The sequence below is a fragment of the Brachionichthys hirsutus genome, chromosome 2 (genome assembly GCF_040956055.1).
Source record: "Brachionichthys hirsutus isolate HB-005 chromosome 2, CSIRO-AGI_Bhir_v1, whole genome shotgun sequence".
Classification (NCBI taxonomy): domain Eukaryota; kingdom Metazoa; phylum Chordata; class Actinopteri; order Lophiiformes; family Brachionichthyidae; genus Brachionichthys; species Brachionichthys hirsutus.
Genome location: NC_090898.1, coordinates 15,617,846 through 15,685,562, shown reverse-complemented (window position 1 = coordinate 15,685,562; position 67,717 = coordinate 15,617,846). Strand labels below are relative to the sequence as shown.

Sequence of the window (67,717 nt, the reverse complement as noted above, 5' to 3'; positions counted from 1 at the left end):
GTTTTAATGTTAAAATTTAATTTATTTATTTTCCTGACCTCATTCTGGATCAGATCCAGAAGACATTTTTCATGACGGTTCATATCAGACTCCTTCATGATTTTTGGTGATTGAATTGAATGCCTATTTTACAAGATTGAAAAAGACTCCATTATAAGTAAATGGGAAAATCCAGATTGTTTTTTCTATAGACGGGTATCCGGATCGCTCTCAAAATTTAATGGGATCTCAGTTAGACCTTAAATTAAATCCTGCAGCTTTTCTGTAATCCTGCTAACAGAACACAACCAACAATTAAAAAGAAAACAAAGTCCAAACCACTAAGGAGACAGAAGGTGACGATTTCCAATTCCTCTTTGAAATTCGGTTCAATTGAGAAGAATGTAAATCAATAGATTTTTTATTTAGACATTCGTAAATTATTATGAATTTTACGCCAGCAACGCTTCTCCCCCCAAAATGTTTTTGAAAGCTGTAAAGCTGCAGAACGTGTATAGCAAGTCACGACCGTCGCCTCCAGACAACCGGATCAGGATATTCAGGGACTCTGGACGAGTCTCTCCATGTGCAGACAATGAAAGTCCCGTTCTGCAGTCCGGACCCGTCTCGAAAACGCATCACGTGTGACGAGGCGCCACATCAAGCAACAATGGAACAGAATGACTGAAAGCCTCTCCTCCCCAGGGCGGACGGGTTTGGCTGTGAGTTGTTGAGGGCTCATCAGTGGGAAACTTGGTTAAAACATTTTGGTTAAAACTTCCAAGTTAATTTCACGCAATGTCCTCGCTTGTTTTGGACTCATTGCACGGCGTGCTCTCCGAGCGGCGGACGCAGGAAGCGAAGACGGCGTCTGCCAGCGTCGCCTTTCTATCCCGTGGAGACGGCAGCTTTTCTCCAGCTATAGCTAATGCGCTAATCGTTTTACCAATAGTGACGGGGTACACGCCGTGCGTTCCGCAGGGGAAAGCAACAGCACTCGAGGATTACGTACGCCACGCAATCACAACTTAAAAATAGGCGCTCTATAATTATAGCTCATGTGCAGGTGAATACTTCGTGCTCAGGGTGGAGATGGATGAGCGAGATCGATCTCTTCAAGGTCGCGTATCGCTCGGATTAACGATCAAATTGACGCGTGGAGCAAAACAGGAATGTCTCGGGGGTCGTTTGACGTTGCATAGTGGTGACAGGGATTTATAGCGATCCGCACAAAACAAAAACACAAATGGTTACTAGCGAGCACGTCTGAACTGCCGTGATTCACCGAGCGGATGGAAGATGAGCGCGGCGAGGGCGATGCGATCCGACAGGGCGACGTGGCCACGAGAACCGAAGCAAGACTCCTCAGATTTTAAAGGGACAGACTCTATCAGAGGCCTGCAGGAATAGACGAAGGACGACTCGGTTCTCTGTGCCGGACGCGTCTTGGGCTCCGCTTTCCGACAGGTGAGCGGCCAAACGGTCACGCTGCCGCAGCTCAGCGAGAAGAGGGGCTACTGGAGCCCGAGGCCGAGCAACAGAACTGATGGGCGCCTTCCTCCTCGCTCACCTTTCTTGGAAAGCGACGCGGCGATGTGTGAGAAACAGAAAGAATCCCAGAAAGGCAGACAAGACAAGACAAGAGAGGAGGACAGAGTGAAAAACAGCATGAGAAACACAGAAAGAATGAAACGCTCGGATACAACGGGCACTTTGTGTTTGCCGAGCAATGAACGCATGCATGTCATGGCTGTCCGATACCACTAGGTGGCAGTGTTGGAGCCTCGCGTGCAATCAGGTAGAGGACAGAAGAGGGACGGAGAGAGAACCGGGTCAAGAGCTGTGGGTTGTTTAAGCATTAGTCACACCTGGGAGAGGAGACGGACTCTCGGGGGGGGGGGGGGGGGGGGGAGGTGCAGAAAGGTGAAGCAGGAAGCAAGGATGAAAGCTTTGGGGTTGGTTCGAGGACTCTTACTGGGGTGATGGGGGGGGGGGCTTTTATCAAGGCCCTTACCTGTCCTCCTGCTGCAAGCTCTGCTCAGTGGATGCGCAGCAGTACTGATGGAGACTGACGAAGCTGTGGACAGTCAGACTGGTGGGGAACAGAGCGCCACAGGCAGCCGTGGGGGTGGCGGGCGCCGAGGTGGGCTGCCCCGAGACGCTGACCGGGCGCACCGGAGATGGACGACACGCACAGAGGCATGGAGAAAGCAGAGAGACAGACACACAGACAGTCAGCGGCGACGCGCGCACACACACACACGCACACAGAGACACAACGAAAGCGACACGGAGCGCATTGATCGGATGGCGGCGATGGTAGCACGAGGGATGGCACGTTTGAAGAGGAGAACAAAGAGCAGATGAGCAAGAAGAGAGAGGGACTGCTTGAGATCAGGGCTGCAGGTGAGCTGACCTTTAAGGTGATGGCTTTTATAAGGAAGCTCCGTCCCAGAAACTCCGAGCACTCAGATGATATAAAAGCTCCGGGCCGGCCTCTTCTCTGCACCCATCGTCCCTCATCCAGAATGAAAAGGAGAAACTACTCGCACTAATGCCAGCAAAAGCGCACGCGCCCCACAGAAGAATTAAGAGATGTTCCAGCTGCACGTTGTTGAGATTAGCATGTAAATGGGTGCTTTCTGAGGACGCGCACGCCGTGTCACTTTAGGAACGAGCCCGGCGACCCGCAGAGAGGCGGGGGTGCCGTTACGTAAGCCTGAAACATGCTCGTAACGCCAACATTTGTACTTTACCATCGGTAACTAAAGCCTCCTGCGAGAGCATCCCTCGTGTGGCGAGGCGCATCTAGAAATCGGAAATATTTTTTTCTTTGTGAGAAGTTACGCCTGAATCCCCGAGTGCCATAAAACACACACAGTGGCCCCGAACCATCTTCCTCCTCCTCCTCCGGCTCCTCCTCCTGCTCCCCACTCGCTCTCCGACGCATCTCCCTTTCTGCCGCCGGCAGGCCGACGTCGTAATAACACGAGATCGAGCGCCGGTATGTTAATGAGAGAGGGGAAGTCCAGGCGGTACATCGGGAGGACGCGACGAGTATTTAAAGCGATGGATGGACGGAAGCTGGAGGCAGAAAGAGGAGTGGGAGGAGAGCGAGCCGCAGGAGCGCTGGAGAGGTCGAGCAAGGGAAGAGGAGCCGGGGCGAGGAGGAGGAGGAGGACGCGGAAACGGAAACAGGGGCATCGCCGGTGTTTCCTCCGACCTGTGCCGGGGCGAGGGGGCGTCGTCTTAGATGAGATTACGGGAGGACACATGTTTTTTTTTTTAGCCCACGGTCACAGGAAGCGCTTCCATTTCTGTCCATCCATCCAATTCAGATTGTGCTTTTCACCGTTTCTCCTGCCATCGTCTACGAACGACGAGTGTGGGCGGGCACTGGGTCATCCCGCCCCCAGCGCGTGACCCCGCCCGACTCCACCCACACACACCCACACACACACACACTGCGTTGTATCCTAAAGTCAAGTGCGTTTATATGCCCAAACCCCCTTCCCTTCCACCAGCTCTTCCATACAGCCCCCCCCCCCCAATCACCACCACCATCATTTTCCACTGTGAGCTTGAGTCTGCTGCCTGGCAACAGCGTGGCCTGCCTGAGTGGGCGTTGTGGTATTGAGCGCCAAGCGAAGGCTCCAACAATGGAGGGGCCTCAATTACAGTTATGACTCACACCAGGTACCCGCCGCATCTTGCGAGTTTACGTGCATGAGTGCACGTGTGTGTGTGTGTGTGTGTGTGTGTGTGTGTGGACCAAACACCCCAATGAAGAACAATTAGACTTCACTGAAATGTGAGCCGGGACACACAGAGGGAGGAGCTCAGGATTAGGACGCGCCTGTGGATCAACAAGGGGAGATCGATTTCTCTGTCCAATGAGAAACGGTGTGTAACTTGTGCTAAACAAAAAAAAACGGCGCTCTGACCCGTCTCCTTGCGCCCCGTCGGGCCATCGTTCAAACGCCGCTTCCGTCTTTCACCCTCCTCTCGTCTCTTCCGCTTCTCTCCATCTCTCCGTTCCGTGTCTCTCGCCCACAGAGTTCTTCACAGAAGAGCAGGCAGCGTTCCCACGGTAACCAGTCTCGCAATTCTGCTCCCACAGAATGCGTTCGACAGACACGCCGCCTCAAAAGGGCCACTTACCTGCGTTTGAGCGGAAGACTCAATGAACGGCATCGAGAGGAAGTTTCCACTCTTGATTAAGACTTTTCAAGAATGAAATTTAAGTGCGATTTTACAGACTTTTCAAGACTTCTCGAAGCGTTTTTAAAATGTTACATTTGAGCGTTTTCTTTGCAGAATTACGACCTCCCGTTTGGGGCGTGCAGCATTAAACGCCGACTGCGCAGGACCGTCTCCATTCGGTCGACATTTAAACGTGAACATTTTATTTTGGCAGCAGCAGCAGGGTGCGCTCGATGTCGCGAGTCGGGCCCCTCCCCGGGTGGGCGCTGGGGCTGCAGGTGCAGCAGGAAGTGCACACGGAGCAATGTTGACGAGCAGGAAATGCGTTGGAGACGTGTGCATGCGGGTTTCGTGTGTGTCGCAGCAGTTTGTCTGGATCCCTTTAACGCAACATGAAAAATACTTTTAGGCTATTTTTTAAACACAATTGGCTCTTTTTTAAAAGGATTTGTAGAATATCTGCAGTAGCCGGGGAAAAAGGATGGAGGCGCACATCATCGCTAACAACGCCACTAACAACGCCGCTAACCGGCTTTTGTTGGGACACGGGCGTTTACTTCAAACAAAGCAAACGGAAAGATGGGATCAAAAGGAGGAGGCCGTGTCGGGATCAGAGTATTTCGCTGCTCGCTCCTGCTCCTCCTCACCTGCTCTTCGGCTACAACAGAAAAATACAATATTGAAAATGCCTTGAGACGAGCTTCACAGTTTCCACAGCAACCGCATCCCTCACTGCGCTGCTGGCTCTGAGGCTGTGTCAGAAACATCCAGAGCTTTCCAAGCGTCCTCCGTGACATCACAGCGGAGTCACATCTGCCCGTTGGTGTACGAGAGAACCGAGAAACAGGCGTAAAATTGATTTCACCTAAAATACAATCAGCCCGCCGGGAGGGCAAAGGTCACCGGTCGTTCCTTCTTGGGGATTTTCTCACCGCGGTGGGATAAAAGCACCCCCGTGAATACAACACAGCGATTCAACGCAAACGTGTGAAAACGAAAGTGGAGGATGGTGAGGAGAAGGCAAAAAAACACGCCGCCCACACACACGCCCGCCCACACACACACGCCCGCCCACACACACACACACACACACACACACACACACACACACATCCATCATTTGCATTTACGTCAAGCTTACAGTGCATCACGGTGATCAAGAGCGCCGCCGTGATATTTGAGCGCCATCCAGATTAAATCAATGCTTAATCCACAACGTGTTGTGAGAGATGGTAAACACAAAGCGGCGGCGCTTCGGGAGAACGTTGGGGGGGTCACCAAGGTGGTACTGAACTTACCCAGGGGGGGGGCTGTTTCTTTCGGATCTTTCTCGGCGCTGCGAGTTGTAAAATGATGCTAAAAAGGCTCAGATTAACGTAGATTATGGGGGAATATTCAATTGGCCTTTATCGGGGGGGGGGGGGGGACAGCATGAGTGCACGTGTGTGTGTGTGTGTGTGTGTCCCGGACCCTCCGGACCCTCCAGACAGGCCCTGCTGCGGGACAGCTGCATGCATGTCGCACACGAAGGATGAAGCTTGCCGCTCATGCTGCAAAGGACTTCCTGTAATCCGAGCATGTCAGGCTCACATTAGCCGTGCGATAATGAGCACGCTAGGCTACGTCCTGCAGCGCCCTGCAGCGCACGCACGCGCGCACGCACACACACACACACACAAAGGACGACATGCCGACGACACACACGTGTGTAATCTGCTAGGGTAATTAGCGCCCTGGAGGCTAGTGCTAATTACAGCGTAGTCACACGACTTTGGTGCACTTTGCGTGGACCACCAACGCCCCCCCCCCACTGCCCCGCCCCCGTTTATCTATACACATTGGACCATGCATTGCATGAGACACGTGCACGCATAGCTGCATACAAAAGGCACACACACGACAGCTCCCAGAATAAAAACAAACATCTTTTGTGGGTGGGGGGGGGGGGGGCATAGCGCGCGCGCTCTCTCTCTCTCGCTCTCTCTCTCTCTCTCTCTCCTGACAGATGGACAAACAGCGTGTGCTCCACCGTCTCTCTCTCTTCTTCTACCCTTCCCTCCGAGGCATGCCGTGTAAGGTCGCGCTCTCACTTTCCCTCCCCCTTGTTGTTGTCCTTTTCTGTCCCCTTCATCCTTCTGTCTCCTCCTCCTCCTCCTCCTCCTCCTCCTCTGCTCTGAGTCACAACGAGAGCATCACCGGCACCGACGATGAATACAGTCACATTTGCGTCGGCTCCGTCGTCGGGGAGGAGGCGACTCCGTCCCCGATCTGGGCGGAGTTAACCCGAGTCCCAGCCAGCCGTGTCGGCCCCCCCGGGGGCCACGGTCAGGAGCCGGGGACGTGGACGGGTAACGGAAAAGACAACACTGACCGATGACGTGATTGAGCGGAGTCTGGATCGGTCATTGATGAGAACACGCCGAACGCCGCAGGCATAAGTCACACGCTGCACCCTACCCACAATCCTCCAATCTCCTCAAGTGCAGCGTGAGGATTGCAAGACGACTCAGGAGGCTCCGCCCACGGCGCGGTCGTCTCTAGGATCCGGCGCTCGGGGAAGGAAGCGCGAGGGAGAACTTACTTTCTACGGATGGTGGAGCTGGCGCTGGTGTCGGCGCTGTCGGTGCGTTCCAGCCGGTCTCGCTCGGCGGTGGACGAGCTGCAGGAGAGGCCCCGCGTCAGCCTGCCGTGGCTCCGCCTCTCCCTGCCGGGCCCCGGCGTCGTGGACGATCCGGCTGGCGCCTGAGCCGTGCAGCCGTCCCCGCCGCCGCCGCCGCCGTGATGGAGAGGGAGGGACAGAGGCTGGCTGTGGTTTTGCTCGGGGGCGTCCGAGCCACCGGGCGGCGGGCCGCGTTCTTGCCGCAGGGCCCGGTTCTCTTGGCTGACCCGGTCCAGCTGGCCCTCCAGCTCCTCGATGCGCCGCCGCTGCGTCTCCAGGAGCTTGGCCTGACTCTCGATGATGTTGTTGAGCTCCAGGAGGTACTCCACCGCCCGGTTGGGGCTCTCTGGGCTGGTCTCCATGGCGAACCTCCAGGGGGTGTGGCCACCGCCACCCAGATCCACCCTCCCCACCAGCCCTGATGAGTTGGGGGGGAGGGGGGCAACTAAGGCTCTAGTGAGGATTAATTCACGTCTTCGAAAGCTTCAGAAACAGGAAGTCACGGACAGGAAGTGGGCGGGAGGTTCAGAACGACTACATATCCCCAAATCTGAGGGCAAGAAGGAGCATTAGGGCATCTCAGAAGCCTTTCAAAATGTGGCAACACCAAGAAAAGAGTTCAAAGATCAAAGAGGAGTCCATCGCTCCCGAAATCACAGTCGCTTTGAAATCAGACGGCAGCGGGGAAAGATTCCGGGGCTTCATGGTGAACTTCAGTGGCTGAAACATTTAAAAAGGGGGTGGAGGGGCACCTCGACATACGGGGGGGGTTGCTATTTACGACCTACCACTGATCATCAGGCGCTGTCCAGCATTACATAACACCGAAAAACGCTGCGCCCTCCCACGCCGAACATCCCGCAGCCCGCAGCGGTCGCTTTCAACCCATGGCCTTCGCGCGTCTTCACGGCACAGAGAGTAAGCAGGTGTCCCGACAAGTCCCGACAAGTCCCGAATAGTCCCGAATAGTCCCAGAACTACATCCCACAGCCCTCAATGCTCAGTAGTTCCCAAACTGCGTGGGTTTGACATTCCAGAATAAAACGCCTCCCCGTCACGCGCAAATTATCGGAATGGAACAAGAAGATACAATAATCCGGAATAAAAAGGACATTTTTGGCAGCGATAAAGTCTGACTGTAGGCTGTCGTAAGCCTCTTAAAGTGTGTAAGTTCGGACACGACACCGTTTAACGGGACCGGAGGAGTTACTTCCTACTTATCTGAGTTTCCGCCGCACCGGGGTCGGTAATCCAAACCGGAGCGTCGCCGCAGACGCGTCTTTTGCGGTGGCGCAGAACCGCGGAGACGCTTCAGCTGCAGCTGAGGCGTGCGCAACTTTCCCACCGAGCGCGTCAGGCGCACGCAGAGATTGGGGGGGGGGGGGCTTCCTGTCGTACCTTTCAAAGTAAAAGATCCGGTGTACTCCGGTTCAAAATTAAAAGCTGGATGGGAAGCATTTAGAAACCCAACGTTTGCATTATTGCGTCATGCCTAAAATGTCTAAAATGACGTAACGCATACTTTTAATAGAGATTGAGAGTCCGAGCTCAGATTTTCTAATTAATTTGAAAAGGTGAACAACAGAAATATACAATTACTTATTGCTCTTCATAAAAATAGCAACAATGCTGATTAAACAAACTAGTAAGAATGTAGTATATACCGGTATATATATATATATATAGATAGATGATTCTCACTTAACAGCAACGATGTATTTGTATCTGTATCTGTATTTGTAACCTGCTTTACGCGCGTGTCGTCCGTGCGTTTTATTTTGAAGGTCTGCCTGGATTCTGGGCCCCGTCCTGGAACCGGTGAACTTGACGCGCCTCAGAAACCCTGTTGCGGGCCTGTGACGCTGCGCGGAGCATGCGGGGAACAGCTGCAGAGCGACGCTTCCAACGTTCCCATCTGCCACCAACGACATGTCTCTAAACTATCGGCTTTTTATTTCGGGCCCTTTGAATCATTTATTTCGGTGCCGCATTTCTCGAGTCCGGACCGGCTTTAGCAGAAGGATGCGTCTCGGTGCCCGAGATGGGCAGACCTCAGAGCGATGTTATTTATAGTGGCAGCACTTAAGAGCTCCTACCTGAGCTGAATCTCCCTTTCTGTAATAGCGCATGGTGAAGCTGCCCTTGAGCCTATAGCGGGGTCAATGATTGATCTGTGGGGAATCATCCGATTGAAACTGGAAGCGCGTTGCACTCTTTGTTCCCTCCGCCAAAGAGGTTATGTTTGTTTGGATACAAAACAATCCGGATTTTCCCATTTACTTAATGGAGGTTTAAAAAAAAAAAAAAAATCTGATCTTGTAAAATCTGCATTTAATTCACTCACCAGAAATCACAGTCATAAAGAGGTCCGATACGAACTATATCATGAAAAATGGCTTCTGGGTCTGATCCACAATGAGGCCAGGAAAAAATTATTACATTTTAACATTTATGGATTCAAAAATAAGTAAAAAAAAATACACATCTATTGTATGTGGTGTATAAATATACCAAGAACAATCTAGAACCTTTTGGTGCTGATCCAGATCACCATGTGGACGGTGTAGATCCAGTTAGGAAGGGACGAGCTGCTTGGCGGAGGTCTGTGAGTTCTATTCATACTCTCAGACGCGCATCTCTTAAATCCACACACACGCACACACACACGCACACACACGCACACACACACACACACACCTTCCAAGTCAAATCCCAGCTCCTAAATCAACTGCCAATGATTTTGCTGCCATCTGCTGTCCGTTAACGAGCCTACCGCAAAGGAAATAAAAAAAGGAAGAGCATGTCTGAAGCACGGAAGCCGTTTATTTGGAGTTTCATTAGAGTGAGATCACAGTCCAGCCGTAGAATCCTCCTTAGGAAGGGAAATACTAAAAAAGAGCTGTAGCAAACATAAAAAAATACGTCTGACATATATGCTACTGTCATTGCATGGGGGGTACAGTATACAGGTACATACAGGTGTATATACACAAGTTTATTCAGGGTTATACAAGTATACATATACACAGGTGTATACCGGTATATAAAGGATTATACAAGCTATACATGTATATACAAGTGTATATATACAGGTATATACAGGTGTACATATACACAGGTATATGCCAGTATATACAGGTGTACATATACAGGTATATACAGGTGTACAAATACCGGTATACACAGGTGTACATATACAGGTATATACCAGTATATACAGGTGTATATATACTGGTATATACAGGTATATACAGGTATGTACAGTTTGGTCTTTGCTGCTTGCTTTCCGGGCTACGCAGCAACCCAAACAAACGGGCAGGGCAAAGAAATAACTTCATTTCAGTGACAGACGGGATCCGACTTCCCTTTCAGCGTCAGTCGTTTTGATCATGACGGGTTGTAACAGTCAAAGTAACAGCATCAAGGTTTTAAATACACACTCCCTGCTGGGGAAATGGCGTGAAGCTGCTTCGTAGCGTTTCCTCCTAATGGCTTATCTAGAGCAAAGTATCCGAACACCTGAGTATTTAAAAAAAAAAAAGGAGAATTTCATAGAAAAATAACATCTCACAGTTTCCATTCAGCTTGGGTTTAATAAAAAGTATATATATCTCGATATAACAGGATTTATTGTTATATTCTTATATTCTTAACATTATTATACTTGGCTTTCAAGTGAGGCTCTTATTCGGCGTGAGTCAAACAGCTCAGCCTGCATGGAGAGGAGGGGAGGCCTCAAATGGAACACTTTTCACAGTAACAAAAGTCAGTGGTTTATGTTACCAAGGCAACTGTACGGGGGGCACGATGGGCGCAGCACTCACATAAATCTCCACACTGGACGCATATTTTTTTGGCATCTGGACGAGAATCCTCTTCCAGGCTTGAGCAACATTTTATAAAAGCTTCGTTTTCGAATGGAGCGCAACGTAGCGACCAGTCGGAGCTAATTCCTCGCCACGCCACAATAAGCCACACCAGTGGCTAACCGCGGTCTACGACATATAGATATACTGCGTACGTTTACAAATACAAGTACAGCAACACGAATCAGGGCTCGTCTCCAGTTAATGCAGCGTTTGGAAAATGTTTCGTTTATTTCCCTACAGATATTTACAGAATATAGATTTCTCGTTGTCTTGGAAACGCTCATCACAAATGCTTTAAGAGTAAAGAGAAGAATCAGAGCATCTGGGCGTCGAATCGATAGAGGATTGTTAACGTAACGTAAAGTTCAGACGCCGTTTCGACATTTAGAGGCCGGCTGTAAAAAAAAAAAAAAAAAAAAGGCACAAAGAATACGACTTCATGCGATCACAGCGGCGGAGGCGACGTCGGACGCTGCGGGAACCCTTCAGCTGCTGCACGCTCTACTTCCTGTTGCAAGTCGGGAGGCGGTGCTTCCTCCTCCCTCCCTCCTCTGTCCCTATCCCGGGGCGGCTCCGCCCCTCCGGGACCCGAGCCGCCCCCTGCCGGCCGGGCCTGAGCCACGGCCCCGGCAGCAGCTCGGCCAGAGAAAGGCCTGAGATGCTGGCAGCAGACATGGATTCCGATTGGCTGTCCCCGGAGTCCGTCCCGTCGTCCTCCGACTGTCCTGCGGACGGCGAGGAGGCGAGGAAGGTGAAGAGCTCGCTCTGCGATGCATCCATCGCAGAGAAGCCCGGTAAAGGCCTCTTGATGCGGCCGATCCGTGCTTCGTCGTCCGCCTCACTCACTCCCCTTCCGTCGTCCCCGGACTCCTCCTGCTCCTCCTGCTCCTCCTGCTCCTCCTCGCTCCTCAGCTCCCGGTATTCTGCCGCCATGCCCCTTTCATCCTCCTCCACCCCCGGCATTTGTTTAGGTCTGGGAAGCTTCTGATTGGGATTTGGAACAGGCAGGAAAAGCTCCTCCTTCCTTGCTTCTTCTTCTCCTCTTCCCAAATTGACCACCTCCTCCGGCTCCTCCTCCTTCTTTTCTTCAACCGCTTCCTCAACAGCGGCCTCCTCCTGCTCTTCCTCTTGCTCGTTCTCCTCACCCTCTGCCCTCCTCACCCTCTCCTTGCTTCTGCTTTTCTTCTCTCTGCTTTTGCTCCTCCCTTTCTCCTTCTCCCTTCTCCTCCCCCTCGCTGTTCCTCGTTCTGCATCCCTATCAGAATTCCTGAGAGCATCTCTGGGCAAACTCCGAGTCCCCCTTTTTCTCCTCCTCCTCCCGACCCTGTCCTCCTGGGACCCCTCTCTCCTTGCAGAGATGGGGCTCTGTATCCCCGACTGTAGTTCCTCCTCTGAGCTCCTTATTCTCCTTCCCGTCCCTTTCCCCGCCTTGCGTCCATCCGACGACCCGCTCCTCCTCTTCTTCTCGGAACTGTGGCCCTTTCGCCCGGTGGAGTCTAATGCAGCCAAACCCTGCTCCTTGGGGTGACGCGGGAGCGAGGAGGAGGTGATTCGGTGCTCACGGCCTGGCACAGCGGTGGACGGAGGAGAAAACAGAGTGAATAGAGGAGTAAAACAGACAGAGAGGATTATGTAACGTGTTATTAAAGAGGCTCCTGAGGTCATATTCTATAACAACAGCTGCTTTTCTATTCTGGTGCACCCTCCAGATTAACCTTAATCTGATTAGCATTGAGCTAACACTGTAATTGCACCAGTCTCATTATGAAGTCGTAGCAGAGATCTTTCTCTGGATGCAGCTTTGAATATTGAATATTGGTTTTATTTTTATTTGTATTGTTAAATGTCGATGATTTATGTACGAAGGACTTTCAACGGAAACAAGTCCGCAAGGGCTTTTTTGAAATGCTCCTCTTAGACAGGATGTTTGACTTTATTTGTACTGTAATACATGCTACTGTGTGATTGTACTTGTACTCTAACATTCTATCTAATAAAATATATTCATCATCGGGTGAAGTCATTTCTGCACCGTTACAGTCTACGATAAAGATGAGCGTCCTACGATCGGGGCTGCTCTGTCCCTAAACGGAGATGCGACTTAGAGGAATGTAGATGGAGAGAAAATGGGAGAACTAACAGGAGCCATTACCAACCGCGTATTCTCCGTCCGTCCAATGACATAGAAGCACGGCTCGCCGAGCTTGGAGTTGGTCATGCAAAGAGACAAGCTGGAGAGCTCCACTAGCAGAGAGGAAAAAGAGCGGAGAGGAGAGGAGAGGAGAGGGAACGGTCGTTTGGGAACGTTAAAAGAGGATCCGGGTGAAAAGGTGGGAAACAGCCTGCCCAGAAACAGTCCCGCAGAAGAATAAGCTAACAAGAAAAGACAAATCAAATGCAGAAGCTAAGAGGGATTTAGATTTTAATTTCATGTATGATTACTCCTCCTGGAAACACACGCCGTCTCACCGTAGTCGGGCACGTAGCCGTTTCCTCGCTTCAGCACCAGGTGGATGCGGCGGCCTCCCCGCCGGATGTGCTCCACCGCCTGGCTGTGGGTCATCCCCGCCGTGCTGGCGCCGTTAATCTCCACGAGCTGATCGCTGACCTGCAGCGGCGAAGCGCGGATCACGTGTGGATTGTTACTGGGATTACCTCCACCTCAACAAAAATGAGGTGACATATAGATTTCCGGCTCGGACTGGAAGTATCCATAAATTAAACGATATATGATGACATCACAGAACATTTATTCTTTATGCTTAAAGTTGCTGATAAATTAATTTTATTATAAACATCCTGTTTATTGGTCAACCCTGACGGCGTCAGTTTTTTGCTTCAATTTAAAAGGGTAAAGCTAAGCTAAACGCTAACATACGGCAGCGTGCTTTAGCTTCACCTGCATTTTTTGGCTCCGTGAGGCCGGCCCCCCCTCCATCAGGCCCAGGACGTAGAGGCCCATGTTGTACTCGCTTCCCCCACGGAGACTGAAGCCGAAGCCCGAGGGGCCGCGATCCAGGTCTGCACTGTAATACCTGGAGTCATGCTAGGAGACAAGGACACAACGGATCAGGGGGGGGGGGGGCTGGTCCAATCAATGCACAGATCACCTGACCCTCAATCACCTTGGGACGCGACCTCTGAGCCTTCCTGCTTCGCTGTCCGGCATCGAAATCATTGCTTCCTGACACGCTGGAAGAATCTGAAACGGAATCGCTGAGGTCCGATTACGAGTGAAGCGCACCGGCCGTGCGAAAGTCAGCAGGAGACCCGCGTCCACGCTTACAGGTGCTGGGCCGGGGGATGATGGTGAGGCGCAGCGTGTTTCCTGCACGCCGGAGGATCTGAGCGAGCTCCCGGTGGGGCAGGCTCGCCACGGGGCGACCCTCCACGGCCTCCAGCCGATCTCCAGGGCGAATCTGCCCGCTCTTTGCGGCGGGGCTGCCTCGGCGGACCGTCACGAAGCGGTGGGGGAGAAGTGAAGCGGCTGAGGAGAGGACAGAAGCAGCTTTAGCGACTGGCAGGGAGCTGCAGGTGGGAAACAAAACTTTCATCCTCTATTGACACCCGGCTGCTGTTATTATTATTATTTGTAAATCCAAATTGCCATGGAAACAAACTTTCCTCAAATACTTCCCCGACATATTAAAAGCCACGAACTTGCAGTGTGTCTCCACGAGCATATACGAAACACCCCTCAATCCAGACTAGGAGATGAGATTGATCGGAGTGAAGATTGACGTCGTGCATCAAGAAACAAGAAACTACTTCCTCTTAACTTCTCTGCAGAGACGCCTCACAATTAAGTGTAAACCCTGCATGAGGTCGATGAGAAAGTGTTGAGCAGCCTGAACAGACAATAATCTCGTCCAGCAGCTAAAAAGCGTCTTTTTTTTTTGGACTGTCTGTTTCTTTCTGCCAAGATTCCTAATTCTCTCTTCAAGTGATCTTCCATCATCCGGTTAAGAGATGAAGCGTGTGTCGCGTTGAAAACCACAATCCTGTTTTTAAGGCGCGGCCAATAGTTCACCAATCGGAGGCCTTAATCTGGGTCCTAATCTGGGTGACCCAGGCAGAAGCGTCAAATCGGGTCAAATCAAAGCAGCTTTGGGAATAGTCACAGTCGCCAAAACACACGGACGCTCGCACGCACTCAGCGGGACGCACACGCGTGCTCAAAGTGACTCACACGGAGGGATTGGGATGGACGCAGCACACACACACATCTGCAGCACACACACATGCATCAGAATGCAGCGCTTTTCCTCCGGCGCTCCGTGTTCTCCTGTCCAGACTAATCCCGCTGCAGTATTCCCAGCCGCCAGCCAGCCGCCCACTGTCACGCAGGACAAGTAGCCACGCCCCCCCCCCAACTGTAATCAAATCAGACCGCATGCATCGGAGCGCTCCATCGCATCGCAGCGCGCGTGTGTGTGTGTGTGTGTGTGTGTGTGTCGTCCTTCGTGAACTCTGGAGACGTGAACATGTGGCTCATGAATAAAGAGTCCGTTAAAGCATCAGCGTAACCCCGACTGGATTAAAACAACAGCAGCACCCCCCCCCCCCCCCCCCCCCCCCCACCGTCATCTGTCGTCGTCACGGCGACCATCGTCAATGAGACCTGTAAAACAACAACAACAACAACAACCCTGATGCAGTTTGATGGGACGTCCTCAGAAACTTTGACAGCCGCAGAGTCGACGCGTCGGACCGAGCAAACTTCAGCACACGACTCCGGCTCACGCCGACGCTGAAGCCGGTGCCGGAGAACGAAGCGAAGCGAGAAGTGCAGCGAATCATTACGTTTGGAGTCCTTCACACTCTTCAAAGCAGATTGTAGCCTCTCCAGCATGGCTCTTTGATTAGCATGCGCAGAAAGATAAAAGAATCTTAGAATCCGTGTCGGGCAGCCTGGAGGCGTCAACGCGAGCTCAAAGAACAGCTTCGTCGTCTCCTCTGTTATTCAGAGCATTTTTCTTTAGCATCCAGAGAGCAGGAGAAAGGGGGGGGGACGACACAGAGAGAGAGAGATGGAGGGAGAGAGAGAGGGACATTTGATCTTTTGAAAATCCAGACTGGATGCTTTTGCTGCAGAGTGAACGGGCGAGAGAGAGAGACAGAGAGAGAGGGAGTGGGCGGGAGCTTGTGGAGGAGAGAGAGACAGAGAGGTGGAGGGAAGGACTGATGAGGAAGAGAACAAGAGAGGGTGGAGGCAGGTGGAGGCGGCTAAACCGCGATTCATAAACGGGACAGTAAACGGGACCAATAAAGACGGGACGGGTTCGTGTCCCAGTCGGGACGTTAACAAGTCCTGTCAAATCAAACTGGGCCGGTGGAAAGGCAACCTTTAAAACCTGTAGGTAAGAGGCCTCTTCCTAAAACGACACCATGCAGCTCTTCTTCCTCCTCCTCTTCTTCAATGACACGACGCACATCCAAAAAGTCAAGATGGATCTCTTTCAACAACTCAAATTAAATATCTTACGGTAAGAGGCGTGACGATGCATTACGATTCTTCCTGTGGCAAGTCGCCATGGTAACTTAACTTATCTCATGGCGCACATCCCGTTAAAGCCGGTTTTCCCAGGGCAGACGACCAAAGGATTCAGAAGAGTTTCATAAGGTTTTGGAAACCTTGACGTTTGTCATTTTGGAGACATTTAACATTTCACCTTTACTCGTCTCCACATCCTGAGAGGCGATGACGAACCCAAAGCCTTCTCCTGGCTTCCTCCTCAGCTCCACGTCGAACCCCCGGAGCGGCGGCGTCCGTTTACCGCCCCGCCTGTCCGGGCCAGAATCCAGGACGGCGACGCCCCCCACGATGTCGTCCTCCAGGCCCGTGTTGATCCAGTCCTTGGGCTCCATGGTCAGGGTCACCGGGATCGACTCCAAGAAGCTGGTGCTCTGGATGAGAGAGGAGCGAGTCGGGGCCGGGGAGGGAGGGGTGCTCGTGGATCTACGGGGCACGGGCAGCGCTTCTGGGAGCGCGGCGGAGGCGTCTGAACCAGCAGGTGGAGGAGGCGGGTGGAGCAGGGGCGGGGGGAGTCTCCGATCCGAGCCGGGGGAGCGATGGACGCCTGAGAAAGAGGAAGGAAACAACAGATAGTCATAATAGAAAGAACAGACTCCACAACCAACGGGGGGGGGGGGCACCGACCTCCTCTGTGAACCAGCAGGACGACGTCTCCCTGCCTGGTGTGCTCCTGGAGAACCGTCTGCACCTGTCCAAACGTCATGGAGACGGGAGACAAAGAGACGCGCCTGCTCGGATCGGATCAGGCCAAGAGACGTTATCTTTTTTTAGACTTCCCACGATATCAACCCTCTGACTGATCGGACTTCCGTCTGGCTCACAGTCCTTCTCCTACCTGTGCAGAGCTGAGGCTCTGGACGTCTGCGCCGTTGATTTTGACAATAGCGTCCCCCGGCTGCAGGGAGCTGCACTGCCGTCTGTCCCACACTCTCTTGACGACGGTCGTCCGTCCTCCCGGGCCGCCGGCTGTCACGCTGAAGCCGAGGCCTCGATCTCCGTCGCTCTGGGCCAAGGCCACTGGCGCCAGCCCCCCATTGCCGGGACTCGCCGTGGGGCTGGTGTCGCCATGGAAACCGTTGTAGCTGCGGCAGTGCGGGCCTTCCGGGCTGGGAGGAGGTCTGAGGTGCGAGGCCTGTGGTCCGAAGAGGCCGGAATGAGCGGTGTGGGGGACGCCGGGGGAGGGCGCGGGCCTCCCGGGGGAGTGAGGCAGGGGAAGGCGGGACCCCGACAGGGTGCAGGCGGAGAGGTCGCTCTCAGATGACTTGGAAGCGGCATAATGAAACGGGTGAGGTGGTGCTGAGAGGGAGTTGTTGTTGTGATTACGGATCATTGACGCCCTAATTTAAAAAAAAAAAATTTTTTTTTAAACTTTATTCAGGGTAAAACAACTGAACATGACGGCTGACAGTTTGAATCAAACCTCTGGGGCGTAGCGAACGCCTGCATTGTTGCACGTGTGCGCGTTACCTGTGTGACACGACCTCGCTGTCACTCTGGCTGGCGAGCGTCGGGTCAAACGACTGCAGCCTGGCTAAACGAGGAGGACGCACCGGGGAGGAGGAAGAGGAGGCGCCGTTGCTCAGGCTGGAGCGTCTGAACGGAGACCGCCCGCTCGCGAAAGAAACGCCATTTCCATTAGCGTCGAAAGTCAGCCCCGGCTCCGTGTAGCTACCGTCGCTGCGGACGCCGTTAAAGGGCTGCGTCTGGAGGGAGGGCGACGGGAAGCGAGGGCGAGGCTGGGTGGTGGTGGGCGGCCGGGCGGGCCCCTCTCCATCCGCCAGCATCGGCGGGGGCCGCTTGGGGCGACCGTCGTGGTTGTAGAGCATTGGGTAGCCTCTCCTCACCTCGACATCCACACCGTGGCCCACCGGCACCGACTTGAGCACCTCCACCACCTCCTTGTGGGACACGCCCAGCACGCACACGTCACCGACGAACACCAGGACGTCCGCTGGCGACGGCACAGAGAAAGCACACGGATGCAGGCGCGCGCCATTTTCCGAGGAGCCCTGAGGATTAACCGCTGCGACGGGACGTCAAACTCCCGGAGGTTTAATCCCTAAGAGAACACTTCCTCTACGTCGCTGACGTTCGGGGTCGTTATTGTGTTGTCACCTGTCTTGAGTGCGGACGGCCCACTGGAGGTCACGCTGTACACCTGCAGGAACTGCCTGGGCCTGCTGCCCCCGACGATATTGAAACCAAACCCTCTGGAGCTCTTGGTTAAATGTGCATGAACGGGGAAGCCCCCGAGCTCCCCAGGCTGATCGGTGAACCCTGGTCGTCACAGAAATAAAGGGCGAGAACACGTAAGAAAAGAACGTACAACCTCAGGACAAATGGTTTCAGAAGTATTTGCTGTTAATCCTTTTTTTTTTTGCGTCATCAAAAGTTTTAATCCATGCCCTTTTTTCTAAAAAAGTGAGCAACAAACATCTGAAGTTGCTTAAATTTGAGCACGTTAGCATACAGTAGCACCTGCATGCAGGCATAATGGAGATTATGTCGCCTCCTGCTGGTTAAACACGCATATTGCTTTTCACTGGGACAACCTGGAGTCGCAGCTCAACCACGGCAGACCAACATAACCGCATAGCGTGCTCCTTTAACAGCCGTTTTACGTGAATCACCTGCGGCCCGTCGCCACGCGGCTCCTCCGCTAGCCCGTAATCACTTCACGTTTGACTCTAACAAGCTGCGCACGTGCCCTGTTACTTCCATTCTTTACAAGTATGCAGCTTCATTTAGGGCTATTCAACTGTTGAAAATGAGCCCAGAGTCCTTCGAGCGTTACGCCCAGAGAGCGGCGGAAGGGAGGGATGCGAACAAAAGGGCCTCACAGTCGGTTCCCTCGGCGGCGGCTTCCCTGCTCGAGGCTCGAGGACTCTGCCAGCTGGTCCTCTTCGGGCTTTGACTGGAGAGCGAACATAATAGCGTTGGATATAATATGACAGCATTTGAATCTGATACACTCAGAGAGATGACATGATGGCAGCGTAGCAGCTAAATGCTACGTTCAGAGCTCTATTCAGAGATAGAAGTGAAGATTGTCATCCCTGTGACCTTGCTAGGCGACAGTTAGCTTAATTTAGCATTAACACCGCAAAAAGACACTGCTGAAGAAGTGCATTTCACAAAATGTTGAACTATTCATTTTGCAGATATTTGTAAAAACAACAATCCAACAAAAAGACACTTTACTCGATGTAGTTGGACTCTAACGGGTCGCTGAAGGCAAACTCCCAGTGATGAGGCATCATTCCTCTCATCCTGGCACCGTTCCTGGCAGAGATGACCCCGTCCTCCACGCCATGGACGTCCCCACCGATGGATGCCCGGAGTCGCCCGGGGAACCGGCGAATGGGAGGGACGCCGCTGCTTATACCGGCAGAGCCTCCTGTGATTACAGCGACAAGAAAAAAAAAACCCAGATGTGAACCATTCCGTCGACATTTAACGGATTATCCTGGTTTCTTGCTCTGATCATCGCTACAACACTTCACCCGTAAAAAGGACGTCTCGGCAGCAGCGGGACATTTTCTGCAGGGCTATTCTTGTAGCGATTGAGCTTCATGCCAGATTAAATGTCACGTTTAAAGGCACCATAAATCTGAATCGGCAGGATGGGCCCTGCAGCTCGACCCCAACAATCAATGAGGCCACAGCCCCACTGGGAGTTTACTCATCGTGCTAACGATTGACCCATTAAGGTATCAGGGGGTGGAGCTACAGACGGACGGATCGTGGTTAGTGCACGGGTCGGCGCAGATAACCCCGAGGACGACGCTTTTCCCCTCCGCGACGCTCACCTGACACGCCGGAGTCGTCCTCGCTGTCCTCGCCGTCCTCCACCGCCTTCTCCAGGTGGCTGAGCGATTTGCTGCGCGTGCGGAAGTTTCTGAGCAGGTTGCGGTGTTCCTGGTAGGTGATGGGGGGGCTCTCCGGGCTGATGTGGACGGGTCGAGGCGTGCCGTAGTAATTCCCTGAGAGGAGGAAGAAGATGAAAACCAATCAACATGCGCCGCATCCTCTCACGGCGGACGCCGTGACCGGTGTGGGAGCAGATGGACGACCTGCCGGCTCACGCCTTAAGGTGGCATTCATCGCTCCCATTAAACTCTTATAAATAATGGAGGCTTCTTTTAATCAAAGGCAGCACTCTGACCCTCAATGGGGGGGGGGGGGGGGGGCGACTGCAGGTGAGCAACACCTGGTGGCATTAAAATGCATAAAGTGCATGTTTCCAAACAGATTGTCCCATTATGAACTGTGTGAATCTCATTCATTATATATAAAAATAAAAATAAAGTGTCAATAAATGTTCATCCATCTCCCTTCCGTTACAAAATATAAAGCGCTAATTATTAGCGCAGATTCTCTTACCTGAAGGCTTAGCATCCTCAACGCTAAACTAAGCTATGATTACCACACAGACACGAATCACCAGAACCTCAAACGTGTAAACTGAGTCGATATTGAAACAAAGAGTCAAATGTTGGAATTTCTAGCACAAATAATAACTAAAATGCTATTAATGAAGAGCATCTGGACCCGGATGGTTAAAGTGTTCAACCTCACCTTTGAACTTTCCACTCTCAAGCAGCGCTCCGGACTCCTCCAAGGAGAAGAACTCCTCTATGCAGACAAAGTTGTAGTCGACTCCTGATACTTCGCCGTCTCTGGGCTGTCTGGTCGTACCTGGGGGGGGGAGAGACCACAGGAAGTATTACGCCGTGCAACCTAATAAAGTGACCTCTTCACCTCCAGCAGTTGTGGTAAACTCGGCTTCCGCCCACGATCCAAAGTTTGCCCTTCTGAAGGGTGGAATAGCGACAGGAGGCATTTACCGGGGGGCGCCTTTGTTACGAACCGATCAATGGGAACAGGATGAAACATTAATGAGGCGCTGTGAGCGTCTCACAGTCCATCCGTCTCCATCGCGAGGATGAAGCGCGTCGGTGATCAATGATCTCTCATCGGAATCGGTTCGCATTGACCTTGGCCTGGAGGATCGAGTCCAAACCGCAGAATTTTGCACGACAGTTCATGTCGGACTCCTTTATCATGGTGATTTTACAAGACAGGATTTTGTGTGTGGGGGGGGTGGGGGGGAGCTTCCATTATAAGTAAATGGGAAAATCCAGATTTTGTTTTGTATCCAGATGGGAATCTGGATCGCTCTGAAGATGCAGTGGGATCAAAGTTAGACCAAGACCCATCATCCCGGTCTCGAATCCGTATGGCGTCTAAAACAAAACCTCCTTGGCGGTCGCTTTGCCAAAATTTGGACTCATTTTCTATTTAACAACTCGCCAAAGGATGGACTACCGACCGAAAAGAGTTCCCATTTCCAAGAGCCGGTCCAGACCTTCTCTTTTTGGAAAAAGCCTGGAGCCAGCGCTCGTTGTCTTGGCGCCATACAAATAAAAAAATCAGGAGGAATAAGCGGCGTCTCCTGATGATATCCATCTTGTGTTTAATTCTACTCCCCCCCCCCCGCGACATGCAGCATCTCCCCAGTGGGCACGGGAAGACGCACGGATTCGTTATCTATGCTCCCCCCCCAGTTATCTATGCTCCCCCCCCCCCCCCCCAGCGTGCATAGATAACTGGAGGGACTATTGACACATCTGCTTCTTCTCCTCCCGTCCCCGTGGGCGCGGAACAACGACCCCCCCCCCCCCCCGGGGTGACGGGTGAGATAAGGGTTGAAGAGGTAATTACACAGAACGCTGCCCGTCCGGATTTCTCCACGCAAATCGCTATAGCAACGAATGGAATGACTGCAAAAAGGAACCCGAATGCCTGCTTGATGATGCTGCAGCGAGCGTATTGGAAATAGCTCAACGGTGACGTTTCTTATCTGTGACTCATCCCGAAGACAATTAGAAAAGTCTTTGACGGAGGAGACGGGGGCACGGCCAGCCGCGAAACCACGAATCATCCGAGGACTGGCGTGCGAAGAGACGGAGCGGTTCTACGAACGCGAGCGGGACGCTTTCCAAGCCTCAACACAGAAGGCATTCGTTTCGATGACGTTTGGATGAAACACACGACGTCTTGCTGAAACGGCGTCGAAACACAAGAAGAATCGAGTGATCTTTTTTTGTTTTGTTTTTTTAGACCTCATGGGCTAATTAATATTCGTCTTCGGGTAGTTCAAAATTAAATTTGTAACAAAAAGTCTCCTGAAACAGGAGGAGAATCGCGATGGACCTGAAGGGGGCCACAATGAGCCACCAACGAACGCGCCTCAGCATCACGTGCACGCGTGCTGCTATCGGCGTCTTCCGATCATCTCCAGCAGATCAGAGGATTACAAGCCAGACGGCTGACAGGGAGCCGCCTCGCTGTCACCCTTGGAAGTAAAAAGTACTCCGGGATTTGGCAGGAGTGTTTTATGTGTCAGATTGCGATACTCTTAGCCTAGAAGTATCGCAAATAAATACCGCGATGTCTAAAGGGTATCAACCTGTATCAATCACCTTTATTTGAACGATTCCCTCGCCGGTTGGCTGCTTGTCGACGCTGCAGGATGCATGCGGGGTTCAATAATATGGACCTGACATAAATACACGGATATAAATACTCAGAGAGGTTTATCCTGCGCCCGTCCTGGGAGGGTTGACCTGTGGGTGAGTGGGCCCGAGCGGGACGGTGGCAGACCTTCCGTCCCGCGTGACCTACTTCCTGGACTAAAAGAGAGATTAGCAGTAACTCAGGTGAACGGTCTCCTCCCCCCGCCTCGGTGAACCCTGCACAGCCGGCCGTGTCCCCTCGCCGTTCCACTGACGTCACATGGAGGAGGATTAAGGCGGCGACAGATGTGCCACAACCGGCTGCCTTTAGCTGCCGGGCCGCTTGATTATATCACCGGATCAAAATGAAACCGGCTCAAGGGAACACGGGGGGGCCCCTTCTACGCCGTCAGACGTAGCCCCGTCCGACTACCACCCCGGAAGGCGAGGGTGGGGCAATACAGACCGTTGCTATGGCAACCCCCATGTTCTGTCTCAGTCCAAACAGGATTCCTATTTCCATTTCAGCCATTAGAATATGTCGGGTCTAATCGGCTCGCAATGTTTTAAACCACACCGGTTACACCCGGGGTAGAGCAAACAGAGGAACGAACGGAGACAGGCCAGAGAAGCGTGTCGAAGAGCAAATGAGGGACTCACAAGGGACGGCTCGGAGGTAGAGGTTCCCACGGATGACCTGCTGGAGCTGGCTGTCCACTGAGCCGGGCGCGAAGCACTTACTCAGGTACAACCTGAGATCCTTGCACAGCGAGGAGCCTGTGGGAAGGGCAAACGTGGATGGGAGAGAGAGAGAGAGAGAGAATAGTAGAGAATATTCTGTGGTATAACTTCATAGAACTTTATATAACATACGATTTTACCCGGCTGCCTTTTAGCAGAAACGGGAGGCGCTTCTTTGTTTGTTTGTTTTTTTTTGCATCGTGTTACGAAACAGCTGCTGAAATCTAACATTTCAGGCCTCCGCGTCTGCTGTAAGCCGACGTTCTGACGATTATGTCACTGAGAGGTTACCGTTAAGGCAGCGAGACAACACAAATTACAGCTGCTGGATTAGGGCTAAACTGGACCCCCCCCCCCCACTGCTGGACTCTTTGTCTTACCCCACATTAATAGCCTTAAAGCCCTAAAACTGCTGCCAGGCAGGAATGTAGCTGCCGCGCCTGATGGCTGGAGCAAAAGGGAGTCGCAGTCGTAGTAGAAGTACAGGAGAAGGAGGAGGAGGAGGAGGAGGAGGAGGAGGAGGAGCTTCCCGTCGCATCAGTTTATCCGCTGCACGGTCAAGCTGCCCGAGGAAGGACGGACAGACTTCAGGAAGGATCACGGAGCCGTCGGCAGCAAAGGGTCCCCCCGAGGCCGATCAGTCTGGCAGCAAGGCCATCGGGAGGCGGAGTCAGGCGGCGCTGCGGTTCCATCAAGGCCTTTCGCTCGATGACAGACAGCTAGACTGCCGCGCGGTTTTGATCGCCCTCCCCACACGTTGAGCCAAACGGCTCGACGCATCCAGACGAATTAACGAGCGTAAAAATCAGGATCAGAATCCTGCCGGATGCGGCTTGTGAGGCAGGACGTTTAATGGACGATGAGTGACGGGTCATTTGGAGGCGGCCTAATGACGGCGTAATTTAAGCAGCACCAAATCAATCCTTTGCATATTTCACTGGATAAATAAAGATTGAATGGATAATGAGGAACAATGTGGAATATATAAATGTCAGTAGCGGAAGGGCGGGGCTTATTTGCACATTCATCACAAGCTCATTGGCTGAGGCGTACCTGGAGCCACAGTTTTGATGCGGATGGGATGGGGGCAGGAGTTGATGATGCCACGCACGTCTCCTACTGTCATTCCCAACACCGGCGTCCCCCCAATCTCCAGGATGACGTCGCCCACTGCGATCCGGCCAGGCGGCGCCGAGGTGACGAACGGAAACTCCCCATAGTCTGCTCCCCCGCCGATGGCGAGCCCCACCTCACCCGAGGAGCCGAGCGAGGGGACGAAGCCGTCCTGTGCGTTGGAGCGCCAGTGCAGCTTCTTCGCCGCCGTCGTCTTAGACATGGCGAAGGAGCTGCAGGGAAAAGGAAACAGGAAGCTCATTTGCATGAGGAGCGAGAGAACGGTGCTGTTTGGACATTTGACCTCTGTCAGAGTCTGGAGTCTGGGGAGTTGCAGCTTTTTTTTGCCACAAAATGCATGAAAGTCATGAATAATTCCAGCCACATTTACGTTGGGACGCCGCCTGAAAGCCAGGAAAAATGGGAACCGTCTCTTTGTTTAATGCAAACATACACCCGGCTGTCCAACCACAAGGGCGCAGCGGCGTTCCCGTCGCTGCAGCCTGAAGTCCTGTTGTCGTGTAAACACGGGTTAGGAGTCGGTGCACATTCCAGAGCATCCTCGGTCACATGGGAAAAGCTGGCCTCCAATGAAGGCACGAGTGGAGCAGTGGGACGCCGTATCCCTGTATCCACGGTGATGCGTTCACACAGATTTATCAGGACAATGAATAATCCCGAGCTTCGCGTTGAAGACGGAATAATTCCCAGACCGATTCCCGCCTCACTATAGGACCGTTTTTATCCGGAGTGCAGCTGATTTCGCTTCCTATAGTGAAACTAATGTGTCTCCTCTCCCGGAATGCGCGGCCGCAGGCGTGCAGGATGAGGATGCGGCTGACGCAGGTGCACGAGGCGGGGCGGACGGCAGAAAGACAAACGGGAATGGAGATCAGAAAGCTGCGTGACATTTCTAGAGGCCTGTTGGTGACATGTTTGACGCCCGCCAGCGGCCCCACAGGCCGATAGCCCCTCCCTGCAGAGATGATGGCACCGCTCTGTGGGTTAGTGGAAAGGGGAGCAAGAGCAACGATGCAATGGGAGCGCCGGGTTCGAGTTCATTTAGAGATGATGTCATCGTTAGGAAACCAAGGAGACGTAGCTTAAATCGGAAGAAAGAGAGAGAGAGAGAGAGAGATAGAGTGATAGATAGAAAAGAAAGAGATAGAGAAAGATAAATCTCTACCTCCAGAAAGACAGACAGACACTAATGGAAGATACACTGTGTTCAGGAGATTAGCAATTACACTTCACTCCACCAAGATCCAATCCTCTTAAGGGACTGTGACGACCATCGGCTGGGGGGGGGGGGGGGGGCGGGGCTTGTCTCAACGCGGCGCTAAGCCCAGCCCAGGGGACGGCGGACCGGGTCCTGTGGTCAAGCAGGCTTAATGAGCGAGGCTTTAACAGAGTGGATGACCAGATAAAACCCACGCGTTCCACTTGACTGACCGCTGGAGAGGCAGATCCTCCACTTCCATCCGCTCTCCTCGCGAGTCGCCCGAAAGAGGAGCTCCCTGCTGTTTGTCGATGCCGAGATGGACAAACGACGAGGAGGGAGGCGAGAAAAGCGAAAGATAAACCAGGCTGGGAACGAGAGGACGGGCGGCCTCGGGTCTCGCGTGGTTGACCTTCCCGAACTCAAGGTCGGGCATCGTGAGTCAGAATCAGTGAAACGGCTGAGCTGGAAAGAAAGGAAAGGCCAAAACGCACAACGTGCATTTTCATCTCGGTTCAAAGCAAAACGCTGTCGCTCCAACGCATCCGACCCAAACGCGATCAAACCAGAACGGCTGTTTACGCCTGCATGTTCCCACCCCGGATTATGCTGAGCGCTCCATTCCTGCCAGAACATCGGTGTGTCTGTGTGTGTGTGTGTGTGTGCGTGTGGGGCCCGTAGTCTTGACCTCCTGACACCTGACACGCCCCGCCCCCGCCGCCCTGCCGTCGCTCTGCGTTGGGTCTCTTCCTGCTGTTTTCAGTGAACACAAGGCCACGTTTCCATCAGCGCGAGAAGGAAACGTCCCGTTTACGGCAAAGCGGCGGCATCGGATCCGTCGTCGTGTGCCGGACCCTCCCGGCAAGTTTCAGGACAATCGGCCGCGTAGTTTTTTGTGCGATCGTTTCCTCGAGGTGGCGATTATCAACCGGAATCTGCGCTAAACGAAGACAGGGTTTAACTTAGGCTGCAGACGAAAAGACGTCGCCGTCGCCGCGGTTACGATTCATCCGCACCGGTTTTCACGGGAATGTTCCGGTAGCTGTTGAGTTCATTTTCCCGAAATGTCAATCTCATGTTGGTTCGGTAAGCAATCTCACCCGGGAACGTCGCCCGGTCGTTATATTAGATACTATGTCGTTATATTATGAAGATAAAGGTCTAAATATTAGAGGGCAAACTAAAGGGATTCAAGGATAAACAAACAAAACAAAACAACTCGATGAAAAAAGCCCTCAATTGAGATTCCTGCCCTTCGGGTCAGGGAAGAGCTGACCGCTGCATATCCCGTTTCACTGACTTCCTCTCCAGCGGCGACCTGCTCCGAATCCCTGCAGCAGCCTGTCCAGGACGAAACACAAGACCCAGAGGCTGGGAGGGGGGGGGGGGGGCTTCAGGCGATCAACACGTGGAAGCGTGGCTGAAGCACGATCCAGGAAGAAGGAAGGCCGAGGGAATCGACGGCGGTTTCCCGTTTACTTATGATGGAGACGTTTTCAAAAAGTCGTGTCTTGTCAAATGTGCATTCAATTCACTCACCAAAAAAATCACGGCCATAAAGGGGTCCGATACAAACTATCGTGAAAAACGTCTTCTGGATCTGATCCAGAATGAAGTCAGGAAAAAAATATATTTAATTTTAACAATAAAACGCATTTATGGATTCAAGAATCTGATTAAAATTCACATAAACTCTGATTAACGTTTACTTTTCATTGCTTCCACCGAGCAGCTTTAGCGCTAGCCGAGGGCTCGCGGGAGCTTCTGCTGGTTTGGACTTTTCGCTCGCTTCGTCGTTTCTCCGCCGCAGCAATGAAATTAGCCAGTTCGGTTAGCGCCGTTAAGAAGCGCGGGGAATCTCCTGCGAGCTCATTTAGAGTTGAATGAATCTTCACCGGAGGTTCAAGGCGGGGAATGGCCGCCCTTCCCGAGGTACTGGTGGGTCGGCCCGCGTGTTTCGCCAGCCCGGGTGTGACCCGAATGTTTTAGCGGCTCCATTTGGTCGGCTGCTTTCTGCCAGCGAATGAACTCCTTTGTTCTTTGCACGTCTGCAGAAGCCAGACCGGTGATTGTATCAAGGAATTATTAATGAGCCGACAGCACGCATCCGGCGGTGAACTTTAACAGACGCACAGCGAGAACTGACTCGGTTTGTTAATAACTCACCGGCGGAGCCGCGGGAAATACGTCGGATTGTTCCGATCGTCGATCATTTCGGTCGCCGTCTCGATATGTTCTCGTTCACGTTTGTCAAGCACGAAGATTTGCGGCTTTTCTTTACGAAAAATCGCTGCAAACTGAATTCAGGTATTTACGACTTTATTATCGGTGAAGCTGCTGTTTTCATCAACGGTTAAGCGCTAAAGTAAAAGGTTAGTTTAATTCTCCTTTGAGATGAATTGTCGTGTTTGAAAACTTCATGAACACTTAGTAAAGGACGATTTAATATCGAAACAAACAAACAAAAACATTTTGGAAGACATTTTTCAGGCTGGAAAGTGAATATTTAACATGTTTTTTCCTCGAAAGAAAAGTACTTCATTTATTTATTCACCTGCGATTTAATGAAATCTGCTCGACAATCCTTCTGAATTCAGTGTAGATTACAGATTCAAGCTTTTTGAGCTTTTCGAGGCTATTTTGAGACAAACATCGCCTGCTGAGTGAGGCTCCGCCTCCACCACACGCTGAGCATCCACCCCGACCTCTGGTGCTCCTCTTCCAGCATCCTCCCATGGGCGGTGCCGGAGGTCAGACGAGCGCCGCATCCTAAATAACCGATGGTCTGAAACCCTTAAAGCAGCAGCGGACGGCCGGGAGATGCAGGAGGGCATCCTCCCGACTTCTCCGTCTTAGCTGACCTTTCCTTCTGAACATTTACTCCCACCTGGGGGGGGGGGCGAGGGGTACGCTAAACCTCCCCGATGCTCACTCACTTTCAAATCTGGGGCACGGGAGTGCTGAACGCAAAAGAGACAGCGGTGGCAGATTTAAAAATAAAAGATTAAATGCTTATGGGTCAAAAAACACGAAACGTCTCCCTCTGTCGTACTCTGCATGGCGCACACACACACACACACACACACACACCCACGTGGAAACATTTCATCTTCCTCACACACTAAATATAATCTCCATAGATGAAAAGAGGCGATAAAAATACATGACATGAAAAGGACATTTGCCTTTGATAAATCCACAATCTACTCCAGCGTGTGATTTTTATTCACGCTGCTCCCGACAAAAAGATTCAAACATCTTGGAGCACCGGAGCGACACGCAGAGTCTCACGTTACCGTGGCGATCGGTGACATTCGTTACAGGACCAAGGTGAAGGTGCATCAGTGGTGCATGCTGGGTACAGTCGGCCCCTCCCTAACAACAGGCCCCCTCGCTCACTCTGCCAGGGTGCATGACAGCCCCCCCCCCCCCCCGCCATCAGAGATGAGAGAGCAGTTTAATTAAGCAGAGGAGATCAGCTCCTCCACAAAGATGGCGGATAAGGGAGATATGAAATGAGAAGGCGGGGAGAAATTAGGGGATCGGGGGACGAGCGCGATTCAGAAAACAGAGCCGGATCCAGCCTAGAAGGAAAATGGAAAAACAAAACAGTGGAGCGAACAGAGAGAAAGGCCAAAAGGAATTATTCCTTAGGAGGAGGAGAGGAGGTTCGGTCCTCGATAATGAGCATTTTTCTGGAGGTGCACTTTGGTAACCTAAGCAGGACTCCAGGTGTGTGTGCGTGTGTGTGCGTGCGTGTGTGTGTGTGTGTGTGTGTGTGTGTGCGTGTAAGAGAGAGATGCTGCTGATTCCGTAGGGATGCATGAAGGTGACCCTCGCCGGCTATGCAGCCTGTCTCACCTCCTGATATTGATCCCAGTTGTCCGACTCGGATCGGACTCAAGGAAACACGGATTCATTGCCTTCTTGACATTTCAAATATGGCACAGCGTAAAAATTGTAGCTCGGCGTGCTATCATCGATCCGTCATTCCGCCGCCACCTCAGTTAAGAGTCTCACCACTTAACGGCGGCTTACTGGACTGAATCCCGGCCCGGGTGGTTGGACTGGGGGGGGGGGGGGGGGCTTTGATTCTCCAGCATGAGAATTTTCTTGTTGAAATTTCATTTCAGATTCCACATGTGAACCGCCGAGTACTAAGAATAGAGCAGGCTGCAACGGCACAATCCAAAAGCAGTCACTGGGAGCAAAGGTTTGAACCACAGATGGGCGAATGTGCCTGCGTAGCCCTGCCCTGTCAAGGGTAAACCGCCTCACACACACACACACACACACACGCACACACAGACGCATGCATGCTTTGTTTTCACCGCACCTTAAAACAACAGGAATACACACGATGCCGAAGGGACACCGGAGGTATATAATTAGACAAATCATCAATTCCCAGGTGACGTGCATTCCTGTGACCGCGGAGGAAAGCGTCCCGCTCCATCCTCCCCGCTCGTTAGGCGTGGCAGCCGAGTCGTGTCTGCTCTGCACACCGACATGCATTTCCACTTGATGTTCAAACTTAGCCCAGGAACTAGAAGCCTGGGCTAAGAGAAACGGAGCAGCACGAGAGCTGCTATCTCAGGGTCACACGTCCGTCACTGTGCAGCGACACGCCCTGGACTAGCACACAGTGCCGTATGCCCACGTGCTCCAAGTCAAGCTAGTCCCCACAGGAAACATGCACAGGTGTAAAGATGGGTCTGTGCACACATCCAAACCGAGGAGGAAGTCCTAGGCGACGCCGTCCTGGACACACGATGCTCAGAGGAAAACGTCTTCGCTAAAGCACTGATAGCCTTATGTGAGCCGAGGCCCGGGACTTCGTTAAAAACCGTCATTCTGCCGTTGTGTTTGAGCTCAATCTCAAATAACGCACGTTAAAGCTGTTCGGCTAGCATATCGCTAAAGGTTGCGGAGGGAATTTAAGGCTTGTCTATGCTACGTTGGCGACGTTGCACCCACAAGAGGACAGTGACGAGTCAAAGGTTTCGACGGTAGAAGAGGTTGCCATGGCGTTGGTCTGCGAGGCCTTTAAAAACGAAGCCGAGCAGTACCAATCGAAAAATCTTTCAGCGTAGCCGTAATTCAGGAACTGCCATGAATCACGACAAATATCGACAGACTAAAGACTAAAGCCGCGTTTCCTCTGAAACAACTCCCCGTCCTTTCAGACCTTTCATCCTTTATCTACCACCCTTGCTGTCAGAGCGTTTGACTCTGCGTCGCCCCCTTGTGGACGCATCAAATCCTGCGTAAAAGATGGAAGATTGAAACGGCTGCATTTGTTTTTAAACGTATACATGTAATGCAAGTTAGTCTTCAGCGACACACCGAGAGAGACAGAATCCATCTCTACACCCCCTGCTGCTTCATGGGGGGGGGCGCAGGTGAGATAAACACAATGACAGGTGACAACAAACTTTTCAAACCATGTCATGCACGCACACACACACACACATTTTCTTACTCCCTACCTCTATTCAGACATGCGCGCGCGCACACGCACACGCCTGGGTTACAGACAACAGATTCTCATGTTTCTCTTATTTAGGGGAAATAAAACACGAACCTGCCTTGGCGCTGGCACACGCACATTCTTTTCAAGCAGCTGAGCCTTTCATAGAGGATCCGTTTGAACGCGTCTATATACATCGACCCGCCCGAGCTTCAAAAACAAGCTTCTACTTTAAACAAATGCGAGTTGCTTGGGTAAAGGCCAGCAGGCCGACGTGTGTGTGTGTGCGTGTGCGTGAGAGAGAGAGAGAAAGATGAAGATGACTCCAGCAGAAGTCAGACGCGTTGCGCACGGCTGGCGGGATATTCGCGCAGTGATGCTCTGATAGCTGAAGTGATCTGAGAGAGAGAGAGAGCGAGAGACGGAGGAGAGAAAGGGAAATACGCGCAAACACACACGCACGTTCTCGCAAAGCTGACAGCGGACGCTGAGAATCTTTAAAGATGCTGCGCGAATATTCTGCGTTTTCATTTATGATGACTTTAGTTTTTATATTTTATTACCTTCATGTTTGCTTTTCTCCAAATGCTTCGTTCGGCTCCTCTTCCCCTCAGAAAGGTCGTATGGATTAACACTTACAGATAAATGGGATCGATTTATATAACGATAATTAAAAGAATAAACGTCGATTTTTGTTCTGGTTGATGTTCCTGTTTCCAGAAGCCATGACTGAAGAGAAAATGAAAGGGTTTTATTATGAAGTTAATGAGCATGGTGGGGAGGGAATAGAAGAGTTAAAAGTACCGCCCCTTATTTTTCTTGGTGCGTCGACACCTGCATCAGAAGCGTCGCTTTTCGCTTACGAGTTGTAACCGGGGCTTGAAGGCGTGAGAACCAGACGAAAGCGTGTTTTCGGTATTAAAGTAACGTATGAGAATGTTCTATAGAAGATAATAAGAACTCATCATCATCATCATCATCATCATCAACACGCGGCCCCATTCAGGGAAAGCTGTTCTTCTAGCAAGCATGAACAAACCCCAAATTAACACAGCCTAGTTTCAAAAATAAATGAAACTTATGTGAAATATATAAATAGCATATTTGATGCAATAAAATCGCAGCGGCAGCGTGACGTTCAATACTTTGATTTTAGCGACAAATATTTATTTATTTATTATTATCTAGGACAAACGTATTGTTATTTCTTTGTAAATATCTGAAAACACTTCTTTATTTCTGTTTTTCTGTGGATTACAATCAAATGTATAGTTGCGCGTGTCGTGAGCTACGAAATCTCCTCTTACCCACCACGGAGTAACTGTCCCTTTAATTCCGGTGCATGCTGGGAATTGCGGTTACTCGGACAGCTTTAAAAACAAATCGTAACGAAGTCAAACTACAACAACCAGACTTCCTCTCGCTACTTCTTCCGATTACAAAAAAAAAAATAACAATGGCGTCGCACGGAGAAAATGTCGCCGTCTTTAATGCTATTGCTTCTGGGGACCAAGGAGAGAGAAAGAACCCGACAGTGTCGTTTGGTTTCACTAAAACAGTTAGTAGATTTAAGGCGGCTGGGGACGCCTTAATCAAGAATGCTGAGAGAGAATATCTCACCGGAATTGACAGAAATGAATTACAAAGGTAGGTTTCTTATGCTAATGCTAACTAAAAAAAACAAAAATCCATGTATTAGCATAGCGGTGAAGTTTCATATCTGATTAAGTTAACTCGGATGACGTCTTGTCGCTGTCAACCCCTGAAGAAGGTCATTTTGTGTTTGCGGGTAAAAAAGTATTATTTCGGATGGTAAATAAAATAAAATGTTATTTTGAAGCGGCCCTGCCTATTTAGCTCGCCCACTGCTTTCTGCGCTGCAGTTCGAAACCGGTTGAGAAACCCAAAGAGCTCATCATCCCTCTAATCCAGAAGAACCGCTGGCACAAACCGGACCCAGCGGGCCACAGCGAGGGGAGCGGGGGCAAAGCGCAAGAACAAACCCAAGACGGGGACTCTGTGGACTCCCAGGCTGTCAAAGAACTGATCGAAGGTGAGAGAATAGAGAATATCTTTGTGGATGTCTGTGGAGGATATTCCCGGCTCTGATATTACATCTGCTCGTAGACTCCCGGAGGCAGCTGGAGCAGTGGCAGAACGGCCCTCAGTCGGAGCTGAACCCGAACCTCAGCATCCCCCTGCTGATGCAGAACAAAGTGCCGGATGGCTTCGAGGACGGAGACCAGATAAAGGTGGATCTGAGGCCCGAATCTGTAAGTGTGGATCCTCGTCACAACAAAGATGGCGAGCCGGTTGCTGCGCTCGGTCGTTGGGTCAGAATCTTTTCATGATGTTCAGATAAGGATGAAAATCTACCAAATATCAGAGTTTGGATTAAAATGATGCTCGCGGACCCTACGAATATTGATCCGATTAGGATTTCCGTGTTCGTGCGTCACACTTTCGATCGGAATAAATAATTTTGACATGCGCGGTTTTACCGAATGTACCGGAAATGGGAGTAGAAGTAGAAGCTGCGGCGACGTCCGTTGTAAACGAGACATCACAGACGTGCGCAGTAAGGACGGGATGTACCGACACTTCGTAATAAGTGCTTTCATGCGCGCTGATCGGATGATCAATCGGGATAAACCCCCCCTCTCGGTCGGAATGAGCTTTGAAAGTGTCGGGCTGATCCCAATTGGGTGTTTACATGAAGCATTTTTATTCCGATCAGCCTTTTAATCCAATTAAATGTCCATGGAAGCGCAGCCGCTGTGGCCCAGAGCTCCTTTTAATGCCGTGTCCTCTGTGAGAGCTGCCCCCCCCCCCCCCCCCATCTGCCCTGAGAGGTCCAGGCCGTTCTTCTCCAGTCGGCGCTTCTTGCGTTGTGTAACTGGAATAATATCACAGACCTGTTTCACTCTTTACCTTGATGTGTTTGTATTGCTTTGGTTCTTCGTGGCTTTGATGTCTTCCGACGCGCACATCATGTGTGTGCATGTATGACATCACCGTCTGCATCCCATCAGTCCACGGAGGCGGATTACGAGCAGGTTCCCGTTGAGGCTTATGGACTCGCCATGCTGAAAGGAATGGGCTGGACGAAAACGGGAGGCATCGGGCGCACGTTTAAACGGTCAGTGATTCGCCGCTTCCTCGCCGTTCTGTTTGACCTCTGCTGCTTTGCTGTTCGGATCGGCGCCAAGTCAGATGTAGCTTGATGACAAAAGAACTATTACAGAAATGTTAATGAAACTGATGTCGATATATCAATCAATCAATCAAAAGATATTTAAAATGAACTTGTAGCCAGGAAACGCGTCTTGATTTTAAACCTTTGACTCGTTCTCTCTCCTCCTCCCCTCCTCTGTTCGCTCCACGTCCTTGTCTTTCTCTCCCTCCTCTCCTCCCTCCACGTCCGTGCCTTTCTTTACCGATCTATCGCTGCCGTTCCACGTCTGCTTACAGAGACGTGCAGCCGATCGAGCACGAGCTCCGTCCTAAAGGGTTGGGCCTTGGAGCGGATCGTTCAGCGATCAAAGATCTGGAGCCCGGTAAGCGCCGGCGCCCCCCCAAGCCGGGCGAGGAGCGACCACAGGAGGAGGAGCTGGTGATGGGCCCGGGAGGCTGCGTGCTGGTGGAGTCGGGGGCGCATAAAGACTTGTACGGCAAGGTAGAGTCGACGTGAAGCGTGCTCGCCCTCGCCGACGAGAGCGTCCGGTTTGTTCGCGAGTTGATTTCTCTGACTGGCCGGTCGGACTTCTTCCTCAACGTGTGGCAGATCGAAGGTATTGATCCGGACAACGCCAGAGTGATGGTGAAGCTGGCTATCGGAGGCCAGACGGTGACGGTCAGTCAGTACGCAGTCAAACTGGTCGGAAGCAAAGAATACGACAAAAGCAGCAAAGACCTCGGTGAGGAACCGGGAACAGGATCCGGATACATTATTATAACATTTATTTTCCTTTTAACCTCTTATAATGTCTTATTTCTTTACTGCGATGTTATTCTTTTGTAAGTTAAATCTCTCTCTCTCCACCGATCAGGTCGCCTCAGTAAAGCCCACAAGGAAACGGAGAAGGAGAAGGAACGACGGCGGCGGGAGGAGAGAGAGAGGAGTAACGGCGAAGAGGCAAAGCGGAAGCCTTCAGAAAGAGAAGAGAGGAAGAGGAAGCACAGAGACGGGTACGTTCCGCTCAAAGGATGAAGGTGAAATCCTCTTTCTCTGGTGTTTTAGAATGTTTCCGTTCGTCGGGCCTTCGTGCGCCGGCGTTTAATCGGGATGAACACGCACCTTCCCCTCTCGTCCGTCCTCTCCAGAGACAAGCCTTTGATAAAAGAATCAAAGCGAGCAGCTCCCGTCTCCTGGCTCCAGAGGGACCTAAAAGTCCGCTTCATAGACAAAGCCTTCAAAGGAGGGCGGTACTACAACGCAAAGGTACGCGCGCAGCGCCTCGGTAAAGCCTTCCCCCATTCATCCCAGTCTTAACGCCGGTTCGTCTCCCTGCAGATGTGCGTGGAGGACGTCCTCACGCCGGGCACCTGCGTGTGTCGAACCGAGGAGGGGAGACTGCTGGACGGTGAGACGTTCGCGTCTTCTCGGCCTCTCCTCGTGTCAGTTGTCGCTTGTATGACACACGAGACGCACGTCTCGACCGTGCCTCGTACATCTAAGCCACATACGGGTAGTTTAGGCGTCGTCATAGAAACCGGTTGGATAGGATTAGAAATGAGTCGATAAAAGGGACAGCTGTTGAAGGTTGGACGTTTTATTAACGACTTCTGTGCACGGCGACCTTTTTTTACGTTTTTTTTTTCTCCCCTTCTTCGAGGCAGACGTGAAGCAGGACATGCTGGAGACCATCGTCCCCAAAAGCGAAGACGATTCTATAATGGTTGTGCTGGGTGAGCACAGAGGACAGGTGAGCAACGGATCGCTCGTCCCGCAGGGCGTTTATACACGCGGATGCGAGCTCCGACTGATCCCGCCGCCTCTCTCCTCAGGTCGGTCGGATCCTCCGGCGGGACAAGAACAAGTGCAGAGCGTTGGTGCAGCTCGACCGGCACGAGGAGAAAGTCTTCACGCTGGATTACGACCGCGTCTGTCACTACGTCGGAGCAGCAGACCACTGATCGTCTGAATGTTCCCCGTCCTCCGTTACTGTTCTTTGTTTGTTTTGGTCATATTAAAGGGTAATTGATTTCTTAAACGGTTTTAAAGGATTGTAATTCTATAAAGCACCTCGACAACATAAAGAAAAGCTGCAAGGAGTCATTTTCCATCTTTCATTTATTAGCAAACCACATCCGCTAATCTTCAGGTCCTATAAAACATATTTACAACCGTTCTACATAGTTTTGAAAGTCAGAACTTGAATTCGGGACGTGTACACGCATCCCAGAATGAAAAGACGCGAGAGAAAGGACGGCAAACTGTACAACCATGACTTTCCCCTCTTCCCAGAAGCCTGGATTATTCTTTGGGTATCTGGTTAGCTGCGTTAGCTCGTAGCACGGCTCCGGGACTCGGGTAGGGCCGCTGCTGGAACAGAGGCCCCGCCGCCGTGGTGTCGGCGCCCGTCTTCGCCTCATTCCGCTTCGGCAGGCCGCTCGACCACGAGCCCCTGTAAAGATGAACAAGTTAGATTTGACAGATTTCACTCGTAATTTAAAGGGGGGGGCAAACCGGTTTAAAGACGGCCCGGTTTAATCATCACTGCGGCGGCTACTGTACCGTGGGGCATCAGAATAAGCGCTCGGATCCATGGGGTCCATCTCATCGTCTTTCCTCCCTGGCGGGATGATAACGTAACGTCCGTTTACTGAGCAGGTGTCGGTTTGAAACGGGGGATTACGCTGAAGGACGCTTTACCTCTTTTATTCTTGCTGTAAGGTACTGCGTCTTCTCTCCTGTGCTTCCTCCTGTCCCGGTCTTCATCCCGCTCTCTGTCCCTTTTCCGGTCCCTTTCTCTCTCCCTCTCTCTCTCTCGCTCACGCTCCCTCTCTCTGTCCGGCTTTTCAAGCTGCCGCTCGGTCCTTTCGTCTCCTGCTTCCACTGGAGAGCGGAAACGGGAACAAAATAAACCGGGGGGCAGAACTTGGAGGACACAAACTGCTATCGGAGAATATCAGCCAAATGATTGACGTATTTAACGACACTTTACCAAGGTGGGTGAAGGCGGAGTCTTAAACGCCTTTACCTCTTATTTTCTTGGCCGGTTTTGTAATCACTGCCCCCGGATCATTTGGGGACAGCCAGGTCACCAAATCAGACTCCAAGTTCCAATAATACGGAAGACCACTGGGTATGGATGGGAAAACAAGTGTGCAAAACTTTAAAAAAGTTAAATAATGTCCATTAATTTAGATATTTGAGACTATGTTTAAATGTATAAAAATAATAACACTGGTTTGGCTAAATCAACACGTGCAGAGACAAAACATGAACAGCCAGCAAATATATTTTAGTTTAGTCAGTTTCTGTTCTCATTCCAGACTACAATAACATTTTTTATCCTGTCACATCTTTGGAAGTTGACTTTGATCAAGCTTTCAAAGCTGATTTAGCCAAGACGTGGATAGACTCGTCGACTTTTTAAATTCAAAAAGGTAATTTAGTGCAATTCTGCTCATGCTGATCAAAAATAAACATTTAATTGGACTTCAACCGTCTGCAATGCAAAAGGAATACCGGTGCCAGAAGGTTTATGCAAACAGAAATTTGAAACAGAAATAAAGAATACAAACCAAGCGGGGTCGAAAACTTTGTACCAGTTCGGCGGCAGATTCTCGTGCCTGGTGGATTCATAGTCGACGTTGTTGTCGTCGTAATCTTCAGCAATAATCTCCTCGTCTCCTTCTGGAAAAGTTGGAAGAGATGAAATGCATGAATGAGAAATGCGTGAACTGTCCTACAGGCACGTGGTTTGGTTCTACCTTGGTCAGACGGCTTTACAATCCCTCTCTTTGCCAAGCGGGCTAGCAATGCTGGAGGTAGAGGCATCCTGCGGGAGAGGAGAGGAGAGGAGCAAGCAAGCAAGCATGCATCAGGTTATAGGATCGCATCTCTCCTCTATTAATAAGAACCGTCCGGAGGCAACAAGGCTAACAAGCAACAGTTAGCATCGTCTAATATTAACATCAAGATGATTACGAGGACTTTTTGCACCTAATACCATTCGTCGAGCTATTTTTTTGTCTTATGGTTTCTACATATTAAATGTTTGAGATAATCCCCACACAGATTCACTGCCCTGCTAGCTAGGTAGCGTTAGCTTCGTGGAACTGAGTGAAACTGAGCCGAAGCAATGAATAAACCCGCACAACCCGTAATTACCACTTAACCAAACGTTTGTTAAAAGCGCACCGTTTATTTTCGAACTGGAAACATAAAGTCTAAAAATTCAAACATTACCTGTTTCAAAGAAATTCGATTTTCAAGAAGAACGCTACGCCGTCGCCTTGCCCGCAAACACACAGGACGCCGCGCACGATGATGACGTGTCGTCGTGACGACAACAAACATGGAGGAATATGTTCGTGAACCTTGGTGAGGTTAATCTCTTTTGACATTTCCCCCCTTCTTAATGTCATATTCTGGCTGTAACGAGCGAACGGAGGCTCCGTGGGTCCCCGTGCTGGTTTAGCGGGGGGATCGGCGGCGACTCCGGGTTCAGCCCGAGCCCCAAGCTAGCATCCGAGCTAAGCGTTAGCCGCCTCTTGAAGTGTTTTTAATCGATAACCGAACGTGTGGTAAAGAACGACACAGTTCACGCAAGGTAAACACGCGTTATTGTACGGTATTCTGCACCGGTCAACCAAAGATCGATCCTGGATCAACTATATATCGATCCTGGATCAAAAGCTAAAACGAGGACGGGATTCCTTTTAATGATTATTCAAATAATTATGTAAACGTAAAAATGGATTTAAATGGTTGTGTATTATTCTATTAATGAGAGAAGTAACACTGGGGAAAAAAATGCAATTAAAGTTAATTGCATTATTTTTCTTTTCTGTTGCAATCTACCAAAAATGCGGCATTTATGGAGCTGTTGGAGATTAGCTCTATTTGGAAAGGAAGAAGGGATCATTGTGGAACTTTATTTTGGAAACCGCTTTAACTTCTCTGTTTCCCTACAGCCCCTGGAGGATAGTGGATGACTGCGGGGGCGCTTTCTCCATGGGCGTCATCGGAGGAGGCGTGTTCCAGGCGGTCAAGGGGTTTCGAAATGCCCCTGCAGTGAGTTCGCCGCGTCCTGTTAATAGGGCTAATAATTAGTTCCGCTTTTAAAAGCACAAATTGACGTCGCTGAAATGTTTCAGGGTGTCGGACACAGATTGAGAGGAAGTGCAAATGCCGTGAGAATAAGAGCTCCACAGATTGGAGGTGAGGCGCTCGTCCGTTCTCTCGTTTCTTTCTGTAATAACATGAATAGTTTCCTTTCGAGGAATAGACGCACAGTTCACTTTCACACAGTCGCACACGCTGCGCGCTGGAATCACACACTCAGCCAGACTTCTGCGCTTTCACAGGAAGCTTCGCCGTCTGGGGCGGGCTCTTCTCCACCATCGACTGTGGCTTAGTTCGCCTGAGAGGAAAAGAGGATCCTTGGAACTCCATAACGAGCGGCGCGCTGACCGGCGCCGTCCTAGCGGCGCGCAGTGAGCACACGCAACAAAACTCGGCCTTGACTTCCTGCGGCGATGGCGCCGTCCAATCGGTGGCTTTCCGTGTTTTTACTGCAGGTGGGCCGTTAACTATGGTGGGCTCTGCCGTGATGGGGGGAGTTTTGCTGGCTCTCATTGAAGGGGTTGGGATCCTCCTGTCCAGATATACGGCGCAGCACTTTCAGAACCGTAAGTGAAGCTGACTGAGTTCTGCAGAGGTTGCAGGTTCCTTTTGATCTGACGATTTCGATCCGGATTCTGAGATTTACTTTTCAGGTGAATCAATTAGATTGCTTTTTTTTTTTCTTTTTTCACAGTCCTGATAATAAGCCTCACAAACAGACAAACAATAGAGTGATGCCACTAAAGCGGCTGTCCTGATTGGCTGAATTGCTTCCTGTGTATGCTTCTGTTTTGTTTTGTTAATATTAACAATTTCTTAGCCAACACTGTGAGTGAAGATCCCGGTTCCATTATAAAAATGGAAAATGGATCACCGATTAGCGGGATTAAACGGATTTTCCGGCCTTATCGCCCACTGCTATGATATCGTAAGTGGCTGCAATCAATAATTCTATGTTAAAAATGTAATACTTGTATGTGAACGGTTTCATTTGAAGTGATTAACCCACAGAAAGTAATCACCCTTCCATGTCCCCTTCGGATTTCAGCATCGATCATTCTGCGGTCTCGTTTTTAGGGCCTGTTGAGTACAAAAGCTTAAAAAAAAAAAAAAAACGATTTCACACTTTCACTTCTCTGATGGACGAAGTTTAAAAACAACAACAATTTGCTATAAGAGCAGGTGAATGATCATTTATGCTCATGTTGCTCCCCATCTGCCGAATGTTTGATGACGCATCAGTGTTTCGTTTGATTACGAGAACCCCCCCCCCAAAAAAAAAAAAAAAATTCAGGTCAGAACGAACAAAAGGATTCAAATCTGAGAAAAATGACCACAAAGATTTACTGTTTTTTTTTTTCTTTTTGTCATCTTCCGACTTGTTTTCTTCAGCCGTTCCCTTCGCAGAGGATCCAGGTCAGTTACCACCGAGGGATGGGGGGTCATCGTCTGTCGCTGGGGGGCAGCGGGGCAGATCCGATAGATGAGGACTGAGGCCGGCCTTGGTGAGTTAGGCCACAGGCGAGACACCGGAATCACAAAGCCCAGGAGGTGGATACCCTGCCCCCCCCCCACGGCGGTGTTGTAGACGCAAACCTCGGGGGGGGTGAGAGACCCTCGTTTTCAGCTGCGCGTGAAGGTTTGGTTCTGAACAAAGATCAACGTCAGGCCAGCGCTTCCTGCGTCTCGCGGAGCATTTTGTGTACCAAACCTGTAATTCTGGTTTCAGACTATGATTCTTGATGAATTCCGTGCGTTGACTACAATTTTTCATTTTCCGGCTGAAAGTTAAGATGAGAAGTTTGTCTTAGCTTAGCATCACGACTGGAAGCCAGTGGGAAAACGAGAATAGCCGATTCCCTTCGTGCGAAAATCGAAGCGTGTAATGATGAGGTGATTTTTGTCCGGGCAGTTTATAAGATTTTACACTTGAAGCCAAAAGCAAAAAAATAAAAAATAGATGTCTTTTAAGATGGGTCTTATTATATTTACATACCGGTAGGTCCGATTATATTTACATATGATAATCTTGTCTTTTCTACCAAAATGACAAATCTGGATGAAAGTCTAGAAATGACTTGAATCAGCTTGTTGCAGGTCAGTGAGTCGTTGCCGCGGAGGCCGCGTGGCTTTAAGCGCTGCTAGCATCACACAGCAGGGAGGCCGTGTAGCTTTACCATCTGTTTTACCGTCAAAACATGTATAGAAATATTTATTTTATGTACTGTCGAAATATATTTCTCTTGAAAAAGTTGAACGAAACAATAAAAGTATTAAATATTCTTTAAGATTTGGGATTGGGTGATTTTTTTTTTCTTTCTTTCTGTGCCCTAACATTCGAAAGGCTAAATTTCACCGTTTAATTCTTTTCACATCTGGAGCGTCATCTGGACTGGATGATGGGAATTCCCATTTACCTCAGTCAAGGAGTTTTCAGGAAATGTTACCAGATTACATTTCGGTGATGATCCAGAAGAGATCCTGGATTATGGGTCAGTTTGAAGTTTTCGTTAACATTTCAGTAAATGGAGTTTCAAAATGTATTCCTCAATATCTCGCTTGATTATTGGCTGCTGTTTATGGAATTTCGCACAATCGTGTAGGGTGGGGGGCCCTATTTCACCACGGAATTTCATCTGGATTTGATCCGGATTAATGATATTATCTAGATTTTTCTAGAAATGAGGGTACACTTGCGATTTGTTCTGCTCTATATTTCATATCAGTGACCTGAGGAAACAGATCCAGGTGAAATCGGGGTAAATTTTCAGAATAAAACGAATTTGTTTTTGGACCCTCTCGATAATACCTCTCTGATTAGCTCCACGAAGGAGGTTCTGTTTCTGCCGGTCTTCACCGAGACACTGCGGAATCAGTAGAGGACAAAACGGATTATCTTCAAAAGCTCTGGATCTATAGATCCAGAAGAATCCTCCATTACTGAAAGTGTTGCTTTTGGTGAATAACTTCTAACCTAATAATGACGTCAGTGTGAACCCAAATGTTTGTTTTCACGGTTAAGCAATCTAAAAAATCGAGATCAAATCCTGATTTTTTGGTGCAAACTGAGTGCTTTTCTATTTTTGTTCATGAATTCCCGAGATATGTGACTGAAAACACTTAAATTACCTGCAGCCCAGCCCACGCAGGCCGGGGGTTTCCCTCGCCCCCCCCCCCCCCGACAGATTTCCACGCTCATCCCTTTAAACGGATCAGCAGCTTTAATCTCTTCTGCTTCCGCTCGTCGCGTTAGATTCCATCTCCGTCACCGGGATGTGCCTCCGCAGCTGAATCGTGCGACTTCACCCAAATTCGTGCGTCAAAAAATCCGCGCTGATTGCGCTCTTCCGCGCGCAGCATGACCCGCAGCCGCTCCGCCTCACCGGGGAGCCGCGCGTCGGTGTGAGGCGGCCGGCTGCAGACGGTCCTCTGTCTCCTCCCCCTCCACATCGCGGATCAACAGAAGAGTTTTGCGGACATGGACGCGACAAAGAAAGGTAGGAAATCTCTCTCTCTCTTTTTTTAGTCCAAATAATTTGTATAAATAATTATACAGATCTGCATGCAGAATATAAGTGATGCTCTACGGGTGGAATAAAGGCCTGATTTGCCTCCAAATATCGAGCAACGGTGTCCAGATTGGGCCAAACAGTCGATCCTGAGCGGGTTTTACACACCGGTGGGACCAAGCGAGTTTAAAGTGTCAACATGGTGGAAAATAAACGCGCCCGTGGGCTTATTCAGAGCTTTCAACAGGTGTTCAGGGCCTGCGTGGGGGCAGCTCCTCACAAAGAAGTAGGTCACACCTGGTCTGAGCCTGTGAGGCCTTCAGGGCAGGCCGGGATTCAAACCCTCCCCTGATTGGCTTGGCGATGACGCTGGTGGGTCGGGTCGGGCCATGGGTCGGGCCTTGGGTCGGGGGTTGGGTCGGGTCTCAGATCGGGCCATGGGTCGGGCCATGGGTCGGGCCATGGGTCGGGCCTTGGGTCGGGGGTTGGGTCGGGCCTTGGGTCGGGGGTTGGGTCGGGTCTCAGATCGGGCCATGGGTCGGGCCTTGGGTCGGGCCTTGGGTCGGGGGTTGGGTCGGGTCGGGGGTTGGTTCGGGCCTTGGGTCAGGCCTTGGGTACAGGGGTCCTTGTACTCGGGTGTAAATGGAACTCTGTTGTGTGTCTGCAGTGCAAAATGCAAAAAGTGTGTGATGATGATAATGAATATGTTTATTAGATAGAATGTTAGAGTACAAGTACAGTCACACAGTAGCATGTATTACAGTACAAATGAAGTCAAACATCCTGTCTGAGAGGAGCATTTCAAAAAAGCCCTAGCGGTCTTGTTTCCGTTGAAAGTCCTTCGTACATAAATCATCCACATTCAACGGCAATGAAAGCTCACCTTAAAATGTGAAAAACATCCCGTGAGCGAGGACCGAGAGTTGGACCTGCGATGTAAGAACCTATTTCCTCTGCGGCTGTTGACTTTCTGTTGGACAGATGCCCCCCCTGTGGGCGATGCGGGAAAATCGGACACCCTGGGGTCGACCGGCTCGTCCCGAAAAAGAGCGGGGGGCGCCAAGAAGGCGATGCAGGCCAACAAGTCTGCCCTGAGAGCCCCCCGGGCCCTCTGCTGCCTCACCCTCAGCAACCCCATCCGCATGGCGGCGCTGGCCCTCGTAGAGTGGAAATATCCTCCCCGCCCCCCCCCCCGGTTACTGTGATGTCCATGCCAATGTGTGACTTTAACGCCTTAACTGCAATCCTCAAGCCCTTTGATATCTTTATTCTGCTCGCCATCTTCGCCAACTGCGTGGCCATGGGCGTGACCAAGCCGTACCCCGATGACGACTCCAACGCCAGCAACCACCAGCTGGTGAGTTTCCCCGTCCGGAGGAAGCCGCGAGTGGGACGTGGCAGAAACGCACTGGACCCCGAGTCACTTGTAATAACTATTCAAGCGGTTTTTAGGATTTATTTTTTTGAGTTTTTCGGCCACATGTCACGCAGAGCGGACTTGCTGCACGAGTCACCTGTTTTTAGCGTGACTGCTGCTATCGTCTGTTAAAAGAAGCTTTCTTTTCTTGGAGGTGGTCGGCTCCTCTTCCTCCTCCTCCTCCTCCTCCTCCTCGGTTGGCCTTTTCCCCTTTTGAAAAGAAGCTCTAAAAGACGTTTTCACAAGTTAATTTTTTTTTTTTTTATGTTTAATGTTAAAATGTAAAAAAGATTCCCGACTCCATTCCGGATCAGATCCAGATGTAATTTGGGGGTAAGATAGAGACCCCCCCCCCCACATGACTGTGTCAAACTCCATAAACATCGGTCAATAATCAACCGAGATATCGAGGGGAACATTTTCTTGAAGCTCCACTGACTCCAATGTTACTGAAAAATTCAAAGTGACGATCCAGAATCCAGGATCTCTTCTGGATCGCCACCAAAATGTAATAATCTATTCCCGGTGACATTCCCAACATTTCCTGAACATCTTATGAAGATCCGTCCAGAACATTTTGAGTTATCTCGCCAACGGCAAAACGCCGGCGATCGCGTGACGGTAATTAACGTTTTCCTCTCAGGATCTGGACACTTTGCTTCTCTTCAGACACACTCGTCGATGTTTAAACACGCTCAAGCGCGTTCTCCGCTGTCTTCCCTCGTGTGTCCCCCCCCCAGGAGCAAGTCGAGTACGTCTTCCTCGTCATCTTCACCGTGGAGACCTTCACTAAGATCCTGGCCTACGGCTTGGTGATGCATCCCAGCGCCTACATCCGCAGCGGCTGGAACCTGCTCGACTTCGTCATCGTCGTCGTTGGGTACCGCCCCCCTCTCGGCGCGGCCGCTAGCCGCTAGCCGCCGGTCCACAGCCCGTGTTTGTGTGTCTGCGCAGGTTGTTCAGCGTGATGGCCGAAGGCATGACCGACCACAAGCCGGGGGCGGCCCATCACGGCGCGGGGAAACCCGGGGGCCTGGACGTCAAGGCTCTCCGGGCGTTCCGGGTGCTGCGGCCGCTTCGCCTCGTGTCCGGCGTGCCAAGTGCGTCCGTCTCAGTGAGTTCCTCCCTCCCGCGTTTCCCCCGCTGACGCCCGCCTCCCGCTCTTGTGCGTTTTTCTCAGGTTTGCAGATCGTGCTGAACTCCATCATGAAGGCGATGGTTCCGCTCCTCCACATCGGCATGCTGGTGATGTTCGTCATCATCATCTACGCCATCATCGGCTTGGAGCTGTTCATCGGCCGGATGCACAAGACGTGCTACTCCCTGGGCACAGGTACGCCGCCCCCCCCCCCGGGCGTCCCCGCGGCGTTCCCGTTTGCTGCTTTCTCACCCTTCTTCCCTTCGCTTTCAGGCCTCATCGTCGAAGACGACCCGTCGCCGTGCGCGTTCGCCGGCGCCGGCCGCTTCTGCGTCGGGAACGGGACCGAGTGCAGGGGGAAGTGGGAGGGCCCCAACGGCGGCATCACCAACTTCGACAACATCTTCTTCGCCATGCTGGCGGTCTTCCAGTGCATCACCATGGAGGGCTGGACGGACGTCCTCTACTGGGTACCGGCGTGCTGCTCCGGCGCCGCACGGCGTCTGTAAATGCTTTAAATCGATGCGTCTGTCCCCCCCCACAGATGAACGACGCCATCGGGTACGAGATTCCCTGGATCTACTTCGTCTCTCTCGTCATCTTTGGGTCCTTCTTCATCATCAACCTCGTTTTGGGCGTGCTGAGCGGGTGAGAAACAAAATCAGCGCTTTACAAATCTCAGCAATGGTTCTTTGAGTGTGTGCGTGTGCGTGTGCGTGCGTGTGCGTGTGTGCGTGCGCGCAGAGAGTTCTCCAAGGAGCGAGAGAAGGCGGTGGCCCGCGGCGAGCTGCAGAAAGCCCAGGAGAGCAGGCAGATGGAGGAGGACATGGTGGGGTACATGGACTGGCTGATCGAGGCCGAGGACGTGGACGAGGAAGGAAACAAGCGTCAGTACGATAAGCATTCGGGACGACGCCCAGTGGCCGAGGCCACGCCCCTCCGTGACCCCCCGGGTCTGTTTTGCCCGACTCCACAGGGGCCGCCATCGCAAAGAAGAAGATGATGAAGAAGTTCGGCTGGTACAAACACAGCGAGGACGGCGGAGGTATCCGGCTCATTGATCCGCGCCTGCGTGTAATAAAGGCTTGAGGTCGGACGCCGGGTCGGATGCTGGAGGACGTTTCAGGCTTCCGATGGGCGGCGCCGGCCCCACGGCGGCGGTTCCTCTTCTGTGAGCTCCCTCTAGTTACTCGTGTCTCTGTGCAGAGTCGGACTCGGACGACGACATCGCCTACCTGGACGACGACAGCGGCTTCTGTGCGTCGCTCATGTAGGGAACCGGAGTAGCAGCGTCGCTTTCATCGGCCGCCGCCGCCACCCCCCCACCCCCCACCCCCCCACCCGGCGTCTTTTGCATTCACCTTGTCTTGTTTCCTCAGAGCAAAGATGATGGCCAACAGCTTCTGGTGAGACCCTCCAGCGTGGCGCGGCGCCGTGGCGTGGCACCGTGGCGTCGCCATGGCAACGCTTCACCCTGGGCGTGCTCTTTTGCAGTGACCAGCTGTGCCAGCTGAACCACACCATGAGGAAGAACTGCCGGGTGGCGGTGAAGACCACCAACTTCTACTGGCTGGTGCTGCTGCTGGTGTTCCTCAACACGGTGGCGAGCGCCTCCGAGCATTACGGGCAGCCGCGGTGGCTCACGGAGATGCAGGGTGGGGGTCCGTCCGTCGGCGCGGTGCCATTGGTCCCGAACCCAATCGGGGACGCACGCTGATTCGTCCCTCCTCCCGCAGAGCGAGCCAATAAGATCCTGCTGCTGCTCTTCACGCTGGAGATGCTGATGAAGATGTACGCCTTCGGCCTGCAGATCTACTTCATGGCGCTCTTCAACCGCTTCGACTGCTTCGTGGTGTGCGGCGGCATCCTGGAGACGCTGCTGGTGGAGTTCGAGTTCATCCCGCCCATCGGCATCTCCGTGCTGCGCTGCATCCGGGCTGCTCCGGATCTTCAAGATGACTCGGTAGCAGAGTTCCGTTCTCGCTTAGACCCGCCTCCCGCCGTGTAACCTTTGCTCCGCCCCCTCCCCCAGGCACTGGGCCGCTCTGTCCGACCTGGTCAACTCCCTCCTCAACTCCATGAAGGCCATCTGCTCCCTCCTGCTGCTGCTCTTCCTCTTCCTCATCATCTTCGCCTTGCTCGGGATGCAGCTATTTGGCGGCAAATTCAACTTTGACGACACTCAGATGAAGCGAAGCACCTTCGACTCGTTCCCTCAGGCTCTGCTCACCTGCTTCCAGGTGATCCCGGCGGCTCTCGGCGGCGTTTCCTCGCTCGTCCCCTCGCTACGCAGCCGTCAGTCTCATCTCTGTTGTCTCCCGCAGATCCTCACCGGAGAGGACTGGAACGCCGTGATGTACGACGGCATCATGGCGTACGGCGGGCCGGTCTTCCCCAACATGGTGGTTTGCATTTACTTTGTGATCCTTTTTGTCTGCGGCAACTGTATCCTGATCCGAGCGGCGTCGTTCCCGCCGACGGCCCGCGTTTCATCCCAAACCTGGACTCCTTAATTCTGGGATCAGACATTCTGCTCAATGTCTTCTTGGCCATCGCCGTGGACAACCTGGCCGGAGGCGGCGGGAAGAAGAAAGTCGAGTAAGAAAAGAGTCTTCACTCCGGATTACGACGGCGAAGCGCCTCTTCTGAGTTCCTTTCCGTTTGTCTATTCAGAGAGAAGAAGGAGGACGAAGAGGAGTGGGACGACGACGACGAGAAAGAGGACGAAGACGCCGGGGTAGAGAGTCTTTCTGTGCGTCTCTGAAACCGTGACGTTCCCGAGGCGCTGATCTTTTTATCTGCCGCTCAGAACGACGACGACGACTGGCAGGAAAACGAGGAGCTGAGGGCCATCGAGGGTCTGGAGGGTGAGTCCGACGAAGAGTCCGACGAAGAGCAGGACGCGAGCCGTCTCCCACGCCGTCTCCCACGCCTTTCCCTTCTCTGCAGGAGTCGCCGCGCTGAAGCCGGAGTTCTCGGGGCCCAAAGAGAAGATTGTCCCGATCCCCGACGGAAGCTCCTTCTTCATCCTCGGGAAGAAGAACTGGTACTTCCTGCTTTCCAAAACGCGCTAATTTCCCGTCACGACGTCGCGCCGAACGAAATCTGCTTTCCTCCCCCCCTCCTGTTCCCAGTTTGCGAGTCGCTTGCCACAACCTCATCCATCACCCTTACTTCACCAACTTCATCCTCATCTTCATCATCCTCAGCAGCATTTCCCTGGCCGCTGAGGACCCGATCAAATCCCACTCGTTCCGGAACATCGTAAGACCGACTCCGTCCGCTGGTCGCATCCGGCACAAGAACCCCAAAGCGAGCGCTGAACTCTCATTCCTCTCTCCCTCAGGTGCTCGGATACGCGGATTACGTTTTCACGTCGGTCTTTACGGTGGAGATTGTTCTGAAGGTAACCGCTGCCGCCGCTGCCGCCGCCGGCGTCGCGACGTAATCCCGACTCATCCGAAATGGGATCATGATTTCTCTGAAGCCTCGCCGTCTCGCCTGCAGATGACGGTCTACGGAGCGTTCCTGCACACCGGCTCCTTCTGCAGAAACGCCTTCAACCTGCTGGACCTGCTGGTCGTCGGCGTGTCGCTCGCGTCCTTCTTCTTGCAGTGAGCGGACGCTTCGTCCGGTCCGCCGCGCCTCTCTCTCTCTCTCTCTCTCTCTCTAAATCTCAGTTTGTCTCAGCTCCAGCGCCATCTCCGTGGTCAAGATTCTGCGCGTGCTGCGCGTGCTGAGGCCTCTGCGCGCCATCAACCGAGCCAAGGGGCTGAAGGTGAACGCCGCCGCCCTAAAAGTGGAGACTTCCTGTTGATCCCCGCGCTGGGAAATCGCGTTAAAGTCACTCCACGTCGGCGTCAACCCCCGACGGCGCCGCCGTTCCCTCATTCAGACCTCAAACTGCTCTTGTAGTTTAAACCCTCTGCGTTTGCAACCATCTTGTTTGTAGTCTTATTCGGGTGTTTTGTGTGCCCCCCCCCCACAGAACGTGGTGCAGTGTGTGTTCGTGGCCATCCGGACCATCGGCAACATCCTGATTGTCACCACACTCCTCCAGTTCATGTTCGCCTGCATCGGCGTGCAGCTCTTCAAGGTGCGTTTGATTTCCGACTCCGCCCGTCTTATTGGCTTTGCAGTCTGACGCAATGTTTCCTGTGTTTGGCGCCGCAGGGCCGATTCTACAGCTGCACAGACGAAGCCAAACACACCCCCGTGGAGTGCAAGTCCGTGCCCTTCGTTTCTCTACTCGCAGCGTCTGAACGGGTGGGAGGGGGGGGGCGCCACGTGACCTAACGCGTCTGCGTGCGTTCCATTTCAGGGGGACGTTTGTGGTCTATAAGGACGGGGACATGAACCATCCCATGGTGAGAGAGCGGATCTGGCAGAACAGCGATTTCAACTTTGACAACGTGCTGATGGGAATGCTGGCGTTGTTCACCGTGTCCACGTTTGAAGGCTGGCCGCAGTGAGTCTGGGAAACACAACAACAACACAACAACAACACAACAACAAGGATGTGAAACTAAAGACATTCTCTACACAATTACAAAAATTCCTTTGGGATAAATAACGTTTTTTCCTTTTTCCTTTAGTCTTTTTTTTGATGCTTGAAAATCATATTAAAAATCTATTAAAAAAATTACATAAATATAAATTGACTTTGTGCATATATATATATATTTATATAGCCAAATAAAAAGACTTTTAAATGTCTATTTCCCTTAAATCAATATCCGCTGGCCTTACTTTGTGTTTTTAATAAAGGCTCCTCTACCGCTCCGTGGACGCCAACGCCATCAACCGAGGGCCCATCTACAACTACCGCGTGGAAATCTCCATCTTCTTCATCATCTACATCATCATCATCGCCTTCTTCATGATGAACATATTCGTGGGCTTCGTCATCATCACGTTCCGCGAGCAAGGAGAGGTGGAATTCAAGAACTGCGAACTCAACAAAAACCAAGTGGGTCTTTGTTTCACGCTTTGATGTTCTCTTATTGGATGAAATGCGTGCGACACACACACACACACGCACACACACGATCGCTTCCTTTATCTCTCCAGCGCCAGTGCGTTTATTACGCACTCAAAGCTCAGCCTATAAAGATCTACATCCCCAAAAACCCGTCGCAGCTGAAATTCTGGAGGATTATCAACTCCAGCCAGTTTGAATACGCCATGTTTGTGCTGATCCTGGGAAACACCCTGACGCTGGCGATCCAGGTTCGTCTCGCACACACACACGCACACACACACACCGCCGCCTGCTGAACTCTCACGCCACTGTCGCCCCCCCCCCCCCTCCCCCCAGCATTACGAGCAGTCGAAGCTTTTCACCTCCGTCATGGACATCCTCAACATGATCTTCACCGTGGTCTTCACCATCGAGATGGTCATCAAGCTGCTGGCTCTGCGGGCCCACGTGAGGCTTCAGCCCCCCCCCCGCGGCGAGGAAAGGGCGTCCGTCGCCGTCGTCTCACTCTTTATTCTGTCCCCGCAGCACTACTTCATCGACCCGTGGAACTCCTTCGATGCGCTGATTGTCGTCGGGAGCGTGCTGGACATCGCCGTCTCGGAGTTTAGCGTAAGTCTTTGGTCCGGAATGATCATAAATTAAGGTGTGTGTTTTATCCTAACGGCGTTTTGATCTCTCTCTTCCTGTTACATCGATTAAATACATCGATCTAGGGAGGCGACGGTCAGGGGGAGGTAAGGGAATACACCCGAGATGCGTCTGCACAAGCGCTGTGATAAATGGACGCTGAGCGCCGCGTGTTTTTGCTGCAGGGCGGCGGGAAGGGCGAAAGCGGGAAGGTGTCCATCACCTTCTTCCGTCTGTTCCGAGTCTTGCGGTTGGTGAAGCTGCTCAGCAAAGGAGAAGGCATCCGGACTCTTCTCTGGACGTTCGTCAAGTCGCTGCAGGTCAGTGCCGCTCGGGTGGATTCACACAGGGCGAGCGTTTCACGGCGGCGGCGGCGTCCTCACGTGCTCGTTCTGCTCAGGCGCTGCCTTACGTCGGGCTGCTGATCGCCATGATCTTTTTCATCTACGCCGTGATTGGAATGCAGGTGAGCCACCGATCGGGTTACGCGAGACCATTTCCTCCGTCTCCCGGCGATGCTACATATTAGCGCTTTTCGTTTTTAACGGCCCGTACACTTTTCACTGATCTCCTTTTCAGACGTTTGGGAAGGTCGCCATCGACGAGAACACGTACATCAACAGGAACTGCAACTTCCAGACGTTCTTCATGGCTGTCCTGGTGCTCTTCAGGTGAGCCTTGGCCCGCCGCTACCTGGTCCAAACATCCGACGGGTCTCTGGTTTAGACAGCGGTTTTTTTGTGGCGTTTAAATAAAGGTTGAGTGAAAACGATGCCTTGGCAGGTGCGCCACCGGGGAGCAGTGGCAGGAGATAATGCTGGCGGCTCTTCCGGGACGACGCTGCGACCCGGAGTCCGACACGGAACCCGGCGAGGAGTTCACCTGCGGCAGCAACCTGTCCTACATCTACTTCATCAGCTTCTTCATGCTCTGTGCTTACCTGGTGAGGAGGAGGAGGAGGAGGAGGAGGAGGAGGAGGATGAAGGCGGCTTCTTTTATTAATCTGTCCTCGCAGCATTTGGGAGTATAATAATTTACCTCCTTCAAGAGAGTTCAGCCTCCCGACTCCAGATTAAATTTAGACGTGATTCATTCGGTTTTGTGTTTTTGCAGGCTCAAATGGGATCAAAGTGGTTTGAAAGTGGCGAGGAAGGTATTAGAGCAGATGATACCGCTTTTTAAAAGCTAACCCCCCCCCCCCCCGTCGCGTCCGATTCGAGGATTTGGTTAATCCAGGCGGGAAATCCTGCTTTCAAAGGCCACACATAGTTTTGCGGCGTTCGGACACTTTGGTGCTATTTCAAGATAAAAGGTTTGACGGTGATGACGTTCGACTTGGAGGTAGAAATATTCCGTTAAATGCAGTATCAGGCCTTGCTGGAGCGAGTATGTATGTATGTGTGTGGGGTGGGGGAGGGGAGTACACCCCGCATGAGTCGCCAGCGAGTCACACACGACGGACAATTTGGAGCAATCAGTTCACCTAGATTGTATTTTTTGTGAGGAGACCCACGGGGAGAACATACGATGGGATTCGAACCCGGTCCCTTCTCCTTTAAGGCTTCCAGGTTCGTTCTCGGTGCGTCTGCTTTACGGCATCGGTTTCCACCCGGACGGGATTTAAAGTGTTTTTTTTTTTTTAATCTGTTAATCCCCCTCGAGATCATCAACTTGTTCATCGCCGTCATCATGGACAACTTCGAGTACCTGACTCGAGACTGGACCGTGCTCGGGACTCACCACCTGGACGAGTTCAAGAGAGTCTGGTCGGACTACGACCCCGAGGCCACGTGAGACCGATTCGCTCTTCGCTCGCGTCTTTCTGAATTGTCCTCCGCCTGACGACGTCTCATCCGTCTCCTCCTGCTTCCCGTAGCGGTCGGATAAAACACATCGACGTCGTCACCTTGCTGCGTCGGATTCAGCCGCCTCTCGGCTTCGGGAAGCTGTGCCCCCATCGCGTCGCTTGTAAGGCAAGTCGCCATTGTGTGGTGCCGCGGGGGGGGGGGGGGTGACGGGTCCTCGATGCGTCTGACTTGTCTTCTCGTCCTCACAGAGACTGGTTGCTATGAACGTCCCGCTGCACGCAGATGGGACGGTCACCTTCAACGCCACTCTGTTCGCCCTCGTGCGGACGTCGCTCAAGATCAAGACGGAAGGTCGGGCCTCCGGCTCGCGCGCGATGCGGGACGTGATTCTGTCGCTCGAGAAGGATCTTTCGGATTCGTTTTTGTCTTTGTCCCCTTCAGGCCCCATCGACCAGCAGAATGAGGAGCTGAAGGTGATCATCAAGAAGCTCTGGAAGCGCACCAAGCCGAAACTCATCGACGAAGTCATCCCTCCCCCTCGAGGTGGAGCAGACGTTTACAGCGAAAGCGCCGTCGGCAAAATGCAAGAAACGTAATTCTCCATTTCTGCTCGTTTGATCACATCCCAGGAGACGAGGTGACGTGTGGGAAGTTCTACGCCAGCTTTCTGATCCAGGACTATTTCAAGAAGTTCCGCAAGAGAAAGGAGAGGGAGAGGAAATCCAAAAAGAAGGACAGAGCGGCTGCTCTGCAGGTGATCAATCCCTCATCATCACCATCATCAATTGATTGCATGTTTATTTCAGCCCTCTGCATTTCTCCGGGCTCGGGACCGGCTCAAGGGAGACGCCATGCTAGCTCCTGCTAGCTGCTAACCGTGCGACAGACACGCTTATGTGTATATTTCTGTTCCAGCAAGGCCTCCGGACGCTGCAGGACCTGGCTCCGGAGATGCGTCTGGCGATGGCGTGCGACCTGGAGGACGAGGAGGCCGGGGACGGAGAGACGGCGGGCGGCGAGCTGTTCGGCGGTCCGCCGGGGACCTCGATGAACGCCGCGCCCGCCAGCACCCCGCTGCCTCACATAGACACGCTGGTGGAGCAGACGACCGTGATCATGGAGCCCGAACCCAGGACTGCCGATTGGGATGTGATCATGGAGCAGGTGGCGGGCCTGCCGGACCAGCAGACGCCGGCGTCGGCGCTCGTTGTGTGTGAACAGCCTCTGAGGTCCGAGCCGCTGCCCGTCATCAGGTGGGCATCGCGTTTAGAGTCGCTCATTATCGCTCTCCGCGAGGTTATCCCATTCTCTCCTGTTCAGGATGGACTCCTCCAGTGAGGTGCCGCCACCTCCTTCTCCTCCATCAGAAGCGCCACCTCCCTCAGGCATAGCAGGCGGGGGCGAGGCCGTAGCCGATGAGCCGGTCGTGGCGGCGACGGCCGAGGTGGCCGAGCAAGTTTATAGCCGTGAAGGGGATGCTGCAAGCGTAGTATCGCTAGACGGGTAAGAAAAGAGGGCTAGCGTGTATGCTAAAGATGGAATGCCGAGCTACACTCTTCATATTATGCTACGCTAACCACAGCTGTTTATTTAAGGATCTTGCTACCGCTCTGGAACTCTTACAGGTACGTGTATCCGGATGCTGTTTCTCCCGCGCCGACTGAGACGGGCTACAACGGACGGAGCCTGGAAAGAGCTAGCAGCATTGGGGAGATCCCCTATGACGATAGCCACGATGCTAATGGCTTTATTAGCAACAATTACAACGACATGGCCATGAACGGAGGAAGTGCTGCCCCAAGCCCGGCTCCCTATGCTAACGGGTACGACGGGAACGGCTACGAGAGCTACAATGAAAATGGCAGCGTCGTCAACGGCAACGGAAGCGCGTTCGATGAAAACGGAAGCACCGTCAGTGGCTACAACGGGAACGAGAATGGCGCCGCGCGGTTCGTCAGGAGACGGCTACTTCCTGCCATTCCAAAAGGTGACAAAACGGACCTTTCTGTTTTCTTGCATCTGCTGGTTGCCGGCGACAACGAGGATGCAGAGCGCTCGCCTGCGGGCCGACGCGGCCATGCTAATGCTAAATCTCTCCCCACTTTGTGTCTCAGGTCGCAGGCCTTCCTTTAACTTCCAGTGTCTGAGGCCACAGAGGAGCGTGGACGACCGTCTCCCGGTCCCGGGGAACTACCGTGGGAACGCGTCCCCATCCCGATCCCGTCTGCAGGTTGAGAGACGCAAACGCACGGCGTCCCTGACTGTCAACTCTCATATGCAGATTGTGTCTCACCTTTCCCCCCCCACCCACCGGTCTCCTGTCAGCTGCAGCCCAGCCTGGACTCCCGGCCCTGCAGCGTGTCCTCCATGTCGTCCTCCTCCTGGGCAAACAAGGCAGCAGCCGGCACCACGCCTGTCCCGGGAATAATAAACCCCTCGGGACGGAGGGGCAAGCTCGTCTACACGCCGATGATCCTGGTGGATCAGGCCACCGGCAGCAGCCAGCCGATCTGGAGCGACGGCTCCGCCGGCCTCCCCGCCGGCCTCCCCGCCGGAGACCGACCCGGCTGGTACGCAGGCCAGACCAGAACCTTCACCGGATTGAGGGTTCCACCGGTCAACCCCGGCTTCATGAACAAAGGCAGCGCAGAGAGTCTGGTGGAGTCTGTGAGTCGAAACGCAACGTCCCTGTTTTTCTATCGGCCCCTGTCCGTGCTCGTAATCCCAAATGTTCGGCCAAATGTTAAAGACTTCGGGCAGGTTTCTGATAACGGCGTCCATCTTCTTGCTGCTGGCAGATCTTGATCTCCGAGGGTCTCGGCGTCTATGCCAGGGATCCCAAGTTTGTGACCTTTGCCAAGCGGGAGATCGCTGAAGCCTGCAACATGAGCCTGAATGAGATAGAGAGCGCCGCCGCCGACCTCATAGCTCGCGGGGCCAGTCGGACGCTGTCTCGCTTCGAGGACGACCTCGCCGACGAAATGAACTGCGTGATTTCTTACTGAGACGAGCAAAAACGGCGATGGCAGGGTGACAAACGGGAGCGCGGAGGTCGTAAAAAGGCGTCCCGAATGCCTGTCCGTTTGTTTGTCTCGGGGTGAAATGATGTTTGTTTTGAACGCTTATATTTATGAATGCCAAAAGACACACACAAACACACACACACACACACACGTTGATTTTAAGAGCAGATGGCAGGCTATAAATAAAACATGTTTCCTCAACTCTGTTTCTGACTTTTCGTTATACTTTTACTCACACCCACCTGCGGTGGAGGTTCCGGTTGTCGGGTTATATTTGACATTTATTGATTTGTGCATCTGTAACCCACAAACTCAGTTGCGAGTCTGAAAACACGGTTTATCTCTTTTATTCTGATGGCAGTTTTAAGAGTTGGCCGTAATGCCACAGGATGACATCATCCAGAAGCTGCGCCAGTCCATGAGGAGGTGGATTACTTGCTAATCCATTAATGCTAATGGTTTACACAGTCATTACTGATATACTCCAGTTATGAAACGTTACAAATGTGTGATAGGTTTAGTTCACACTGCAGGCTGAAGTGACCCAAATCCGAATTTATTTATTTTTTGCCCCAATGCGACCTGTATCCGATGTTTTCTGTCGCATTTATCCAACCTATACGTCACTAATACGCGACATACATATAGGTCCTGTTTCTTTGTAGCACCGTTGCTAAAAAACAACATGGCGAAAAACTTGTCTCTCTCTCCCTTTTTAATCGTCTTCTTAAAAATATGAAAAAAAAATCTTTAAAACCGGCACATACGCTCCAGCGTTTCATCCATATTCACTTTCGTAAGTACACCGAGCGTGGACGTGTGACGTCTCTTCTGCGCATGCGAGACACTTTGATTGGCGTGGCGGGCAGACAGGAGATCACATACGAGTCGCATTTAATTTGAAAGGTTGATCGAACTCGCAAAAAAACGTACTTTTTTTTTTTTTTTTTTGCGGTTTTGTTACGGAGCAAATTAATATAATCAAAAGTTATTTTCATACAAAATTAACTACTCAAGCAAATGTTTATATCTAGCCATGCAGGCTTTAATTGATGTTTGAAACTGCAGCACAATACAAAGAGTGAATTACATCACCAGCCATTGCAGATGGGCAGCATCTGGCTAAATTAAAACCTCTACATTCCTCCATTGTAATATTTCCATGGTTACAGAAGGAAACCTGAACTTCCCTCAGGAGTCGTGTGTGCTTTAGATTTGCCTAAAAGACGCTTAAAGGTGAATTACGCTACCATAGCTCTTGAATCTTCATCCCCCCTTTTCTCCCTCCTCTACATCACTCCTTCTGCCTACTAAAGCGTGAACAGTCTCCGTGCGTTATTTCCCCCCCCCCGGCGACTCTCAGCCTCCTTAGAATAAGCAGCTCTGTGATTGGTCAGAACGCTACTCCACATCCAATGCCTTGTCTGACGTCACGTTGTTTAAACGCGTCCTCCCCTTGTCCGTGACGCAGTCGGCTCTTCCTGCTGGGCGTCTTCCTCCCCTGGACTGTTCCGGATGAGACGCTTCCCTCCCTCCGCCCCTCTGATCCTCTTATCAGCGAGTGAGCGGCCAAGATGGACGTTGTAAACCAGGTAAGGCTTCTTTTTGAGGGGGGGAGGAAATGCGCTATTTCTATTTAAATGTCTTATTAAATGAGGTTTGCCTCATTTTCGTTCGTCGTGCGCTCAAATATGTATTTTCCCTCCTAATTCTGCCGACGGCGCGATTTTAACGCGGATGCGCGATGCGTTGAAGTTGAGATTATAAATCATGCATTTACATAAAAAAAAAGATTTTTTTTTATTTTTTAATGCTGCGGTGTAAAAGCACGACGGAGAGCGACGCACCTGAGCGCATTTACGCGCGACTGATGCTGCAGTCGGTGCGTTGATGTGATGGAGCGGCCCGGCCCGGGTTGGCTGTCCGAATGCTGCAGCAGCGTCATTTAAAAAAGGCCTTTCTGGTAATTGATTTAGACGACTCGCTCTCAATTAACCCGCTGTTGCCAAGGTAAACAGGAATCTGCCCCCCCCCCCCCTCCCATGCAGGACCTCGGCGTTGTCCGATAGCCGCAGTGCAGGCCCGATGTAGATAGAGGACGGTCCCCTTCATTTCCATGCACGCAAACATCTCATAAATAGCCCTTGCTATTTATGAGGGGGGGGGGGGGGGGGGGGGGAGGCAAATAAACGGACCCCCCCGGGCTGTCTGGCTCCGAAGCAGGATTTTTTTTTTTCTCTCTCAGATCTTGCGTCATCTGTTTGATATGGATGATGTGCAATCTGGAGAAACAATGAGCCGCACAACCACGAGAGGAAAGCCGTCACCGCTGCTTCAGTCCAGTGCGGCCATTTGTTGATGCATGCGCGCATGCAGGGGACACGCACGCTGCACGCCGCCTTCTTTGCGGTGTGTCGCATTCACCTGCATGCGCTCGAACGCGTCCTCATCCCGCACGCTTCAATTAGAATAAACACCGCGAGATTTCATATCAAAGGAATAAAGGAAAAACAAGAGACAGCTGAGAAGCAGCAGAACAGACAGTTAATCAGCTTTGTCTAATCGTAATGCTCTCTCTCTCTCTCTCTCCTCTACACACACACACACACACACTGTTTGAGTCACTTTATTCAGTGGCAGATATTTGCCCTGATGCACCTGCAGTTTGCTGCTTTACCTGGATTAAAGGTGAATGCTGGGCCTCAGAGGAGGAGGAGGAGGAGGAGGAGGAGGAGGAGGAGGAGAAACTGCTGAGTGGATTTCACTGGAACTCTGTGGGAGAGTAGATCACGTGCCACAATATAGATGGCATAAAGATTTTACCTTTTTAAAAGCTTATTTAAGTTTTTGAAAAGGCTCGATCGAGTGAAAGGGGGCTGTTGGGCCTCGGTGGGGGGGGGGGGAGGGGGGGGATGTGTTCTACTGAGTTAGTTTGGCTCTTGTTTTTAATCATACCTGCAGCGTGAGCCTTTCAAAAAGATGTTTCTAACGTCGAATGTCTTCCTTCTTTGGCAGTTGGTGGCCCAAGGCCAGTTCACAGTCATCAAGCAGCCGCTGGGATTTATAAAAGTTCTTCAGTGGGTAAGTCCCTCAATTTCACGTGTTTATTGTTGACTCACTGCAGCCAATCGGAATAATGTTTTTATATTTTCCATTTAAATTAGAAATAATAAAAAAAAAAGCTTCTCTGCTGCACGTCCAGATTTGCGATCGTCTGTCGCACAAAGGTCACAAAGATGGATGAGGATTAATGAACGCTCCCTTTTGAGATTATTTAATCTGCACTGAAGGCTTGATAATTCCCCTCGTCAATATATTCAAATAGCCGCAGAGGTTAATCACCAGGAGTCGGTGATGCCGCCCTATCGCGGACCTGAGCGGGAGACCCCCTGTTTCTATAGCGACGCTGTGTCCATCCACCGAGGAACACGGTGTGTGAGGACACGGTTTCGTGCTGACACGTTCTCACCGTCCACCAGACGATGGAGGTAGAAAACCGCCCGTGCAGACTTGTTATTGTGAGGAGGGAATTATTCCATTCTTTATTTTAGCTCCTGGATGGGAGATGCTCCTGTTTTGTTTTTCTACATGGCCTTGCATCCCGCCTATAAACTCTGTATTAGTTCTATGCATGAGAGGTTTCATCATTCACACCGTGATGCTAATTACCCACGAGGCCCTGCAGTGACTATCTATTGATTTCTCGATATTGCTATGTTGATTTCTGCGTTCCGTACTTCTCAGCAAGATCCCTGCAGACGCGGACGGCATTTTCATATTTGCCGATCACTTCCTTCTTCAGTTGGACAGTTGTTCTCGCTGTTTTCCTCTTTCCTCTGAGAGGCGTCTTCCTGCAGATCCACGACTAAGAGCTCAAAAGAATAAATCCGAAAAAACATGAATCGAAAAAAGATGCCCATCTCTGTTTTATTGTTCGAGAACCGAGGTTCCACTGTATATACCCGTCTTTTATCTTAATAAAAGGTTTCAGGAACGACGAGACAGATATTGAGGAGGGGGTGCCCCTCCTGCACGCGCGTCCCATAATTCTTAACTACACACCCGATGCTCGGTATGAGACCAGTTAACTCGACCCAGATGGGAGCCGTGTCTGAGCGCCACACAGTAACGGCCAGAGGAACGAACGTATACCCACGACTCTGACGTCCTTCCCCGGAGCTGAGTGACTGTGCCTCCCCGGGTCACAGCGAGCCTAACCACCAATCAGGAGCCTCGTTCAGGAGGCCGTGAATCATCCATCTGAGCGTCAGGCGCGAGGAGGGGCTGCCCGAGCTGCTGCTTTTTTTGTGGATTAATATGGGCATGCAAAACCAGCAGCCCGGCGTTCCTCGGAAGATAGAGAGGAGCCGCTTGGGCCAATTATTCTTATTGTTTTTCACAGTTAAAGACAGACAGCGTGAGAAAAGCAACGGACAAATGGTTCGCGTCCCATGCAGGGACGTAATGTTGTGTATCTTCTCGGCACAGAAGAGCTGACAACAAACCGGCATACCAGGAGGGGTGGAAACCGGCCTCCGCCTCCTCACTGCGTGATGCTGCCAGTAGCGTTGCCATGGCACCCATCGCTCAGTGTGCCACCATTTCTTTTCCGAGTCTGGCTGTCTCTCCTGTCCTCCATCGCCATACTTTATATTCTCATTCCTGACCTACTCAGCCTCCTTCTTTGGTCCAGGCTCAAATATTCCAAGAATCGTTGGAAGGAATTGTAGTTTCAGGTTAAATATAGCCACAGCAGTCGGATGGACTGTTGTGAATTGTGTCTGCGCCCAAATACAGTCAATAAAATTTGAGTCAAAATAAATGTTGCTGTTAATCTCCTTGCTCAGCGTGTGTTAGAAGTGTACATATTTAATTTCACACACGGTCGTGTCCTGGTGGAACATTTCGGAAAATGGCGTTACACAATAAAAAACGGGGTGCTCTTGCTTCGGACGTCAGGTCACAGGTCACAGGTCACAGGTAGCCAAAGGATTTCTTTCGAGTGGGTTCATGATGCCCACAGTGACGAGACAGGGATGTAAAATATAAGAAGGAAGTGATGCGCTGTTGTGTGTGTGTGTGTGTGTGCGTGTGTGTTGTGACCGGCTATGCACTAGCTGGTAGCTGAGTATGTGTTGACAGATGGTAGAGCACCTCAGTGAGATTAATAGTGGGATGTTCCATCCAATCGGATCGGGCCTTCGGTGTGGGGAGCGTGTATTAAAAATAGACTCATTTGTGTAATCTGGTGTGTGTGTGTGTGTGTGTGTGTGAGCTGCGGAACACTACCTCTGTTACAATGCAACTACAAACGCACTCGAAGCGACCGATCCCGAGCAGCCGCAGGCGCAGAAAACACGGCATCCAGAAACTAGATCAAAGTGATCCAGAATCCCAGAGCTCTTCTGGAACATCACCAAAATTGAATCATCTGTTCCTGGTAACGTCCCCAACATTTCGTGGAAACGTCTTCCAGATCCATCTGTAACTATTTGAGTTATGTTGCTCACAGACAGACAGACAGACAGACAGAACCTCCGAGGCGGCGGTAACGTGAGCAGTGCTCGCCGTTTAACCTCGGCTTTTAACGATACGCTGATTTGCATTGTGGGATCTTTTCCCAGCGGCCTGTCGTGACCGGCGGCGCGCCGGTCTGTTAAAGCGCCGTCTGCTTCACTTGGTTCACACCAGAGCTCCGTGTGTACACAGCCGCGTACTCTGAGCTGATACCAGCAAGGAGCAAAAAAAAAACCACTTTACGCTCTGTGTGTCAAAAGTCACAGGATGCGGAGTCAAATTTCACCTTGTTTTTTTTTTCCCGTTCTTCCCGTTCTTTCCCGCAGATCTTTGCAATCTTCGCCTTCTCGACATGCGGCAGCTACTCCGGCATGTTCAAGATGAGCGTGGAGTGTAAAAACCGGTCCGAGAGCGACCTGAGCATAGAAGTCGAATTTGAATATCCGTTCAGGTACGTGTTCTGCCGCTCACCGCTGTAGAGGAGCCGCCCCGTAAATGCACAAATCAAAAGCACCTGACTCAAAATACATCTCCTGGTGTGAGTTCATCTTTTTTAATTACCGGTACATTTTTATTTCGTATATATTATCACGCACAAAAGATCAACTTTTAAAATGAGCTTGTGCAAAGGGGGATTTTCTGTAAATGCTATATACTCATGTGTGTACTGTTATTTAAATATAGTACTACTGAGTGTGATCCACCTCTCACCCAGTGCCATGTGGCTCCCACAATCGTAAAGTATTACTATTAAAGGAATATTACAAAAAAAAATTCTCGCTTTCTTGGATAAATCTATAAACTGAGGCCGCCAGGCTGCAGATTCTGTTTTTAGTTTCCCAGCCTTCTATTTGCAGAAGCACAATGTGATGTTGCCTTCTCATTTCTGTTCTCAGACTCCATCAGGTTTACTTTGACGCCCCCACCTGTAAGGGAGGGAACCCGGAGCGCCTGTTCCTGACCGGGAACTACTCCTCCTCGGCGGAGTTCTTCGTCACCATCGCTGTCTTCTCCTTCCTGTACTCCATGGCAGCCTTCTCCATGTATTGCTTCGTCCTGGAGAAGTACCGAGAAAACAACAAGGGGCCCCAGATCGTAAGTCCTGCAGCCGGGGGGTTGTGAGCAGCATCCGGCTGTCGGCGGTTGCGCTTCCAGTGATGATGTTGTCTCGTTGATCGCCAGGACTTTGGTGTTACAGCGGCGTTTGCCTTCATGTGGCTGGTGTCCTCCTGTGCTTGGGCTAAAGGCCTGTCGGATGTGAAAACAGCCACCGATCCAGACAGGGTCGTCACCTTCATCTCAGCGTGCAACGAGCAAGAGAACCGCTGCCGTGAGATTTACGAGCCCAAGGTCTCCGGCCTTAACACCTCTGTGGTGGGTCGCTGATTTTTTAGAGCGAAAGATGCCACGAAGAGTTGATTTCACTCGTCTCTAACCGCCTCCCTGTCCCACAGGCTTTCGGCTTCATCAACGTGATCCTGTGGATAGGAAACCTGTGGTTCGTGTTCAAGGAGACCGGCTGGATGGCGGCCTTTGCCGGAACGTATGTCCCATCGCAGGAAAAGCAGCCTGCCCCCGATTCCTTTGGCCAGGCAGGCTATGGCCAGCAAGACCCCTATGCCGGCTCCCAGGGAGGTTACCAGCCTGAGTACGGCCAGCAGGGGGGCTACAGCGAGGACGGTGGCTACGGTCAGGGCTACGAGCAGCAGCAGCAGCAGCAGCAGCAGCCGCCCACCTCCTACTCTAATCAAATGTGAGCCTGTCCAGCCAAACCTCAGCTGAAGGACGGTAAGCGAACAGCCTGTCTTCAACTGTAAGCTTAATTATGTAACGGGCACATTTTGTTTTCTACTTCTGCGACGCACGGTCAGAAAGCAAGAGCAGAGTTATTCCTATATGCAGACGACACACAGCTGTTTGTTCCTAATATCGTTTCCCGATGGGATTATTAAAGTGTTCTGATTCTGAGGCTGATCTTCTTTGGTCTTTGGAATGACGTTCAGATAATTGAACCCCACCCTTACAGATTTGGACTAAGGGCTGATTATGTTGATAATTTTATCGTGAATACTTTAGAGCAGCGGTTCCCAACCACGGTTTCAATTGTGCAGCCTAGAATTCAACAATGCGATCAAGTGTTTGCTCCTTAACATGTCCCTTCCCTCTATGTCTCGACCTTTCTACGCAGGGCGACCTTGTGATTTTGGAGGTGGGTTCTTGACCTCCACCTGCATTTCCACGCTCCTCTGTTTGTCTGTTTGTGTATCTGTGAGTCAACAGGCAGAGGGAGGGCGGGACTGGTGGGGACTGGGATGGGGAGAACAACTTGGGACCAGGAATGAGGGAAATAATGGGGGGGCTTTGCTGTAACATGATGTTTATTCTCGTGATGTATTTAACTGTAGAAGACAACAGAGGATTGTCTGTTTGGTTATATGAGAAAAACTTGAATACAAATACCAAAACATTCATTGATGAACATTTGAGAGAAATCTTGTAATGGAAAAGAAAAAAATTAGTCATATTTAACTTGGGAGAATGTATTTGCCTGTGCTGTGTAAATATCAACCTGCTGATATACACAAGTATATGTACACAGTTGAATAATTGTGCACTCCATATAAGTTGTTATACAACACATGTTGAGCACAGACTTATTCAATTGCATTTACTTTGGTTCTGTTTAGGAGCTCATATAATTTAGCTATTTCCTGTCAATTCCATTCAATTATTCACACCACAATTATTGCTTTAATGTCTTCATCTCGGAATCCAAGAACATCTTCGAAACGGAATTTCTCTGTTTGTTTTTTTCATTTAATGCTGACAGGGTTTGAGAAACTTGGTGATGGCCAATGGAAATGAAATGTTATAGCAAATACAAATATAAATACATGTTTAGTCAGTAGTGTGGTTAGAAGCTAGTGTTGTTATTTCTTTCCACGTGTTTTTCCATCCAATATTTACCGTCAACTCTTGCAACACATACATTTCAAATCCTGACATGTAAAATCAAAAATTGCACAAGTTTAACAAATATTAGTGAGCATGGTAGCATCTCATATTTGCCGTGCTGTGTTGGAAAACGCTATAGTGTGCTGTCAGTTTGAAATGTGTGAATCAGGGCAGTGAATAACAGTATTTAGCAACGTGTGTTTGTTTGTTTGGATTTTATGTGACGCCGTCGAACAAATGTTGTTAATGAACCTCGTCCTGTTTTGATCGCCTTTTATGTGGTCCAGAAAGTTGTAAGACAGAGTCATATAGTTTTTTAACCGCTGTTTCTAGTGCATACTCGCAGTATCATGAGCTGTAGGTAAATGAGAATAAATTATATAACACTTTAAAGACCTTGGTTATGCCATAGTAAACACATATTTATTACGAGGCTCTCTGAACAATATATCTCCGTATATATATTTCTCCTGCAACCTCAATCCTTCTTTATGGCTTGTCTCTTCTTCTGGAAAGCAAATGTACTGCATGCATCCTTATATTCTAAATCTAAAGCATCCCTGAACGTATTTGAGAGGCTGAGGCTCAAGTCTGCAGGAAAGTCGGACTACACAGTAATATTTTAGTATGTTTGACCCATCATAGTGGTTCCTGCACAGCACATGCAGCACCTTTCTCCTAAAAGCACAAAGTAAGTGCTGCAATAATTGCTTTTCCGCCCAGATATAAATAAATCTGTCCTATTTCACAGTCTTCATACAGATGGCTTGATCTCCCTCTTCAATATATTGAGCGATCGCACAGCTATGGATTCACAATTTTTTTTAACCAGGGTACCTTGATTCCAGCAGTACAGATGCACCTCTCTCTCTCTCTCTCTCTCTCTCTCTCTCTCTCTCTCTTCCTCTGGTCCTCCCCACCTCTAGTTCTTTCTCTCTTTCATTGTAGCTCTTATAAATATGCTGAAATGAAATATACTCTGTTGTTAGTGGTGAATGGTGTCTTGTGGTACTCTCTACGCCTTTGGATAGTGATGTGTTTATTGTGTATGATGTAATCTATTAGTATTTATGATAATGATAAGTCAGATAAGAAATATCCAAGACTCTCCAGAATTGCTGAATCTACTGCTGTAATCTTCTTATATGGGATTCATGTGAAACGAAATGAAATAAACTTGAAATTATTCTGTTGAAGGTTAAAAAGTGTACTTCTGTTTGAAGTAGTTGGATAATATATATGTGTATATGTATGTATATATATACAAACAGTTAATTGAACAAAAATATATATATAAAAAAAGTATGCTTACTAAAATAAGTATGACAAACAATCAACTACGCGAAGACGTCATTTAATCTTTAATTCCACAGTTGATGTGATGCCTTCAGTAACTATTGGAAAACCCGTCATTCATTGTCAAACAAAGGTAATGGAAATATGATCAGATTACTGTAATATTCATGCAGCACTTTTAATTTACAATTACTATGTGCATAGTACATTATATTTTACTAATTGATGTGTAAAATGCTAATTTAAGTTTAGGTTAAACTATACATCAATAAACCAGTAAATTATACCCCTAATGCGACATTAAAATTACATTTACACATATGCATCTGTATTGACAGTATTTGTAACTCTCTCCATTTTGCATACATTTACTTTGTTGCTGCTAAAAAGAAACGCACATAAACAACATGCATAAATATTTCACATAATTAAAAATAAAAGTTAATAGAGTCGTGTAATCTTCTTACGATCAATAAAGCCTAATTAATTAAATGATTTATCTTTTTTATGTCGATTAATTGAGCGTATTTTCTGTCATAAATCTGAATTGGCGTCGTCACGTCCCGGCCACCGTAGCATCCAGATACGAAACATAAGCATAAACAAAAGGCCGTAAAACCAAGAAACAGACGAAGAAGAAGATGAACTTTCATTTTTATACATATAAAAAGCTTATTTGTAAAAATGTAATTTAAGATATATAACAGTGTTTATTTTCACCACCGTTATCTTATCAGATAAAATCCCGAGCGAACATCGCTTCTGCAACAGGTCTCACAAGGAGCACCTGAAGGCACCACGGCGGTGCCCGCGCGCCCACGGCAGCGTCTCTGGAGAAAAGCGAAAGCCAACGCCCCTCCGCCAGCTCGACCCTTCCCTCCGTCCCTCCGTCCCTCCTTCCTCGCTGAAGTAACTTCTGTGCAGCTGCCGTGGCCGACGCGGAGCTCGACTACTGGGTTCCATCCCCGCCTACCCACCGCCCCGAGGCTTTCCTTCGTCGATTCATCCGCATTGGAGGAATAAAAAAAAAGAGAGAGAGAAAGAAAGCTAAAAACCCGGGAGCTAGCTAAAAACAGCTACAGTCAGTCGTTCGGCGCGCGGGTCAAGTTGGTTCATTCGAATCATAGTGTCGTAATAAGTCGGTTATTACGGAATGGCTGACGCAAACGCGTCCAACTCCGGCGCTAGCTGCCTGGACAAGCTGAAAAGTTACGTGAGGACTCGGAAGGGGACGATCCTGGCCGCAGAAATAGTAAGTTCACTCTGACCCGGGGGGGGGGGGGGGGGGGGGGGGGGGTAGGCAGCCTGTAACTATAGCCTGTTAATGTGGTTTGCGTGATTATTTTATTTTATTTATTTTACATCTTCTCATCTGGTTTATCTTAAAAGCAGCCATACGTGGCCGTGTGAGGGTGAATAGAGGTGAATTAAGGGGTTCCACCTGTCACTTTGGGGGGGGGGGGGGGGTGCATCTAAGAGCCAAAGCCCGAGCAGCTCCCGTGGGTTAAACTCGACCCAGCGACCGTTGCTAGGCGCCTCCTTTTCTCCTTATCACCTCCTGCTGCAGAGGAGTAGTCCAAATATGGAGAGGAGAAAATGCAATCGATGCCAAAACTCCGAGACGTAGACGCTCGTAAAGACCTCTCCACATCTGGATTTAGGTAAGAGGAACGTACGCATCGTACAGAAACAGGCGAGCGTCACGAGTGGTTGCAGGAGCGTCCGGGCTCCTGCAACCACTTCCTGTCCAGAAACCGGCGGTTTCACAACTTTGCTGTCGTTTGCGTTTCACGCCCGTGCGTTCTCCTCAACGCCGTTTCACTTGAGAAGGCTTCATTTGGTC

The 67,717-nt window shown here is 51.0% G+C and overlaps 8 protein-coding genes across 8 annotated transcripts in view; 5 read left to right on the top strand and 3 right to left on the bottom strand.

Annotated features, from left to right (window-relative positions):
- Positions 1 to 7,325, bottom strand: part of iqsec2b (IQ motif and Sec7 domain ArfGEF 2b) — a 17,252-nt gene extending 9,927 nt beyond the window's left edge. Inside the window, exon 1 of the mRNA XM_068754196.1 lies at positions 6,764 to 7,325. Coding sequence (XP_068610297.1) covers positions 6,764 to 7,203 — 440 coding nt within the window. The 5' untranslated portion in view covers positions 7,204 to 7,325. The remainder of the gene's footprint in view (positions 1 to 6,763) is intronic.
- A 3,886-nt stretch (positions 7,326 to 11,211) lies between these two features.
- Positions 11,212 to 31,504, bottom strand: LOC137898844 (novel protein similar to vertebrate membrane associated guanylate kinase, WW and PDZ domain containing 1 (MAGI1)). Its single transcript, XM_068742900.1, has 17 exons — positions 31,422 to 31,504; positions 24,559 to 24,851; positions 23,425 to 23,541; positions 20,825 to 20,944; positions 20,056 to 20,229; positions 19,448 to 19,643; positions 19,087 to 19,160; positions 18,362 to 18,523; positions 17,714 to 18,197; positions 17,082 to 17,583; positions 16,871 to 16,934; positions 16,383 to 16,790; positions 13,997 to 14,197; positions 13,836 to 13,912; positions 13,610 to 13,756; positions 13,180 to 13,318; positions 11,212 to 12,275 (listed from the first exon to the last, which is right to left on the bottom strand). The coding sequence occupies exons 1-17, from the start codon at positions 31,502 to 31,504 to the stop codon at positions 11,212 to 11,214; spliced, it is 4,305 nt and encodes a 1,434-aa protein (XP_068599001.1).
- Positions 31,505 to 32,763: 1,259 nt separating this feature from the next.
- Positions 32,764 to 36,552, top strand: gpkow (G patch domain and KOW motifs). The gene is made up of 11 exons (XM_068749839.1): positions 32,764 to 32,954; positions 33,191 to 33,360; positions 33,435 to 33,580; positions 34,340 to 34,446; positions 34,779 to 34,983; positions 35,092 to 35,224; positions 35,357 to 35,493; positions 35,617 to 35,748; positions 35,821 to 35,890; positions 36,147 to 36,232; positions 36,315 to 36,552. Exons 1-11 carry the CDS (start codon positions 32,764 to 32,766, stop codon positions 36,441 to 36,443), a joined length of 1,506 nt encoding a protein of 501 aa, XP_068605940.1. The 3' UTR covers positions 36,444 to 36,552.
- Positions 36,553 to 36,582: 30 nt separating this feature from the next.
- Positions 36,583 to 38,793, bottom strand: pqbp1 (polyglutamine binding protein 1). The gene is made up of 7 exons (XM_068749623.1): positions 38,725 to 38,793; positions 38,247 to 38,314; positions 38,058 to 38,169; positions 37,511 to 37,611; positions 37,183 to 37,365; positions 37,045 to 37,102; positions 36,583 to 36,934 (listed from the first exon to the last, which is right to left on the bottom strand). The coding sequence occupies exons 2-7, from the start codon at positions 38,311 to 38,313 to the stop codon at positions 36,784 to 36,786; spliced, it is 672 nt and encodes a 223-aa protein (XP_068605724.1). The 5' UTR covers position 38,314; positions 38,725 to 38,793; the 3' UTR covers positions 36,583 to 36,783.
- Positions 38,794 to 38,828: 35 nt separating this feature from the next.
- Positions 38,829 to 41,867, top strand: timm17b (translocase of inner mitochondrial membrane 17 homolog B (yeast)). The gene is made up of 6 exons (XM_068748083.1): positions 38,829 to 38,859; positions 39,453 to 39,552; positions 39,636 to 39,699; positions 39,846 to 39,974; positions 40,059 to 40,169; positions 40,996 to 41,867. Exons 1-6 carry the CDS (start codon positions 38,834 to 38,836, stop codon positions 41,088 to 41,090), a joined length of 525 nt encoding a protein of 174 aa, XP_068604184.1. The 5' UTR covers positions 38,829 to 38,833; the 3' UTR covers positions 41,091 to 41,867.
- Positions 41,868 to 44,239: 2,372 nt separating this feature from the next.
- Positions 44,240 to 56,088, top strand: LOC137905642 (voltage-dependent L-type calcium channel subunit alpha-1D-like). Its single transcript, XM_068749888.1, is given in 47 exon segments — positions 44,240 to 44,285; positions 44,366 to 44,469; positions 45,270 to 45,409; positions 45,484 to 45,629; positions 45,710 to 45,862; positions 45,941 to 46,137; positions 46,212 to 46,315; positions 46,412 to 46,554; positions 46,644 to 46,712; positions 46,874 to 46,937; positions 47,047 to 47,073; positions 47,162 to 47,322; positions 47,404 to 47,603; positions 47,605 to 47,630; positions 47,700 to 47,907; positions 47,992 to 48,112; positions 48,193 to 48,265; positions 48,341 to 48,404; positions 48,477 to 48,534; positions 48,617 to 48,713; positions 48,802 to 48,955; positions 48,957 to 49,073; positions 49,175 to 49,281; positions 49,358 to 49,445; positions 49,656 to 49,763; positions 49,841 to 49,893; positions 49,989 to 50,135; positions 50,435 to 50,636; positions 50,738 to 50,896; positions 50,985 to 51,095; positions 51,174 to 51,257; positions 51,362 to 51,382; positions 51,461 to 51,595; positions 51,676 to 51,741; positions 51,855 to 51,946; positions 52,059 to 52,218; positions 52,938 to 53,065; positions 53,152 to 53,248; positions 53,332 to 53,434; positions 53,525 to 53,626; positions 53,713 to 53,837; positions 53,999 to 54,336; positions 54,404 to 54,586; positions 54,709 to 55,070; positions 55,198 to 55,313; positions 55,409 to 55,750; positions 55,882 to 56,088. Coding segments are annotated over 47 exon segments (6,093 nt in total). The 5' UTR covers positions 44,240 to 44,254.
- Positions 56,089 to 57,680: 1,592 nt separating this feature from the next.
- sypb (synaptophysin b) lies at positions 57,681 to 63,380 on the top strand. Its single transcript, XM_068743701.1, has 6 exons — positions 57,681 to 57,698; positions 59,122 to 59,187; positions 61,950 to 62,074; positions 62,520 to 62,718; positions 62,806 to 62,997; positions 63,078 to 63,380. The coding sequence occupies exons 1-6, from the start codon at positions 57,681 to 57,683 to the stop codon at positions 63,378 to 63,380; spliced, it is 903 nt and encodes a 300-aa protein (XP_068599802.1).
- A 3,536-nt stretch (positions 63,381 to 66,916) lies between these two features.
- plp2b (proteolipid protein 2b) overlaps positions 66,917 to 67,717 on the top strand; it is a 6,827-nt gene continuing 6,026 nt past the window's right edge. The window contains exon 1 of the mRNA XM_068749473.1: positions 66,917 to 67,126. Within this exon, the coding sequence (XP_068605574.1) occupies positions 67,028 to 67,126 (99 nt within the window). The 5' untranslated portion in view covers positions 66,917 to 67,027. The remainder of the gene's footprint in view (positions 67,127 to 67,717) is intronic.

Bases quoted from the DNA above. Each gene is read 5' to 3' on its own strand.
- timm17b (XM_068748083.1), top strand. From the start codon at position 38,834: ATGGAGGAATATGTTCGTGAACCTTG. The intron at 38,860-39,452 runs GTGAGGTTAATC...GTTTCCCTACAG, and splicing joins GAATATGTTCGTGAACCTTG to CCCCTGGAGGATAGTGGATG. The intron at 39,700-39,845 runs GTGAGGCGCTCG...GCGCTTTCACAG, and splicing joins AAGAGCTCCACAGATTGGAG to GAAGCTTCGCCGTCTGGGGC.
- sypb (XM_068743701.1), top strand. The intron at 59,188-61,949 runs GTAAGTCCCTCA...TCTTTCCCGCAG, and splicing joins TTATAAAAGTTCTTCAGTGG to ATCTTTGCAATCTTCGCCTT. The intron at 62,075-62,519 runs GTACGTGTTCTG...TTCTGTTCTCAG, and splicing joins GAATTTGAATATCCGTTCAG to ACTCCATCAGGTTTACTTTG.
- gpkow (XM_068749839.1), top strand. From the start codon at position 32,764: ATGGCGTCGCACGGAGAAAATGTCGCCGTCTTTAATGCTATTGCTTCT. The intron at 33,361-33,434 runs GTGAGAGAATAG...ATCTGCTCGTAG, and splicing joins TGTCAAAGAACTGATCGAAG to ACTCCCGGAGGCAGCTGGAG. The intron at 35,891-36,146 runs GTGAGACGTTCG...TCTTCGAGGCAG, and splicing joins GGAGGGGAGACTGCTGGACG to ACGTGAAGCAGGACATGCTG.
- pqbp1 (XM_068749623.1), bottom strand. From the start codon at position 38,313: ATGCCTCTACCTCCAGCATTGCTAGCCCGCTTGGCAAAGAGAGGGATT. The intron at 38,170-38,246 runs GTAGAACCAAAC...CAACTTTTCCAG, and splicing joins TGTAAAGCCGTCTGACCAAG to AAGGAGACGAGGAGATTATT. The intron at 36,935-37,044 runs GTACAGTAGCCG...TCATCTTTACAG, and splicing joins GCTTATTCTGATGCCCCACG to GGGCTCGTGGTCGAGCGGCC.
- LOC137898844 (XM_068742900.1), bottom strand. From the start codon at position 31,504: ATGTATATAGACGCGTTCAAACGGATCCTCTATGAAAGGCTCAGCTGC. The intron at 14,198-16,382 runs GTGAAATGTTAA...TCCTCTCCTCAG, and splicing joins GGATGTGGAGACGAGTAAAG to CCGCTTCACTTCTCCCCCAC. The intron at 12,276-13,179 runs GTGAGACGGCGT...CCGCTGTGCCAG, and splicing joins CGGCTACGTGCCCGACTACG to GCCGTGAGCACCGAATCACC.